Source organism: Myripristis murdjan, chromosome 23, assembly GCF_902150065.1.
Source record: "Myripristis murdjan chromosome 23, fMyrMur1.1, whole genome shotgun sequence".
Lineage (NCBI taxonomy): Eukaryota > Metazoa > Chordata > Actinopteri > Holocentriformes > Holocentridae > Myripristis > Myripristis murdjan.
Window position 1 is genome coordinate 21,574,762 of NC_044002.1, and position 72,089 is coordinate 21,646,850.

Consider the following 72,089-nt stretch of genomic DNA (forward strand, 5'->3'; position numbering starts at 1 on the left):
ACCAGTGCGATAAGATAATCCCATCTGTTTCCAGTGCAGTTTCACTTGTTTCGGGATTATTTTTATTGTAACAAGTCTAAATCTGTTGAAACAAGGCAGAATAATGCAGATTAGCCCACTGGGATCAAGAAAATGACACTTAATTCCTGAAAATTCTGTAAACAAGCTGGATTATCTCATCCACCTGGCAGATTTCTCACCTTGTTTGAAGAAAAACAAGATTTTTAACACTAAATATGAGACTAAGTGACTCCCTAAAGTGGATGTTTTTTGCAGTGAACACCATTAATAACATTAAAGCAACAAATCAAGCACACCTAGAGGTGCATTATGGGACATATTCTATCTTGCATATGGAAATAGGTCACACCAAGTAGGTTTTTTGATCCACTTTTTCTAAGTGACAAACATTTTTAACACTTTAAACATTTAAGCTGTTCAGCACATGGTATTTGTTTACTGGAGCATACTAACAAAGATAATCAGATGTAAGTAAGATATCTCACACCTAAAAACCCTTGTTCATTTAAATGCATCAGGGAAGGATAGTCATCTTTCTTGTGTACAATTATGTAAAATATTACCACACTACATGCCTGTGAAATGAGAGCGCCTGCTGAATAGAAGTCAGTCAAATTTATAGGAAATTGCTTCCTAGTGCATACATAAATTACATGTAGATGCTAACTGCCGGATCTACTTTCCAATTCAAACAGGAAATTGACAAGAAAGGAGACATTTAACTCCCTCAAAAAATGGGTACCGGGGCTTGTTGTTTGTTATTTTGACATAATCCAATTGGTTTGTGTTCATTTCTTTGCTAAAGGTGTTGTTTTGAGAGCCATTTTGCAGCCTGGAGGAGTCACTATGTGGACTAGTATCACGTTTATATCACATTTTAAGTTAAATTTTCAGTTAAATTTAACATGATCAGAGAGGCTTTGGTGCTGTGACTGCACCCACAAATGTCTTACGCTTGTCAGAGTCCAGTTTTGACGCGATGGTCTTGCATTTTAGCATCTTAGAATTAACAACATACTTCATATTGTTTTGAAATGTGAATTTATTGATTTTCTAACATGTTTCAAAAGTTGCTGCTGAGTTGTAGTCCAACTTTTACACAAGCGGAGCGAGCACGAAGGGTCTGAATTCCCTTTTTGCAGTGGTTACAAGGTGAGAGCTGTCGCTTTACCCTTTACATTGGCACTTTAAGCACACTCTGTATGTTTATCTGAAGGAGCAGGACAGCTTAGCACCATCATGAAATGCTAGAATATGCGTCACAGCACACTAACTCATTGGACCGACAGGTAAAATCACTGCTAATCAGTTTATGGATCAATACGCCTCCGAGGCATTCCACTGTGCTGCAGTGGTCATCCAGCTGAATCACATAAAATGGACCCTTGAAAGGTTATTGATTGGTTGGAAATGTCTTGGGGTAGCTGAGCGCATGAATTCAGCATCATAAAAATCAACATTAATGCTTTTTTTTTTTTTTTTTTTTAGAGAGAAAGCCTAACGATTTATCAATGCCTCGGCCAGGTTCCCTCACCACAGTCGACTATAATAAGAGTGAAGATCTGAGGCGTCGTCAGTAAGAAAGAACCGCTCCGTGCTGCAGATTAGTTCTCCTCTAAAGGGAATTTTTGAATAGTTCTTCTCCAAAACTCTGCGTATCCATTATTTCAGAGGAAAAACAACCTTAATTTCAGCATTCAGCCTCTCCAAAATACAGAGGACGCAGCCTGGAGAGGCGTTACTGTCTTGTCAAGCGAGGACGTAAGTCACTAATTACCCTTTAAAAACTGACATTTGTGTTTATTCTGTGCCTGTCAATCATTTTGTCAGAGCGGGTGCCACTTTTTCAGTTGATGGAGACATAATGTTCCTGTAATTCGGACTCGCTCGAGCTCCCAGAAGACGAAATAAATAAATAACCATGTAACCGTGGCTTTGTGTCAAGTGACGGTTGTTCCAGGCTTATGAAAATCAGGGCATTGGCGGCTGCAGGAGCAAAGCGGTGGGACGTTACCAGGTTTGAGCCTGACAGCTACCGTGTGAGATGCCACCGGGAAGGGAGAGATAAGCCAGGAGAAGCATTTGTGCCACCCACTGCAGTACAGTATGTGAGTGTGTGAGTGTGTGTGTGTGTGTGTGTGAGTGGGAGACAGAGAGAGAGAGAGAGAGAGAGAGAGACTTGTCGCTCAGCATAACCTCATCGCGGCTGAGCTCCTGGTGCCTGGACTGGACGTCGCTCCCAAATGAAGTGAGCTGGCCGCCGCCGCCATCCATCCATCCAGGCGCCCAGAGAAGCTGCCATCAACCAATCAGGGTGGTTTGTGAAGACTCTGGTGCTGCCTGTTTCAAACCCCTGCTCACGACAGACGGGTTTAATCGATCACCTGATCAGATTAGAAGTGAGGTGGGGTCCATTCATCACACACTGGCAGAGCTTCCAAACAGACGCTCCAATTTCCACCAAAACTGGGGGAAAGGTTAGTCATGGGCCAAGGAGGAAATGGCTAAGTTTTCACACTCCTTGGCCAAAAAGGGGGTGTGGTGGTGGGCACGGCATATCACAAAAAGGCATGTAATGTAAAAAGGCATTTAGTCTCATGTTCAGTGTGAAATCTTATTTTTCCCCAAAAACCCCGCTAGTGGGATGAGATAATCCCACTTGGTTCCAATGCATTTTCCACTTGTTTCAGGATTTTATTTCTTTCTGGAAAGTATAAAATAAGGCAGATCAGCCTAGCAGCATCAAGAAAATGACACTTGATTCAAGAAAGTCGGATTATCTCCTACCACTGGCAGATTTCTTCACTTGTTTGGAAAAAATTATATTTTTTAACACTGAATATGAGACCAAATGCCTTGATAAGATAAGGATTGTTTTGCAGTATTCTGAAATGGACCACGGAGACGCAACAACTCAAAATTTTGACACACAGTTTGTCCTGGGCCAAGGAACAGCATTTTCATTTAAAATACAGATTGGACCACGCCCACTCCATCCAAGGCCACACCCACTTTTTTCCAGTTTCTCCAAAGCGGGCCTTGTGAGGTGTCGTCTCGCTCGGTGTGATCCTGCCAAGTTGGTGGACACGGACACACCCACTTCTGGTTGTGTTCTTTATTACTGATTCTGGACCAGAGATATTAACTCTACTGCGTGTGTGTTACTACTGATCAGAGTTGGGGAGGGAGGAGGGATGTGGCATTGATGGAAATGGAAACATTTTGCTACTTGAAAGCAAGATTAGAAAAACATGAATGGTTCTGAAAATGAGAAGTTGTAAGGAAGTGTCTTCAATACAACAACAATACAACAAGGTGCTTACCTTTCATGCCAGCTACTATAAAATGGGATAGTGGGTGTCAAATACCAGATATTTCTTCTTGGAATGAAACTGTTCAGGGTGAAAAAAATAATGAAAATGGTGTTGGTGATATAAGCGACCCCCAATCAAATCTAAAGTAGAAACTTTCTCCCAGTGCTTTATCATGGTTTGCATAGACACTGAAAATCCTGAAGGGTTTGTAGATTTGAAGAAGAAAAAAAATCAAATGGGGCCTTAAAAGCTTTTGGAAATGAACGGATGGCTTTCATAGTTCTTGATTTTCTTTTATTAAAGTGTAGCAGAGAATCATTATGATCATCTGTCTTTTCTCGATACTTCACTTCCTGAGGAAAACCCTGCGGTGGAAATTTTGTGTCGACACAGCAGCATAGTTTTCAAAATCAATGATTTCTCCACCGTTTCTTGCCTTGAGGAGATAATGAGTAAATAAAAATAAAATAAAGAGGCCTCAGTAACATCTAATTCTGACTCGAGTCGTCTCTTGCAGCTTGAGAATCATTGGAAAGTCCTTGAATTTGATGTCCAGGTTGAGTGTGAGAACCGTGCCTCATGGTCTCATACACTCAGTATCACAAGTTCGTGGTTCCTGTTGATCAAAGGGACGCTGATAGGAATAAGCAGCAGGCGATAAACCTTGAAGCCGAGGAGGAGCCACAGACGCCTGTTATGTAATGTTTGGAGAGCAGCTGGCAGCGGCTGAAAGAGACACACCACCATGTTGGAGGCGTGACAACAACAGGAAATACTGTAATGTTATCACGTCTTACCCCCTGATGCCCCCCCCCAACACACACACACACACACACACACACTTTGACAGCACAATCTGAACAGGCCACCAACACAGAAATGAGCTCATTTCTTTGTTTTGTCAGAGGAAGAGGTGTGTCTTCTGTCTTTTCTCCTCCTAACTCTCTGCTAACTAAACACCTGTATTACTACACACTGCAAAAATTGCGTCATATTCAGCATTAAAATCCTTTTTTTGTTCAAAGAAGGTAAAAAATCAGCCATTGTGATGAGATAATCCCACCTGTTTCCAACACTAATCAACTTGTCTCCAGAATAATCTTCACATAATTGTCATTTTCTTGATCCTGATGGGCTGATCTGCCTTATTCTGCCTTGTTTCAACATATTAATACGTATTTTTACCCAGAGAAAAATCCTGAGATGAGTGAAACTGCACAGGAAACAGGAATACATTATTTAATCCCAATGGCAGATTTCATTTTCAAGAAAAACTAGAATTTAAATGACTTGCAAGTTAGAGATTTTGCCTTTTTTTTTTTTTTTTGCATTGAATTCAGTGAAATATGCACGTGCAGCAGAAGTCAGAAGGAGGCTTTCTGTACATTTCACCCGCCTGTCTTGTGAGTTTGTTTGCGAGTTAGCTCAGAAAGTTCTGGACTGCGTTGGATGAAAATCTGGAGGACAGCTCAACCTTGGCCCGAGGACCAGCTGGACAGATTTTGGTGATGATTTGGTTATGGGACTTCTGCCACCAGCCAATTATGCCTTTCCAGCCATTACTGGTGCGCTGTGTTCATGTGCTGGTGGGAGCATCCGGGACTTCCAAGTTGGCTGCCGCACAGCGTCGCATTTTCACGCCGTTTTTTTGTCAGAGAAATCGCACAAAGAAAAACAAACAAGCGGAATCTGTCACGGAGGCTGCAGCTGTGTGAGGTAGACAGTCGTGCAATTTCACATCTAGGAACGTGGGTAATTCTGCTAAAAATGGACAAAACAGCACCGTGCACAATGAAAACACAAGACAGCTCAATAAAGCCCTTCACATTCAGAGTCACCCTCAAGCCTCTGCTAAATGCCAGAAATGTAAATGTATATCCGGTGTGGATCTGATTGCACCGCAGCGTTTTCGGATCTCGTTGCAGGACAGAAAAGAAGACCAGGGAGTATTTAAGGACCGGGTTTGTAGGCGACTGTCGTGTCAGGCTGTATCTGTGGAGCCCCTGACTTCAGTCTTCACAGAGATGGAGCGAGGACAACTGCTTCCCCCGATACAGCGACGTCCCCCCCCCCCCCTCGAGCTGCAGCGAACTCCTCTGGCATGCGGATGTGTCAAAAACCATGGCGTCATCTGCATGTGGCTCCACGTGGCTTTAATTGAATTAACTTTAATTGAATTAACTCCGTTTTTTTTTTAGGAGGGGGCGGTGGTGTGGGGTGGCCGGAGATGTGTATGCGTTTGACATTACACAGAGGCAGCTTATCTCCGAGGCAGCAACTGGCAGTGAAACCCTATTCTGCACATGGCTGCTACTTTTAGACCAGGAAACGGGGGTGAAAGGTTCAGCGGCTGTAAAGCATGAAAGGGCTGAGACCGACAGGGTTGCAGCGAGTTAAACAGGTCACTTAAAACGTCCCTGTTGAACCGCGGCGCCCCTGCCTATCAACAACCACTGAGCACAAAAACAAAAACAAAAAAACACAGGAAAGAAAAAGCACGAGACGCAGTTCTTGTTTTTTTTTTTTTTTTAAATGGAATGTATTTTTTTTTTTCAGAGGTATGAAAATAGATCTCACACATTGAAATAAGAAATTGGACGGTGGCTGTAAAGGGCACAGCTATAACTGTGTGTGTGTGTGTGTGTGTGTGTGTGTGATGATGGCAACAGGAAGGCATGTCAGAGAAGCAATCACACCAGTTGCATTAGATAAAGGGCACAGCTATTACCCCGTGTGGGAGATGACAACAACATGGAGGCATGTGTCGGCCCGGCGGTCAGACACCGGGCGGCCGAGGCGGGACGCGCTCCCACAAATCAGCCGCTGACGTGAGCCACGGTTTGGGAAGCGTTTCCTGACCGCAGGGCGTCCCCTCCGTGGACACCGGAGACGTCCCGAGGCCACGTCTTGGGCCCCGTGTGTCACCGCCTTCGGAGGCCGTCAGTCATGTTGCCTTCACTTGGCGTCCGTTCAGTTTTTCAGTATGAAACACGGCGAATTTATTCCTTATTCACTTAACAGATTGAAGCTTTAGTTTTCAGCTACAAACATTTCATTTTAGCTGAGCTGAACCTGAAGTGAGCGGAGCCAAATAAACTTTGTTTCGCACAAGCTGAACGGCAAACTTGAAATTGAAAGAAATGGTCAAAATATAGATAAAAATACATCTTTTTTTTAAATATTCATTCATGATTATGGCATTTGTGATGCTGGAAAGTTAGCAGGCTCGTTAATTACCTAATTAATTTACCTTGCACGCTGTAGGCTTGTGTCACTAGTTTGAATTTGAAAGGACAGCTAGGCTAACTAGCAAATGTGAATCATTTCTACCACTAGCCTGTATTTTTTATGACTAGCTTACCTTGATCGCTACAGGTTAGTCTACCTAGTTTGAATTTGAAAGGTCAGCTAGCCTCACTAGCTCACCTGGATCATTTTTACAGCTCACCTGCCTCTTTCCCTGATGAAAACATCCCACTGGGCTTCACATCATCAGCTCATTCCTCTCTTACCTCTTTCTCTTTTTCAGTCGGTTTCAGGTTTACTGTTACTTAGCCAAAAGAAAGAAAGAAAGAAAGAAAAAAAAAAAAACGCCCCGCCCACTGTGGGGTTCAACTCAACCAATAGGATCACTTCTGCCTCTGGAGCGGCTCCGCCCACAGGAAATGTCTGTGTAACTTAAACTCCAAGCGGCATGAGACCAAAACCTGGAACCGAGAGCCACAGCTAGAGCCACCTCACAGATTTAAGACTCACAAACAGCCAGAGAAACAGCCTGTACAGCCATGTTGGCAACCCAGTAAGATAGTTACTGCAGCTGTGGGCGCGTGGATTATATATACAATATATATTAAAAAAAAAAAAAAAAACTGCGGCTGTTAATAGATCAAGCATCAAATTAAGAATGTACAGGTCAAACAGGTACCTCATCATATATATATATATGCGTATACCACTATAGAGAAATGGATGTATGGGTCTTTGGTTCAATCGAAGAACAAAAACATGGGCAGAAAAAAAAAAACAATGAGTATGGTCATCTATATGGCAATCATCTGCAAAAGACAGCAACCATCCTACTAAGATAACTACATGTGAAGGCTTATTTCCAACGGGGAGCTTGTTTGTAACGTAAGCCGTTTGCACCTACAAGCGCGGGTGTTTCCAGTTTCCGCTCCGGCAACAACCACACGGCACATTCATCAATGACAATAACATCTTCATAGAAAATATATATACACATCTAATAAATAAGGGGGTATACTATCGCACGGTAGAATACAGTTGTTTTCTCACATGCTTTGTCCATCAGTCTTTTCTGAAGTAAGTCTCGATATTGGAAAAGGAGGAGGAGGACGAAGAGGAGGAGGAGGAGGAAGGTGGTGGGGGGGTGCTGGTCTCTGGAAACCACTAAATGGAAGAGGTGTTTTCCTGGAGAATGGAGCTCGGGTGTGGAGCGGCAGGGGGGGCAGGGCGGGGGGGGCGAGGCGAGGCGAGGGTCCCGGTTCAGCATCGATCCCTCCGGCTGAATGTCCGATTAACCTGCGGACGCAATCAATTAGAAAGGGCTGGAGAATGACGGGAACCTGCAGTCCCTCGAATCCTGCTGGGACGTAACAGCATGGGGATGGAGGGGGCAAAGGGTTCAACACACACCCACACACACACATACACACACACATTCAGATACACATGGCAATCACACTGACACACTAAGGGGATAGAGGCAGCCAACATGGAGCTGTGTTGTGTCCATAATTCATCATAAAGATTGAGAGAAAGGTATGATTTTTGATTTTCTTCTGAATTTATACAGCACTTTTCTATAAGAAATCATTATAATCAGGCTTTAAAATATCATGTCAGGGGAGGTTTCGGGACATGTGTACCCTTCAAACCTGGTGATGTAAGTCTAATTTATCATTACTATTGACCAAATAATCATTAATGAACTCCAAAATCTGATGCCTCTGAGTGAGGTGAGGTTTGATGTGACCTGAGAATCACAGCTCATGTTGCTTCCTAAAATTTACAGCCAGAGTCTCTAATCATGTACTGTGTGTGTGTGTGTGTGTGTGTGTGTGTGTGTGTGTGTGTGTGTGTATGTGTGTGTGTGTGTGTGTGTGTGTGTGGGTATGATCTGATTTTCACCCCAACCAAGCACTGATTTCAAGCTGATTTCACCGATTAGTCACCCCTCTCTGGGTGACATTGTGTTGAAATCAGCTTTTGTAGCGTTTGGATGGACTGACAAACCTGCACACACACACACACACACACACACACACACACACACACACACACACACACACACACACTGCACACTAAGACTACATGAAATCCCATATTGTTAGGAGACAGAGCCATGAGGGCTGAAATAAGAGAGAGAGAGAGAGAGAGAGAGAGAGAGAGAGAGAGAGAGAGAGAGAGATGGGAGATCCACCTGACTGCGTTTCATGTTTTCCCCCCATCACTTTATGCGCTTTGGTGCGTAATTTTAATCCACTGGAGCGTGAATGCCATCAGTTTCCAAATGTTTCACTGTCACCCTGTGCGCCTGCATGGGTCGAAACACTGAAACAGCCAAATAAACGCATTTCTAACGCACCTGGAGATCACATGAACACACATATGCGCCATTTCAGCGATAATAACATGGTAATCTGCCTGCGTTATTTACGGGATTTACATCGCCGTGCGTAACGCGGTGTTTTGAGGGGTGAGCGGAGGAGAAGCCCCTTGGATGGATCGAGTATCACAGCCAGGGAAATGTGGATCCAAGCACATTTTCCTGGGGAGGGTCGTCACCTCCGTGTGTGTATGTGTGTGTGATGGCTGTAAACAGACCCATACCAAGGAGGAGCCTCCAAACTTTTCAAATAAAAAGCCATATTTTTCTGATTAAATCGCCGTTGGTGTTTGATTCATGCGCGGAGAGGAGAGATCTATGATCGAAACATCCACTGTGTGTGTAATCCCGGGAGGAAAAACAGAAAAATCCAGCCAGTCGGCGTTTCACCGGGGTTCCCCTGGTGGTCCCCGGCCGGACTTGGGGAGCCACCGTGGGGGTTATCTCCCTCTCTCTCGCCCGTCTCCCCCTCTGTCTTTTTCTGTCTTACCGCAAATGGCGAATGGGTGTCCAGGGCTGGCTGCAGGTCACGCAACGTTTGGCGAGCTGCGGGCCATCTTCTGGCCGGGGATCTGCACGACGAGCAGCTGCTGCTTCTGCCGGGTGGACTTGACGGCCAGGATCGCCTGCCGGTTCTTGTACTGGACCATCTGCAGGGTGATCTCCGCGTTCCAGCCCTCGTCCTGCGGGCACCTGAAGTCGATCTCCTTCCCCTCCGTCATGACCACCGTGAAGTACACGTACTTGCCTTTCCGCTCCACGCAGTCCACCGTTTTCATGTTGGCGAAGTGCAGCTCCTTGACTTTGCCGGTGTCCCCTCCGCCGCCGCCGCCGTGGTGCAGCTGGTGGTGCTGCGGGTGGTCGTGCTGCTTGGGCGGCAGCAGCAGCACGCCGTCCTCGGTCAGGACGCAGTGCTTCTTCTTCCAGAGCTGCAGCAGCCCGTCGCTGCGCTTCTCCAGCAGCCCCTCTTTGAACACCTTCCCCCCGTTTTCCAGCATCGTCCCTTCCGCCTGCCCCGGTCCCTGAACGCGTCTTCCACCTTCCTGTCTGGCTGTGTCTCTGTGTGTATGACTGTCTGCCTGTCTGCCTGACTGCCTGCGTGTGTGTGTGTGCCTGTCTGTCTATCCCGGAGCAGGTGAAGGCATGGGATGCTGCTGCTGCTGCTGGTGACTGCGGTGTGTTGGTGCTGGTTTGCAGGCTGTCTGGCTGTGTGGCTGCTGGTCACACTGTGCCTGATGGGTAGTGAGGAGAGAGAGAGAGAGCGAGAGAGAGAGCGAGAGGAGGAGGGGAGGTGGGGGTGGGGGGTGTCTGTCGAGGTGCACCGCCCCCTCAGTGACATCCAGCCTCCTCACACCCAGGAAAATGGATGAATAAATAAATAAAATGATAAAATAAATAAATAAAAATAAAAAACAAAAACAATAAAAGATTAACATTGTACATCGACTACAGTGGTTGTCAGTCTAATTTTGAAAACCAGCCGTAACCTGTGTTGGTCCCTTAGGGTTTGATGAGCCTGTGAACTGTAAATAATAATGGACAGTTAAATCAGTTTTTGTGGGCTAATCGATACTAGTAATTAATCATCTGAAACCTGAACGCGTCTTAAAAATGCTTAAAACTCGGTTCTTTGGGTTATAAAGATGGATTATATTCTTTAAAAAAAAAAAAAAGTATTTAGTAATTAATTTAAAAAAAAAATCAGAAAAAAATGAATTATAAGACAGACCTTACAGTACAGGAAGAAAGGACATTTAAAATGTATTTATTATTTATGACATTCACTTATTATTAAAAATTAAATTTTAGAATATTAAAACAATGAATAAAAATCATGTTGAAAATGTGTGAAATATTTACAAACATTTCAAAATTACCTGCAAAGTCCGCACTTTCAGACAAAAAAAAAAAAAAAAAAAAAAAAAAAAAAAATGCAGGGCAATTTATTTATTCATGGTAAGAATATTTTAGAGGGTGAAAAATCATTTCAAAATCAAGTATAAATCGCTTTGCTGCCCAATGTCCCGCGATAATCACCGTGATACATTCAATATGCATTCAATATTTAGTATAAACTTGATGTGGTCAAATGAGCAGCATTAATCAGCAGGTAACTCCGCTGGTCTGCATGTTCCTGTCCTCCTGTCTGCCTTCATAAACACTCTAAAAATAGAATAATAATTAATGTTTAACACATTTATGACTCGTCAACACGTTTGGGACAGTGTGTTTCCACCCCACACGCCGTGGCCTGTGTTTCTGTCCCACAGAGACCCTGAGAGTTACGGCTCAAGGGGAGAGGTTTCCCTCGTTAATATGCAAATTTATGCAGCCAAGTGATCCAAAATGTAATCAGACCCTCTGCTCCATGGGTGGCAGCCTCAGTGGGGTGCCAGCATCAACTTTCCCTAATCCGTTGTAGAAAAATAAATAAATATGTGAATGCATAATTATGAAAACAAATAATGATTATGGAAGTGGAAATGAATAAAGGTCAAATCATAAAAACACGTCTGAGAATTTGGCTGCAGATCTGATGCTATCTATATTTATATATTTAAATTTTCCCATATCTCACATTTCCTTCATATGCTTTACAGTCTCCACAGTGTATATACAGCGGATTTTAAATTACAGGTTTGGGAAAAAAATACTTTTTTATACTAGTTCACACCAAAATACTGAGGGCAGCAGTGTGTGTGTGCGTGTTGATTTGCATAGGCTATAGTCTGCTCTCTAGGCATCAGGATGTATATGAAACAGTTTTGTAATGGCTAATCTTGCAAATGTGGGGTTTGTAAACAGGTTAATGTCTTATTTTGAAGCTCTGAGTGAGGCCCCAAAGGATTCAGGCTCCACTTCCAGCAGAGCAACTTTACAATAATGAACTTTTTATCTTTTAACATTAGTCTCTGATTTCCCCTTGGCTCTCTCTTGCTGCTTGGGTGGTGCGTGCGCTGTGGTGATTTGTGATTTTATTACGAGCCCAGTCTGCAAACCAAATCCACTTTACAGCTCAATAAAAGGTGTCAAATAAAATCTGTCATTGCAGTGTGGCGCCACCTGCCGGCGAACTGTTGCATTCCCCTGTTAGAAAGTTCCAGTGAATAATTGAACACCAGGTACTCTCTCCCTGACATGCACTGTGCAAGCCAGAGATATGAAGACTGGTTGCATGCAGCAGCAAAGTTTGATTTTTATAAACATGTAGTTGGAAGAAAAGACAATTATAAAGTCTATTAATATTATGACAGGCCTGTAACACATGTACTGAGCTATTAAAGTCTTTAAAATCAGTCAAAGTCTTCATGAATATTAATAAATCTTAACTTTAGATGGTCAGACAGACTCCGTATAAAAAAAAAGCCACAACAAAAAGACACGTTTAACCAATTTATTCATGAATAAACATACACGTACAGTTATTGGAGTACATTAGTATTTTGTAGCATAGCATTTTGCCTTGACAACAGCTGCTCAAAAAGGACCCTACAGAAACCCAGTCACGTCCTTTCCAATGAACATAATTGAATAGTCCCACCTCCCAGCAGACCGAGAAGTACCCTGGCTCTCCACTAGGGGCAGCAGTGAGGGGCTGCCACTGGACATGCTGCCCGACACAGCCAACATGTGGCTGTTAAACTAAAAAAAAAAAAAAAAAAAAGAAAAAAGAAAAAACAGCATAGGAATAGAGTTAGAGGGAGGTAAGCTACTTTTTTCTTCTCAGTGTCCCCTGGCTTTTTAAGTATTGCTCTGACGTGCTTCACTGTGGCCTTCTGGGTAACAAGGAGGGCGGGGGGTTTGAGGGAACAAACACGGAGGGGGGGAGGAGGTCGTCATTGGCCACAGAAGACAGTCTTATCACTCTTGCCGTCTTTCCTTCACAGTGATAAAATATGAACCGTGACCTCAGAGGTCAGACTGAGTCGTGTGTGTGTGTGCCACCAAACGTCCGTCACAAACCAGCAACACGACTCATCAATTTACTTTAAATTACTGAGAAAAACACGACTTTTTGGTGCAGTGGACCCAAACCTCAAGTCAGCGCACCTCAACACTTGGTTTGGACTTGTTTCTTTTTTTTTTTTTTTCCACCTTTTCTTCCCCTGTGCTACATCCACTTGAGCCTGTTCCGACACCGGGACTTCTACGAACAGGTCAAGAGAGACTCCCACGGTTAAAGTAAAAAATAAAATAATAAAAATCCCCACTAATGCACTTAAATCAGATAGCAGAAATTGAACCGTGCACATCGCGAGGTTGCGGCACCCCTCTGAGGTGTGGCACGTTCGCTAACAGCCGTCGAACAAAGTGCTGCTTCACGAGGAAAACGCGGACAGAGGACGCCACTGGTACACCACACAGTCGTACAAAGTGCTATAGAAAAAGACGACAGTCACGCCACTGCGAAGTCTACGAGGAGCCTGAAGCACAGGTCACGGCGGGCTTGGCGCGCCCCCACGCCGCCCGTCCCGCGGAACCAGAATCGCCCCACCAATTTCACCTTTAGGAATTCTCTGGAATGTTAAAGAGAGTCTTGACCGGGCTGCGACGAGCTTCGGCAGCTTCCTCGGCACGAGGTCTGAAAAGGCGAGGAGGAAACGGAAGCAGACGTCATTCCTGTTCGATTTAGCAGCGCCAACACATGGTTCTGTTAGTTAAACGCAGGCCCGTCCTGCCGAGGAGAGGCAACGTCCGCTTCGGGGAGCCTGCCAGCCAGTCTGCTTACTGGAATGTATCAAGAGTGGAAAAGTAGCTCGGTACGGTTGGCGCAGAAAGCGGCGGCCGACTCTAAACCGACTCCGGCAAAATCAGATTAGCTGGAACGGCCTCCCGGCTGCAGCAGACTGCAGTTCCCTTCCCTGACCCGGAAACCCTTCACTGCTTTGACAAGTGCTAGAGGCCCTGCTAATTTAAAAAAGAAAAAAAAAAAAAAGAAAAAGAAAAAGAAAAAAATCCACCTCGGACAACCAGAACTGACCGACCTGGAGCTTTGGTAGCAGGAAGGAGGAGGAGGAAAACTTGGGGGAGGAGGGAGGGTTAATAAATCGACGTCGCCGCGATGCAGTCTAAACCACAGCTGTTGTCTAAGAGCAAATACAACAAAAGACTTCACAAGAACCCAAACTAGTTTAGCAGTGAAGAAACAAGTTCATGCTTTTCGAGGGAGATTTTTTTTTCTGCATTCTAACTATTGTACAGAGAAGGAGGAAGAGAGGGAAAAACAGGTCTAGTAAAATACTATGTATATTGAGCAACAGCTCCCAGTATATTACCATGAGTTTTTGTAACAAAAATCTTGAAACCCTTTTTTTTTCTTCAAATTATTTCTACCAAGAAAAATACAAAACATTATAAGGCGGTAAGTAACTATTGTTTTTTTTTCTTCTTTTTTTTTTTTTTTCTTTTTTAATTTGAGAAGCTGTTACAGTGCAGTTGATCCTCAAGGCAGCCAGGGCAGGCTTCACTGCTGCTTGCACTCAGCTGGGGGGTTTGCATCCTTCTGCAAGAAACCACAGAGACACGGAGGGGGGTGTTAAGAGAACAAGCACTTAAAACACACACACACACACACACACACACACACACACACACACACACTCACACTCTCTCTTACTGATACTGAAGTCTTGTCTTTACAAAGCCAAGCTGCCTCCATAAACCCAAAAACATTCAGCAAGCTGCCAGGTGTGATGAGCCAGCTGAAAAACTTCCTCGGCTGAACAAAACACGATGGTGGTGATGCATTCAAGTCACACTAAGATGGCTGGGATTCTGAACGCTGCCTCTTTACAACACCCGTGATTACAAAGTGCTTGGGATCATCGTCTAAAGTGACCAGGAGGAATGCCAGCACCCACAAAACACACTGACGGCTGTTTTTTAAACGTGCACAAAGAAAAATGTCCCGACTGCAGCTTGGGAAAGATTTTTTTTTTTGGCAATTTACTTCTAGTTTTTGTGGTCCTTTTTACATACTTAAGTTTCAAATATATATGTATATATGAGAATTACAAATGTTTTTCTTGTAATTGTTAATTTTTTAGTTAATTTTCTAGTAATGTTATACTAATTCTGGTGATTGTTTTTTTTTTTTTCTTTTCCTTTTTTACAATTTTTCAGGGGCTGATTTATTTTTTTGGCATTTCTTGTATCTTGTTACTAAATTTGTTCTGATTTTCAAGTAATTTCTACTTCAGCTTTTTCCTCATTTTTGAAAGCAACCAAGTGAGTTTTTTCAAGTTTCAATGGGTTTCCTCAGTGGATTACAAAAGTAGGTTTAGCAGCTGTTTGATCACAAAAAACAAACAAACAAAAAAAAAACAGTACAAATAATGTTTAAGCATCTATGATTTTTTTTTATGTTACATTAAGTGGAAAATAATTTCTCAGTATGAAACACGTGGTCAGTGCTGATTAAAGATTAACATGTTGCTTATTGAATTGCACGTTAACATTAATAACGCCTGTGACGCCACTTTTGTTATCCTTGTATATACAAAACTCCAAATTTTAGAAACATAACTGAACATCCCCAATTGAGAATAAAAAAAGGCACTTGCTTATAAATAAATAAATAAATAAATACAAAAAAATCAGGGCTGTAGAGTGATGCAGGACAGAAATTTGCACATTTATACCAGACTGATTTTGCTTTATATCTGGATTTCATAGTTCAGAAGCGAATTTACAGATATCTCCCAACTGTGGTTTATTTTTGAATTGTTGCCAAAGCAAAATCCATTATCAAACACTCTCATTATATGCTGTTAATTCTGTTTGTCCCCCCCAAATTGTAGTGCAACAACTGTAAACACTTTAAAAACAAACAGCCCCAGGCCACTGTGTCAAAACAAAGGAAAACGCTTGCGAAAATAAGACACAGCAATTGCTCTGAAAAATAATTAAAAACCCAATCGCGCTTGGGGTGTGGCGACCTTCCAACAGAAATCAGACGAGTGCCGGTGATACGAAGGCACGGCGCAGCTGTTTAAAAACACTTTGAGAATTGTTGTTTCCTTTGTTTTGGTGGTTTCCTGTCTATCGGTCGGGGTGTAATTTCTTTCTTTCTTTCTTTTTTTTTTTGTGACACAGGTGCCAGCAGTCGTCCCGGGCTCTTATCTCAGCACTAAAAGCATCGCTTTGTGGAGAAAAGGCAGCACAACCTAAGTAGAATTAATGAGCACAGGGAGGAGGGTAAACCATGGACAAAATGGACTAAATGATGTTTAAATGCCAAAAAAAAAGAAGAAAACACACATCCATAATCCACAGACCTTAACATTTATGGTGAACAAATCCCTTTTCCTGACTGAGAAAGTGAAATCTAGACTGTAGTTATGGACAGGACACATTCAAGATGGCGGAGGAAAACAAAAAGGGAGGGTTGGACTAGCTTCAACATACAGAAATGATACAGGTGCAAATGCAGATCTCACTATGGGTTATTTCAAAAAAACCAACAACAACCCACTAGGTTAGTCAGTCAGGGCGGAGGGAGAGGGGAGGGAGGGGTGCAGAGAGATGGAGGGAGATGGAAAAAGCAGCGGGAATAAATAGGAGGAGGGAAAAGGGGGAAAAATAAAGTGAGGATGGGGCGGGACGGGATGTGATGGCAGTAAGCTGACAACTCACAGGCTGTACCTACCAGGATAGGGTTATTTTTCTACTGACACCACTTAAACCTAGTGAGGAAAAATTTAAAGAGTAGCTGACAAAGGATGCCAAAGTGATCGGAGATGAAGAAACATTAATGAATAGGAAAAAATAAAAGCAAAATTAGCAGAATACAGAATGTCAAAGACGTATTTTTGCTTTTTTTTGTACAGCATTAAGAGAAGCGGCGGTCATGCTTTATTTTTTTTTAAAAATAAATAAATAAAAATCGCACGTTTGTGTTTTAAATAGAGCATGCAGAGCTACAAAGGGGGAAAAAAAAAGGAGATTGTGAATTCAACCGGGTTTTAGCACGCAGTGGCCAAATTACAGGCAGGTTTAGTCTGGAAATGAGAGAAGAGCTTCCAAGGTGTTACACCGGAAAATAGTGCGTGTCATTGCCCTGAACCCACTGTTCCAGTTCCAGTGTATTGTTCTCCCATGGAAAAGTTACTGGTGCACAATAATGCTGTGTAGGTGCAGTGAACATGTACACACTGTAGCGAATAGCCACACCGACCGGTATATCCTCCTGAGACCCAGCCTATTCAATTATGTCCTCTGTAGTGGACATCAGTTGATCGTCTATATCCTTTTACTCATTTGAGCTCCCCTATCAAGTCCTGGTGTACAGAGGACATCCAGGCCTTTCCAATGATATCTCATGTGATAAGGCGGGATGAGGGGAACACCCACTTTCTATTGAGCCAAAATGGCAGCTGCAGAAAAACACACATGTTGTGAAAAAAGAAACAGGAAGTCAAATATTGTTTAGCTATTGGTTTTTACTTATGAAAATTATATATTTTCTTGTTAATGGCATTGATTGTCTGTAATTGATTATCTGTGGTTATTTGATTGGTTTTTTATTCAAATTTAAAATCTGTTTCTTACAGTTTAAAATCTGTTTTTTTACAGTAAAATCCACTACAGTGGACGTACTGTAAAATCTAAAATAAAAATATTTTTGTGAAATTCTAAATTGTGAGTTGTTGTTTTAACTCTAAATAGACAAGAAATCACAAAAAAAGTTAAATTGGAAGACGCTTTTTTTCCTCGGGTCTCAGGATTTTATACTTGTATTTGTCTGCATTATGTACCGCTGGCTGTCAATCCTGCTCTCAACAGGCTCCAGTCGTTTTCACTCCAATTCTGAGTTTCTGATTGGTTCTCGTGTTTAAATTTGCAACGCTCCTCGCCGGCCAATCAAATCAACACACCGTCTCTCATTTGTTAGCTCCCAGGGTTAGGGTTAGCACACTTAGCAATGGCATTTTAATATTAAAGACAGTGCAACCAGCAGTTACAGCTGATTTAGTTGTGAAACGGCAAAGTGAGGTCTTATCTGTCATACTTACCAATTCCAACCAGCACTTACTAATTACTTGAGAATTACAAAAACTGGGTTTACATGCACATCGATCCCTACTGAGGAGAAGTTTTTCTGTTCAGAGTCACTAAAGAACGACCAATGATTGAAAGGATTTCTCTGATGAAAATATAAGGAAATGAAAAACACCTCTGCTGCTGCCTGATTCCACCCTCCAGAGCAGAGGGAGAACTGAATTATCAGGGCGTGAATGTGTACTCAGAGTAAGGCAACACCTGATTTCCTGCTGTAACTTAGTTACTCACAACCTGATTTCCTGTGTGCATGTAAATGTAGTAAATGCTCCTGCACACTGCCTTCATGTCAAACACAAATCGACGACGCGAGGTGGGCACAGACAGGCAGTGTGGCTCATTCTCTGCGTAATAAGAGGACAAGATCAAAGGAGCCGTTCCAGACTACAGAGATACTGTTAGAGTCTGCTGTTAGCCTCATGTATTTGAATATTTTCATTTAATACTTTGAAGTATTAGTGTGCACTCGCAGCTCTTTTCCATGGGGTCCAACACAAATTAAGATATGAAAAGAAACTATTTGAAAGTGTTTGAGTTAAAGTTAAGATATTTTCACGATGCCTTCATCCTTCAGTTTTAAGTGTCTTGCAGCTGTGCTACTAAAAGTTACGGTTCAGGTTGACAGGATGCAACTGACTGGCAAACACAGCAGAGATAAACAGCCTGAACATGAGCTACTGGAAATTTCTGAGTCAAATTCTAAAAGCCGAATTGAGACTGCGACGACAGAAATAAAAGCTGAAGCAAACCAAAAGCTGGTGTAAAATGAGATGCATTTGACAGTATGTATTCTGTATGTTGAAATCTGACAAGTCATTTAGGACAGCGGTTCTCAACCTGCAACTCAGGACCCACAGGAGGTCGCCGGGTGATCTATAAACGATAAACGCATTTACTTCTAAAAAGAGTCAGCATTTAGAGCTGCTCAGTTAAATTTGGGTCCAAGAATGCAAAGCTCATCTCTCCACAAATGGTAAACAGGCTAAAAAGGGCGAGTTTGCTCAAATAATCGAAGGCATCACAAGTTGACAGGCTGAGAAGTGCCGAGTTTCATCTTCATCAGGATACCAGACTGACAAGGATCAGGAGAGGGTCTCACCTTGGGATCGTAGTCGGGGTCGTTCTCCTCGTCAGCCTCCTCCTCACCTTCCTGAACCACAAATACCATCGTCAGAAAACTGCCTTTCCTTCATTATACTGCAAACCATGATGTCACACACACAGCCCCTCTGTAAAATAAACTGTGGCTCCAATTAGTCTTACCTCGTCGTCGGCCTCCTCTCCCTCCTCATCGTACTGAAAAACACAAACACCAGGATTAACCAGGGAGACATTTTCTAAGTGGAAAGAGCTTAGTCCAACCTGGCTCAATGTTTTTGTTTTTTTTTTCCCGAGATGAGTTTAATGAGGCCAGACATTTGATCTTACAAATGAACACGGCAACAGTTCCTCTGCATCAGCACTGTAAACAAGTCTCATAATTATATCAAATCACGATTTTGTATTACAAATGTCTCCAACCAACTCGTCACCACCCCAACCGCTCTACTTCCAACAGCTGAAAAAAATGTATAATTTTTTTTCCCCAAACCATTAGAGTTGAAGCCAAACTGCAGCAGTAGAGCAGCAAAAACAACATGGTGAGCAGGTACCAGTTTTTTTCATTAGAAAATGTATGCTGACATTTTGGCTGGTGGAGTGCACAGTGGTTCTACAAGAAAAAAAAATATTTCTGCCAATGTGTCCTGCAAAAAATATAATTAATGAAAGTCAATCAGTGGTTTAATCCAAAGAGTCATAAAATCAATATAAAGTAACTCCAAACTGTTTATGCAGTATTCTGAAACTATACGAGTTCATTAAAGTCATAAAAGTTAACAAAAGTCCAAAATTAACTTTCTAATCGCCTAGATTTTTTATCCATATTCTACAAATCCAGTTGCTACAGCTGAATTTAAAGGAGGAGTGTGATTGAACGACTCAGTTGTGATATAAATAAAATGGGAAAGTTGAACCGAGTACACAACAAGCTGTTTTTACAACCATCAAACACATAAATATGAGCTTTTGAGGAGCGCTGAAGCAAGACAGCAGGACTCTTGCAGACCGCTGCCTCAAAAGGATGCAAGATATTACGTTTATTGTTTACCTGTGGGCATTATTTAGTTGATACATTTTTTTAATTTAAAATAAGTGCACTGCAGACAGAGTGTAGATCTGCTTAAGCAAACAGAGACAATGCAGACAATATTAGTGTTAAATAAACATTCAACAACTGCGAAAAATAACATTGGCATTATACAGATCAGCCATCAGCCGCCCTGCTCTGTAAATTTTGGCACTGGCCACTGAAAAGCCTCGCTGACAGGGAGCTGCTCATACTCACATCGTCATCATCGTCCTCGATGGCCTCGCCCGTGAAGTACAGCACGGCCCGGGGAACGATGCGCTCGCGGATGAAGTGGCCGATCTCGAAGTCGGCAGCCAGGATGGCCTCCGAGTCCTCATCCTGCAGACAGACACAATAAAACAGTTTAATCACCACAAAACATATCATACAGACATACAGTACATGAGCCAGTGAGGAGCACAGAGGTGGTTTTCAGGAGATTATAAAAACCTCAAAGATGAAGAAATGGTTTACAAAAAAACAAAATGCATAAATGACAAAGGAAATAGAGTAACTCACCAGCTCTCCACTTTCTGGAACTGTAATTGACAAGAGAACAGGTATGAAAAGTTAAACCGCTGCCATGTATTATGAAGAAAAATTGATTTTAACTGAATGGTTTGATTCTTTACAATGCAATATCAACTTTAATAACCGGTGCCCTGCCTCTTACCCTCTGGTGGGGTGAAGAAGTTGAAGAAGGAGTCGTTGGGGACTGTTTTGGTGACTGTCCTGACTGTGCCGCGGCCCTTGTGCTTCTGTTTCTTCTTGATTGTTTTCAACGTGACGTTCTTGCCCTTCGTCCAGTCAATCGTGCAGCTGGGGAGGAAGAGGAGGAAGAGGCGAATTTGGCATGGGAATCAAGCTGAAGTGCTGCCCTGTGTTCCAATACTCATACTACCATACTATTTAGTAGGGGAAAAAAGATTTAGTATGTCCCAATACATAGTATGTCAGATGCAGTATGCCAAGAGTACCAGGATGTTCTACTACATCCGGTCAGAATTCACAGTCTGCATTTCAGCATGCTGCTCTGGCCATTCTGACCCACAATCCTTTGCGCAGCGGACGTTACGTCGCACTGACTGTGTGTACAAGCCACGCCCACATACGGACGACAACAAAACACACATATCACACAAACCTCGCTCAGTGACAGCAGCAGCGACAGGAAGACAGAAGATCAGAAACATGACAGAGGACAGCGCAGTACGAAACAGCAGCGGCATTCTGACAACAACATTCAAATGTGGCGCTACGGACGGCGGCGGAAGTGAGCGAGAGGGTCGGACTTCAGGGACGATGTATGTAGTGTGTCCCAATAATATGCATTCGCGTGCATATTTCATACTAAACTACATACTTTGTAAGGGCAGCTGCAGTACATACTAAAAGTAAAAAGTATAAGGATGTGATTTGGAACGCAGGGCTGGTGTCAGAAAAGAACACCGGTGTAGATAAAGAAGCACAGGTTGTGGGGGTGATGCTGTCAGCTGTCAGGGTTTTATTTTTGTTTTTCTACATGCCAGGCCATGACTCAAAGCTGACAGAAGAACGAAACAGAATAGTTTTAATTTAATATACTGGCAGCATAATGACAGGAAATAAAAAGAATCTCTACAGGGTCCCAAATGCAGAAAAACAGCATTTCTTAAAACATGTTGTGAGCTACTTTTTCAGTACCTGTTATTTTATGTAACACCAGGTACAAGCAGTGTTTGACAATAGGGGTGTTTTCAATTTTTGTGCATAAATTGTAGGAGAAAAAATAAAAGTGAGACCTACTGAGCACCATGCTTTATTCTTGAGAGTTAATCAATCAGAGGATAACGGACCACGCAGGTCGAGCACAGCGGTATCCCGAAACGAGGACACTGAAATTGGTTAATCCCATTACTTTGCCAAACAATATGAATTTGATTACTACGGCTCCAGTTAATGAACAAATTAATTTTAATGCACTTTTGGCGTTTTATATCAACACTGACCATTTTCGAATACAGCCTGATACCTAATGAAAGGTAAAGATGTGTGGCTGAATAGAGATTTAATTCATTTCACTTGTTGGTGATTGATTTAAAAATAATTTGCCTTTTTTTGGATCAATTTGAGTTTCGAGTCAAACGACCTGATTCTGTTCTTACAAGCCATAACTTCAAACCCATTACATGCATATGTGAAAATTAAAGGCTATCCATCTTCTGAAACTTAATTTAACATGATCTAATCCAAAAAATAATGTTATTGGCAAAAATGGTTGGAATTAATGGTATTTTTAGATCACTTTTCTTTCTATCCTGTTGCTTGGTTTGTGATGCTCAGGTTTGCTGTGTTTGACTTGGCTGAGGCTGCGGCTCTCACCCTGTGCAGCCCATGATCTCTGGCCCGTCAAAGGAGAAGGGGTCGCCCTCGTCCGGCTCCGACCTCATCTTGTAGGTTTTCGTCAGCACTGTGTTTGTGAAGAAGTCGTTGGGCTCGAAGTGGAATTCTAACGAGAAGCTCTGGAGGAGGCGGCGGGGAGACAAAACGAGAGAGAGCACGGTTATGACGCCGTCCATCGCTCGTCTTAACTGAGCACACAGCGGTCAGGCAGACTCACCATGGGCTGTCCGGGATCTGAGAACTTCACTTTGATATCTTGTAAATGTTTCAGGATGGGTTCATCGTGTTCCTGGTGGGGGAAAAGAATTACATCGTTAGAGGATTACTGTGAATACCAAGAGGGATTACTTTTCCTTTTTGGCATTTTAACTGCATTAATCTGATCTCAAAGTTTGCATTTTCCCTGCTTCTGTGCCCGATGTTTTTTTTTTTTTTATGGAAAGCATTCTTCATGTTCGTCAGCACTAAAGCAGCTGATTTCATTAGCCCGGTCCCAAAAGCGAACAACATACTCATTCTAACCTGCTTTTGAGTTATGCAAGTGCAAAAACGCAGTATACTAAAGCATGAACTCAAGTCTGCCTGCCTACTCCACATTTTAACACTTACAGGCATATTTATATCATTTATGCATAAACATTTCTGTACTGATTTGAATTATAACAATAGTGTTTGTGTTTACTCCTATCTCGCTGTTCTGGAGACCTCTCTCTGGCCCTCCTGTACTCAGGTCAGTTTTAGGGGCTAAAGGGGATCTTCACCAGATTTTGGTAAGGGGTTGATGGTGAAGGGGAAGGGGCTATACAACTTTTAGCTCAGCAATTCTCTCGTTATCCGATTGGGATGTAAAAACTGGAAGATATTTCTGTGAAAGGAGCCAAGCCTACCTGGTCAATTGAAATTTACTGCAAACTTCTCCACTTTTAGGCGAGTGACCAACTCCTGGTTATTTCAAAGACAAACCTGTGCTCAAACCTGTGTTTTCAACTATGTCCTTTTGTAATTTTCTGCAGAGGCGCCACGATGCATTATTATCATTAGCATTATATAAAAGTCAGAACACGACTGTTTTGTGATTTTCCACTATGTTGATTTATTATCTTTTTTCAATTACAAATTATGTCCCCGAAGGAAAACTTTGTCAACATCTGCGTTATCTAATACGATAAAGTTTTCATTCTGTTCATCTCACTTCAGTCATTTTTATTGCAGCAAAATGAGATTGTCAAGCAGACAGTCTGACCAACTGTGCCATTGAGACCTCTCATAAGTGTTGCATTGATTCTTGGTGATACACCGATACTTGACAGCCGCTGATTCAATATTAAAACAAAATATCACAATACTATGCTGTATCGATTTCCCCCTCATCTAGTGTTTTTATATCTTGCTGTAATCCGTTTAACTTCCTTTCATTTTTTATTTCTCATTTTTTTAAAAGCCTTTCTAGGGTGTTGCACATCCCCTTAAACCACTATGATACCTGCACTGGACAGCTGTTTTCAGTTTGTTTACGTTCACTGCATCGGACCCTATCAAATAAACCTAAGGTGTTTGTAAAGCTGGAGGCACATCTTGCTGTGGGTGAGAGAACTGAAAGGCAGTAGTAAGCAACACCGCCGTCAGGACATGTTGAGTCATTTAGTAGATAATTAAACAAATTAAAAAAAAAAAAAAGAAAAAAAAAAGAGTGAAGCATGTTTCATTTCCATCAAAGCAGTTGACAAACCAGTATACTATGGGGAACCCTGACTATATTAACCTGTATGCGCTGTTTACTATCAGGATGTGGTAAGCTTTTGGGACAGAGCCAAACCCTCAAGAGAAGTCGAACAACTCAGTGAAATCAGCAGCTGTGGTGTTTGGGTGGAGTGAAACTGCAGATTCTTGAGCTGAGCTGATGTTCTATGCACAACTTGACCAGCAGGTGGCAGCAAAGGCTGTTTTTTTTTTTTTCTCTCTCTCTGCTGGGAGCAGCGACTGTCTGGCGTGACCCATTTTCCTGCCTCTCTGCCGGCTGTCTGGACGGCCCTACCTGCAGCATGTCGCTGAGCAGGTCGACGTTCTTGAAAACCGTTAACCAGAACTCGGGGATCCCTTTGGGGTCCTCCTTCTCCTCGTCCTTCTTCTCCTCCTCCACCTTGGCCTTCTCCTTCATCTCCTCCTGATGGAAGGGAGGATAGACGACAAGACACAAATCTCGTTTTTAAAAACATGGCTCTGCTAAAAACTCGAGCATCTTGCACCATTTTTTTCTGTTCACATGTGACACCGTATGAGAGACAAAAGCCTTCACCACCCACACTTTAAAGATTAATGTCAGCAGTGGGGACTGAACAGCAGGATGAACAAATACCACAGCAGGAGAATTAACAAAAATATAATCTCTATTTCAATCATCATTAGGGCTGTGACTGGAACAGAGAAGCCAAAACAGAAAAACAACAATCCTGCTCCCTCGTACAACCTGGAGTTCAGCGAGACAGCCGTCATGTCTTTTGGTTGAGGCTTGGCTGGTTTTCTGTCAGGGCACGATGGTTTTTAATTTTTGCCCAGGGACTGAATGAAAATATATATATAAATATAAAACAAATATTTTGACAGATAGTCGCTGCAATATGGCCCTAATTTTAGTGGGAATTAATATTTTTGCATTGTAGTTTTCATTTTCCCTGGAGAAAAACATTAAATATGTGCGATTTCTTACATCTGGAGAATCTGATTTGCAGGTCAGGGCGTCTCTGTGGCACCATAGAAATTATTTTATAATACTTTTGTCGAAGAGTTTAACTTAATCAAAAAAAAACATCAGTTCCTGCAATTAGATATTTCACTTGGTCATACTGTGCTTTCAGTTTCTGCAGATATTTTGATTGTTAGCAGTCCTAACTTTAGTTTGCCTGTAATGTCTAATGTAATCAGGTACATAATGAAAATGATATTCAATTTGGAAACTTAACTTTATTTCTTCAAGAAGTGCTTCACATCACTCCCCCTCACTGAATCAGACTACTTCACCTGTCTCTTGCAACAATATGCCATTATCTTAACTTTAAAATAAATTGAAAAATCCTTTCTTCCTGGAGCTGTGCTATACGGCCAAAGATGCCATCAAAAAGCAATTTCTCATGTTGGTTTAAAGTTCAAGTTATCAGAATATACATCAAAATAACCTTGTTGAAAGTGAAAACTGAAGAAACCTCAGAGGTCATGGAGTTAGGGTTAGGGTTATTTTCCGTCAAAACACGACAAACTTGGGTCACTTTAAAAACACTTTATTTACTTTTATTTTATTTTTTATTTTCAAGCGGCAGCACGTCTTGATAACGCAACTTTGATGCAAATTCTGCCGTTCACATTAATTTTTGCTTACCATCACAACCTAGACTAGAAACTATAGTTTTGCTTCACTTTTCTCCGTTTATAAATCAAGAAAAAGTTGCCAGAGCTGTGTTTTCTTATTTCCAATGACTCAGTCTTTGGGGAAAAAAAAGAAAAAAAAAAATCTTTGACCTTCCAATGCTCAGCTAAAAATATGAGCATTCAACTCAAGTCAGAGGAGGCGAGACGAAGGAAGCTAAATAAAAGCGTATTTATTTTATTTTTTTGCCATACCTACAACCAAGGCTGAACAGACCATGAAGGCTACTGGCTCGCACAAAAGCATGGGCCGAAAAAAAAAAAAAAAACATTTCAGAATATATTGTATGGAAGTGTGTGTAGTCTGTCATGGGGCTTGTTTTGAGGGAAATACGGGCAGGTGTGCTCTGTTCGTCTATAATCAAATTAAACGGGACAGGCTGAGTATTTTGGATGGAGAGTGATTTGCAGATCAATCAGATGAAGCAGGCAGCTTCTCTTGCCGGTATTATTTTTGGCCATCTGACAAAATATCACTCAGAGCCACTGACCGCACTTGTTTTCTGCGGATCTATAGCCATGTCATCAGGTCTAATGCCTCTCTGAAACCCAAATGACTGAAATCAGCCAGTGATGGGAAATTTTAATCCCTGGCTCGCCATTATTGGTGGAGGAAATTGAGGCTTATTCTCCTGTTGCATTCACACAATGATCTGGATAAGAATGTGAGCTACATGCATTACATTCAAATAGAGGAAGGCATGCAGGCGTATTAGTCACCTGTACCTGCTTACTTACTGTCAACTCTTCCTCCTCATCTGCCTTCCATTCACATTCCTCGTCTGTGGGCTCGTAGGCTGCTTTCACTATGTCGCTTCTCTGCGAGGAACAGAAGACAGTCGAGTTAAAAGTCTGCACCTGTGAACTGTGTTTTATTTATGATGATGTCTAAAGCTTGCAGGAGAAAGCTTGCAAGTGAAATAAAACGGGGAAATAAATAAAAACGCAAAGCAGCCGTGGTAAAAGCAGGAGTATGCCAGAAGTTTTTGAGCTGAAAGTCTCTAACAGCTTCACACCTGCCACCATCGCTTGAGGAGTGACAAGTTTGAAGACTCACCGTCTTGTGAACAATGACAGTTTCCATCATTGGTATGTTTACATGCCAGGGCTGGGCAATATGGACAAAACTCAGCAATTATCTACCAAACACTTTGATGGATATTGGACGATATTGTAAGGTTGACGCTTTTGTAAGATATTCACATACAGGATTTTTTTGATAATCATTAGTAATGTGGTTATAATTACCAAGAAGGTAAAGGCAAATAAAACAGCTTCAACAGTCTTTGCAGTTCAGAAAAAAAGCATGTCTCTGCTGTAACACAGGCTTTAAAAACAAGACAAACATGTATGACATCACATTGCGATATCCAAAATCCCAAATAATCAACTCACTCCACAATAAGAGATACTATTGGTTATATCGTCCAGGCCTACTACATGCAAACAAAATGCCCTTTTCAAGTGACCATCCTCGGTCTGCCTGGACAACAAAACAGATCAAGATGAGTGAAGAGCCGGGTCAACCTCACTTGGCACCAATGCACAGGAAGGAATGCCTCCAAGCCCAGCATACCAGTATTACCAGGACATGTTTGCACAGATAAAACCCATCTGATCTTAACCTGATTAACGCAATAACTGTCAGGTGAACCCCTTTGATCTAAATCTACCTATGATCAGAGTTAAGCCCACAAACGGTGAAAATATAACCCAGTCAACACACCAGTCTTGATTTATTTGATTGCGTTCACTCTTTGGTTTGATTTTATTTGCTCTGTAAATGTGTCGGGGCTTTCTGTGAGCACATCAACGCAAACAAGCAATGCAGAAAAAATAAAAAACCAAAGCCGTCTGCTGATTTGAAGATGGCTGCAGGCTGGATCTCATCGCATAAAACCAACCCAGTTTTAGAGAGAGAACACTTCTGAAACATGTAAGACATGTGACATGTAATGCTTTAATTATTACATTTCTTCGGGCCATTCATAGTAACCGCAGTACTGTGTCATGAGACAACATACACACTTTGAATCAATTTGAATATGAGTCAGTGTGAGGAATATGAGCTGGAGCCTGAGCAGTTTGTTGGGAATAAGACGAAAAACATCTCCATTTAGGTGGAGAAAATGTATGACCATGACGTAGTAAAGCTCTAAATTTTCATCATTTCAAACTGGTGGTGATGATAATAAACTGGTAATATTTTCAACCCAATTTGACTTTCTGGTACTAAAATACTATACATTGGAGTCGGTAAGAACTGTGATCGGAAGTAGAATCAGCAAAAATCTAAATGATACCCAACCCTAGGTGCTGGTTTCATCTCTATTGTGATTACAGATTTCATTCCACCCACTGATATCTCCTCTAAAAACAATGGGCAAGTTTCACAACATTTGACAACAAATGTTGGTCCATGGCCAAAAGGTAATCAGTGCATCTGTGCAGCCTGTGGGTCCATGACATGAAACGTATGTGGAACTAAAGCAGCATGGAAAAATTCAGCTTGACTGGGAAATAAATACATCACCTAAATTTGGGTTACAAGGTTTTTCAGTGGGACGTGTTACATATAAATATATACATTTTATAATCTGGGCTCTAAAATGGATCACTGGAACAGTCTTAGCTTCCTTTTTTTTTTTTAAAATTCAGAGACGCTCCTTTAAAATGTTGAGCGAGCTTCAAAGAGCCGGATGGAGTGGGGGTGTGATGGGGGTGGGGGGTGGTAGAGTAGCAGGAGGCTGTTTCCACTGGAGGAGCAGCAGTGCACATCTCTGCATAAACATGGCTGCCCGATCAAGGCCACAAATGTTGAGGGAGAATCCATCAACCGCAATATTATGGATTCAACAACAATGCATATGTCAGCAGTCTCAGGTTTTCCTGTCCGGTTACACACACGGCAATGAGAGCGAGCAAGGAAGTACTCCAACAAACACAGCCGTCTCTTGTAACGACCCATTTTCAAGTCTCCCCTCAATCCTTCTGCACACAATAAAAAGGAATTGCTCTGAGGGAAATTGTTCATTTCGGATGAAATGCTTGGCCTTAAATTATTTATATAAGATTTAGGACCATTTTCCAAGACAATGCCAAACTCTGACTGCATTACTTTCCATATATTTTCAGGCATGGAAAACAGTTTTGAAAGCTTAAGACTTTTTCCTCAACATAAAGCTCAGTGTCTATGATCAGTATCAGTGTTCACAGGTGTGCACTGATGACTGGGTCACTGAGCCGCAGCAGATTTAGATCGCTACGGCTATAATGGACATATCCGGCAGTTTCAACCAGCAGCAAAACCAGAGACTGGAATTTGGAAAAACAGGCTTGTATCTGGAATTTTAGTGGTTTTGAATTTCCAGACCTGCCTGGAAAACCCTGGACTGACGCGAGTGACCGAGGAACAAGGCCCCACTGGGGGTTGAGTGCCCTGCTTGAGGAAAATTAACTGCACCAGTGGGGGTGCTCAGACCAAATGTGGTGTGTATAAACAAAGGGCAGGCTGGAGCTTTAAAAGATTATATGTTCAGTCAGGTTTCCTAGTAATTACATGACTCTAAACAGTATATGAGAGGATCCTGAAAAAGTATGCCATTTGTATTATTTTCAATGATTTTCCTGCATACGAATTTTCATACCTGTTCCCTGGCGGCCTGAAGTCAACAGCACACCCTAATCAATGGCTCCAACTCTTATTGAAAAAAATATGCAACATATTGCAAATATGCAATTTGCAATGCAACAATTCTTGGTAACAATATCAACTAAGATCTGAAATATTGAAAGCCTCAGAACACTGGATTCTTTCCACTGTTATTTTCCTTCTGGTTCATGATCCCTTTGAGAAAACACACTGTACAGTCTTCCTATTCTACAAAAATGCAAATATATATATAAAAAAACAACCTTGTGAAATTCAGGAGTGCATCCATTATATAAAGACAGATAGCAACAAAAAATATGAATTGTGACCAGATCAGATTTGTCTCCACAGATCAGTACTGGAAAGGTTGAACCCTAAAGATTGAACGTACTTTGTCGAAGAGAGGCTGGTAGAGGGCGGCGTACTTTCTCTCCAGTTCGTGGACTTCCTCGTAGAACTTGGCCTCGATGTGGGCGCATTTGACCTGAAGGTTCTTGAGGGCGTTGACACGTCTCTTTACAACCTTTGGTAAACTGTGGGTGACAGACACAGATGAAAAGACATGAAATAACTTATCTGAAAGCTGATAGAGCACGTGGGTAGCTCATCTTTGTGCTGGTGGGCCTGAAAATTTGACAGAGAAGGGCATCCCATCTCTACTAACTGAAAGCCACAGATTCAGCCAGTTCAATTCTTGTGTCAGGTATGTACACCTCTGACAAAAAGTGACATACAATCCAATGCAAACAATTTCTAAACTGAGGTGAGTGAATGCTCTGTCCAGACAAAGCTGCATTCATGCTTTCAACATTAAAAAAACGGACAACATGAGCACTAAGTTTAAATAAAAATCATCTTTTGTGGTTATTATGCACCCCTACTATACAACCTGGTCCTCAAAGATGGACGTTTTCCATTTTTGTCCACAAGATCATGCTCTTCGTTTTGCTTCTCAGACCTATATTTTGTCTCACCGGGAGGGAAAAAAAAGTCACCATAGAGGAGCTTGCCTTGGAGAAGTTAATCCACTGAGAGGTTTTAAGCTGAGCCCCACACTGCAGAGCTGCACTTTCCCCAGAGGTTCCCAATATCTCAGGCTGACCATCCAAGTGCCCACTTCAAATGGACAGAAAGTACGCCAAGAACAGGTTTTACTGGGATATGCTTCATCTAATAGCAGAGTGAAGAAAAAAATGTCTCGCTTGCAGAAAGATTGATTGGTTTATTCTTGAGGCATCAAGGCTCCTGGTTTGGTCGATGCAGTGGATCGGGGTTGTTAAACGTTTGGGAAACATTTGGGAATTTAAAATGCCTGACTTTTCCCAGCTCTTTTTCTTGATATGATGGATTTTATTTGGTGATCAATATGGCGATAGTGGATTGACAAGGTGACTGACACCTACATTACTACACTCAAACTGAAGATTACTTTTAGTAGCATGCAAAATGAAAAGGTTTACAGCCGTACAGTGGGGTGTTCTGACATCAGAAGTGAACTCCAGTCTTTGGCCTGAGAATTAAAAAACCCAACTTGAAGTCTTAACTGTGCTGAATTCCTGCACAGTAATCAAGGAAATGACCATGTAGCCATATGGACTGAAAGAGAAATCACGCCTCCTAAATAATTTCTACTTTGTACTATTCTCCTCAGTTCCGAGTTTAAGTGTCATTTAGTTTCTGTGCTGTGCTCATCTCAAGTCTGCCATCTTAATTTTTTGTCCTATTGTGGAGAAATGTTTTTATAGATCTCTGTACTTTGTTTCACCTGCAGTTTTTATTTCCACCTTTTCTAAACTTTCTTTTAAATCATTTGCATGTGTTAATGAGCTAAATGTAATTCTAAAATATCTGGTATCCATTTGGGTTACCAGAAAGGACCCATAACTATTTCATCTACTGGCTTCATCAAGTGTTGATTTTCCAGCACAAATTTGGGGATTTAACAGTCAACATGACTGTTAGAAAGAGATTCTTTAATTATAGTCAAAGTCAATCAGCAGATAGCTGGTGTCCATGTCCCACCCTGCATATAATGAACGCGGTGGTCAGGAGGTCATGAGTCATTCCTTGTTGAGCAGCAGTTTGAGACGTCTGCTAAGCGGCAGCTGCAGTGAGGCTGCACAGAATTAAGTTTCTCTGCAGTATGGTAAATTAAAACGCCCGCGCCATCCTGGCAAGGGAATACATCTTTGGTCTCCGGTGCTTGGATGTCGCCACTGGTGAGTCTGAGAGTTTGTTGAGGACTGCCAAACGCTTGACAAGTTGATCAAAGGGCCACTTGCTGATGGTTTTGCTGAGGAGAACAGCAGTGGGTTGCACAGCTCCGCCAGCCAACACACACAGCGACACACACACAGCATCTTGGAAGCTGCAGTCACTCAACATTCCCCCTCAATTCCTAAGTCATATTTTCGGCATCTAGCTGATGCATTTAGCTGATCCTCTTATCCAGAGCCAATTACAATCACTGCAACAGTAGCATAATCTGAAACTGTTTTATCACCAACAACACATCTCCTGTGAATATGGATTGAAAAGCAAAATTTAGCTTTTATTGGCACTTATGCTCTGAAATAGTAAAGACACTGGCAGTGTTTATGTTGTGTGGCAGTGTTGTCTGAAACTGCAAGTACACAAACAATAATTCCAAATCAAAAACTAAACAAATGAACCACTGAACCACACAAATTATGAGGAAATTAAATGACATTTGTCAACAAGTCAGAGGTGAAAATGCCAGAAATGGACAAATGAAAACAGCTCCTGACCTCAGTTTGAAAGGGAACAGATACGGGAAAACTTTACTTCTGATATCAAGTATAGTATAAAAACAAGAGCTAGATACAAAATACAAGAGGCTACAGTGAGGAGTATAGATCATTCCATGTTTAAAAAGATCACTAGGTGATGTAATAAGAAATTTACAAAGAAAATATGAAAAATGATTCACTAGAATTAGATCCAGTATAATAGCAGGGTCAACTAAAACCACTGAGATTTTGTCAGCAGAAAGTATACAAAAACATTCAAATGACTAAAATGTGACCAAAACTAAAATGCATTTTAGTCAAAAGACTATGAAACTAAAGCAAATTTAGTTCTCAGAATTGACATATGAAAAATATGTACAGAACACAGGAAACCTTTTCTTGCACGTGTCACTTTCTATCCAAACCTGTTTGACTTGTGAACTACATCTAAAAACAAGGTTTTTGCTAGCTAGTCAATGTTTGCGATGGTGCCTTTTAAATATTTAACAGGCATGAATGGGTATCACTGCTAGATAGCTCACATGCACCCAAGTTGACCTTTGTGTTGATGCAGTTACAAGTTAAAAGGTTAAGAGCCTGCACACTGAAGAGGCCGAAGAGCTGAAACCCAAGACCACAGCAGTGACGCTCCACCTGCAATGGACACACTGCCACTATCTGATTAATGAGCTTTTCCTGTGTGCTGACTTTGCAAGTTGTTGCATAGGCCAGCATGCAAAATGAAGTTTCAATATTAACATGCATGTGAACCCACTGTTACAAGGGGGAACAGGAGGTGGCAGACAGAACTGCAAACAGCTGCTGTAGCAGCCAGCAGATCTCACAGCCTGAAGAGTCTGACACGTTCCCTGCACCTACAAACACTACAGGATCACTACAGACAGCTGAGACGATGAGTTCATTTTAATTGCTACCAAAGGAAGAGTGTAATACAGGAAGATTATAATTCAGACAAACAGTCCTGAAATTATCTAGGGTCACATTTCTATGGAATTTGTGTATATTTATTTTGGTCTGATACAATTACAATTCACATTTGGCAGACGCTTTTATCCAAAGCAACGTACATAGGAGATTTTTATACACCATAAGCGAAGATGTTTTCAGGAGAGAACTACAACATCAAGTGTCATAAAGCGCTGGTTCTGCCCCAGAGGACAGAGGAGCTACAAGGCAGAGCAGAGTGGGGATGTATAGAGTGCATAAAGTGCATAGAGGAAGGAAGAAACCACAGAGGCACAATTTTTTTTTTTTAATTATATGGGGGATTACACAATCCATTAGGTGAGCGGGTGTTCCCTGAAGAGCTGGGTTTTTAGCCTTCTCTTAAAGACTGAGAGGGACTCTGTGGATCGAATGGAGTTTGGTAGCTCGTTCCACTGAGGGACCAAAGAGGAGAAGAGTCCAGCTGCTGATTTAGGGCCTTGTTGTGCTGGAGGCACCACGACAGAGCAAGTGATGAAAATTATGTCCTTGTTTTGGTTTACCAACCATTAGCAATTAAGCAAAAAATGGTTTATTTCAGACACTAGTAGGCAGACAACCCGATTACAAGCACCTACCCTGCTTTAGTGTCTTTATATCAAAAGCAGGTCACTCAGGTCCTCTGACCAGGGCCTACTGGCTGTCCCCACAACTAAAGACAAAAAGTGATCGTGGCTTGAAGTTGTGGAACAACGCACTTAATGACAGTTTTATTCATGTGGCTACAGCGTCACACATTTTAGGTCATGCCCAAAACAGTCACTGCTTAAAGCCCCTCTTACCCCTATGGAAGTAGAGAAAGGAAAAACAGGGCAAATCCCTCCCTGTGGGACGAGGGAAGTTGCCACCCAAAGTTTAGATGAGGGTGTCTGACCTCTCCATGTATCCTGACGGTGAGCCGACCAGACCATCGAGCCTCTCCTGCAGCGCAGCCAGGATCTGTGGATTCTGCATCATCTGCACCGTCAGCTGGCGAGCTGAGGACACACACACACACACACACACACACACACACACACACACACAGGTCAAAAGTACAGTATGAAGACAGTCCAATTTCTCAAACTCTGCCAGCAGGTAAACAGTTGATATGAATCATTCTGGACTGGGAAAAAAAAAGCCTGAAACCTTTCAGAGGCGTGCAAAAGAAGATTATTTTGATAACTGAGGTGGGCTGGGAAGCTGTCTGAATTAAATCAGAGCTGCCACATGCAACTTTATTTGTGGGAGAGCAATAGGGTTTAAAATCATGCTTAATACCTAGTCCACACTTTTATTTGAAAAAAGCAAATGGAAAAAAACCAAACCAAAACAAACAAAAAAAAAAAAACAGCAGTCTGCAGTCTCCTGTGATTTTTAATTTGCTGTAGTCAATAGTGTGCCTGCAATACTTTTTATATTGTGCAACAGGACAAAGCCTGGCAGTGTTTCAGTGGAGCATTCTGCATTTGTTAATACTCCCTGAATTGTTACCGGCACCCAAATCACCTTACATATTTCCATATTCCAACACTTTATAATAACCATCATTAATACATGGTGAATTGATACTTAATTAAATTTAATTAACAGTGATTTTACAATTAATAACGATATGATATAGTAGCAAAAATATAAAACATTTAAAGTCGCAACTAATGATTATAATCACTTGTTAAATGGTTAATTAAAAAAACATATAAACCATCTAGAAACATTATTTGGATGTTTTATAATGTTAGAACTGCTGCCTGTGAGTCTGGGGTTCAAGTCAAAACAAACTATTAGAAGTTTAAAGCTTCAACATTATTTACAAAGTATTATTAACATCTGTAGTAATTTCATAGTCATCAAAATAATGTCTATGGATGGTTTACAAAACAAATTTTAACCATTAGCAAAGATGTATAGAATCTGGTTCATTCATCTATGTATTTTGTTTGTTGATGTTTTACAAACGATTTCTAAAGAGGTTTACAAATTCTTTGGTAATCATTAACAAATACTTAATATATTATGTAAAATGTTTCCATTGTTACTGTAAGATGACTAATGACTTAAGTTCAATCTACCTTTTATTAATGATGGTTATTATAAAGTGTCACCCATATTTCAGCACTGAGTGTGTGCACATAAAGTAAAGATAACGATTCAGACCAAGTAATATTTAAAGCGTGGCGGTCCTCCAGTTCCACTTCTTCTCTACCTAAACAACTAGTTTGAAAACTACAGAGCACCGGACAAAGAGAGATGCATGGAAGGGGAGGGGGATGTTCTCAAATCAATATGATTATGTAACATCCAGTGACATTCACCTACTTTGACTTTTAACCACAGAAACAGACAACTGATGATTTAACACCTAAAACATTAGCAGTTCATCACCGAGATGTTAGTAACCACCTCAGAAAAACAAAGTTTCAGCTCCCAATGAGTGTATCTTTACATCCAAAGCACAAATATTCACACACATAAACCCAGAGTCTCTACTATTTGGGATTTGAGCTCATCCTGGGTACTACAAACAAGATAAGGTGTTTACGTGCAGCGACTCTTAAACAGAGAACTTCAAACGAGCTCAAGTTGTTTTGTTTTTGTATTTGTTCCACACGCTGTAAACCCGCTTAACTGCAACCGATATACTCTCCACCGTGTGCCCCATTTGCTTGGTTGTTTTCTGCATCTGGTGTATTAATATCTTTATTTTATGTGTCTGGCGTTAGCGGCGTTATTTTGTCTGTTGTATACGTTGGGTTTTTATGTATTGCTATAAAATAAGCACTGACCTTGATCAATATATAAATCAATAAAGTGTGACAACTACTTTTTATTTAAGTCGACGAAATGCTGCAAAGAAACCGAAAGAAGAGGCAGCAGTCAGCTTTAAAAAAAAAAAAGGTGCACTCCTGTCGAGGTGGCAGACAGGCAACAGCCGGCACAATCCTAAGTGTCCGACATGTTGCTTGCACCTATCAAAGCTCTGTCAGATCGCTGCAGACAGGTGAGAAGATTAAAAGGGATGGGAAGTCACTTTTCACTGTTGACACGTCCGGGGCGTTTTGCTTGTATTGTGCTTCCAGCCGGCGGAGCGCCGCTGTGTGTGTCGCGGCATCGAGTCAAATAAACACACCGGTGCTTTTCGTCGGTGGCTGAAATCGATACGGGTCGCCAGCCACACTGACCGGACGACGTGAGCCGACCTGAATGCCTTGTCATTGTACAGTCGCTGCTCTTTCACCGAATTTGACCCCTGCTGACCACCGTACACTTCGGCCCTGAGCCAATCAAACCAAAGAAAGCGTGAAAGTAAACTGGTCAATCTATAAAGTTAGCCTCTTCACATTACTGCAAATGCAAGAGTGATGTTATCAGTTATCATAGCACTATTGGCCACAGCAAACATGATTATTGGTTATAATTATCGGTCCAGTTGTATCTCTGCATCTCTACTTGATTTACCTGCCCTGCATGTGTTTGAATTGTGGGAGAGAAACCAGACCAGGCAAAAGAAACCACTCTTTAAATTAATATTTTGGGAGATAAAAGAAAAAAAAATCTTGACAAAAGCTCACTGGAAGCGAGGTTATTAACATAAAGAAAAACTAATGAAATAATGAACTGGATGTAAAAACATTTTCTTTGAAATACTAAAAGCAAGGCTTTACAAAAAAGTGAAACTATTGTGTTTACAAAACCAACTAAAAAACAAAACATTGGGAGAATATGTCTTATGTTTTTGTTTTTGTCCATTTATTTCATATATCAGTCTAGTATTTGGGGTGGATATGATTTTTTTTTTTTTTTGCTGCGCCAGTTTTATGCCAGCAGGATTTTCCCAAATACCCCATATTACAACAAAAAAGATTAAAAACTAACAAAAACTAAAACCAAGAATTTTCAAAAAATAAAAACTAAACTACTTTTAATTAGTTGTTAAGGCAGGATTGCTACACTGAAATTGAAAAAATAAAATTTTAATGAAATAAAAATAAAAATTAATGAAAAATGCAACCTTGAAAGGTTATTGCGCTCAAAGTGATGTATTATCATTGCTTACTTAGTCTGCCTGGCAGCCAAAAACACCCCGAGGTTTCATTTTAGGGAGACAAGAGAGGAGAAAAGCAAGAAAATCTTAACAACTTCAAAGCTGTAGCCAGCAAATGGCTGGATATTTCTAGTTAATGACTAAAATGATTACTCAATTATAAGAATAAATTCATGCCTGACAATCGACTAAATTTGCCTTATTCACCTCACCACTACGTTACCAAAAAAAAAAACTATTGCAGCACTAGGATTAATAAAGTCACAGCTGGAAATCATCTCAGTAGCTACAATAAAACATTTCCCATGACTGATCTATGTTTTCTTAAGCTGTTGTTTTATTGCTTTAGAACAAATGAAAGTCAATCAGCAGAACAGCCATTCACCTCCATTTGTTTCCTATCATGAAAACTGCTGATGGTTAAACATGTGAAATCTAATAATGTCATTTGATTCACTTTTAACACTGGAGTCTGTGTCACGTCTGAGTCCAATCCCACCAAAATCATCAGTTAACAAAAGATGGCGCTGAGGTGAATAAGGCGAATTGTTTCAGCAACATTTTACATTACCAACCACAGGCAAAAAAGAACATTTTGGACGATGATTGCATTCATAATTAGTATGAGCTGGGAATCCATGGCTGTGAACACATCGGCTCCAGAGACTGATTCCCCTCTCCTCGCTGATATTAGTGCCGGGCTCTACCCACTGATCTACACAAGCCCTAAATTTTGAAGAGCGTTTCCCTTTCTAGGTCAGACATGCCCGTCTTTAAAGAAGGAAACAGTTTAGCATGGATTTATGTATCCCCATTTCCAGCAGAGGAACAAGCGCCTGCAACAAAGAATAAGGTAGATGGAGGAGAGGGCGGCTGCTGTTTAATTTATACCAAGGAGCCAGCAGGCAGTTTCACTTTAAGTTTCAAACATCAAGTCGCTTCCCAGAACCTTTTCAGCTGTGATTTGCTGGTCCCCCTCAGTCTGACTGTGACTGGCGTCTCAGAGCAGCCTGATTTTCAACATTTCCGAGCGGCCCTAACGAGTTTGCGCCGCCTGTAAACAGTGGCAAGCTTCAACTCTGCATTACTCATGCATTTATAATCTTCAGCAGGCTTTTAGACCTGATGGGAGGCTTTCCTGAGTGTGTGGTCGCGCTGACAGATCTGTCGTAGGCAGTGGGACTGCATGTTCTTCAAGTCTGGGTTTTAAAAAGACTATTCAGTCTCGCTATAAATAGTCGAGGCCAAACAGCCATCTAATTCTATCCACAATGGGCTGGAAGCGGGCTAATATATGAGGAACGATCTGAATCATTTATTGAACATCAAAGGGTGCATAAACAGCATCTAGATCCCAAAATAAAATGGATTAGTGCTCTCCAGCTTCAAACTACAATTCAAAAATGTTGCCAGCCAGAAAAAAGACACATAAAACCCCAAGTTAAGCTAATGTCAATTTGGCCTAAATACCAAGCAGGGGCGCATGTTGCGTCCAGACCTCTACTCTGCCATATTAATAGAAAAACCTGAATGATTCAATATTTTTTATTGACTTTTCTAATCATGTTAATACATGAAATCTGATTTTCCAAAAAACAAACGACACTCAGTTGGCTTCCTCTGCAAATCAACAAAAATCCCAACATTTGCTTTTAAAACCTATAATACAGCTTTCAATACTTTGCAGTCGTCTGTCCGCTATCAGACATTTCAGTCTGGTCTGTGCTGTGGTTTTTGCAGGTCAGAGGTCAGACTCCTACCTTTGCTGTTGACGTCTTCTCCCGTCTCTTCCTCCTCCACCTCCTCCATGTCCTCCATATCTGCCGGGTCCAGCTCAGCTTGGTCTTTGCTGCTCAGGGAGACAGAGGGAGAGCGCGAGGTTCAGCTGAATCACAGACAGTCTGAAAAACAGGCTGTAAGTCCAGGGAGCAACCACCACACACCAGACACTTTTCTGGCATGTTTTTGCTGCGGCTGCCAATGCGTTTGGCCACTGTACCGGCCACTTCAACAGGCCACCAAACGGTTTGATCTCCTCTTTGAAAAAACACATTTGACTAGTAGAATAGTGAAACTGAGGAATTAAAAAAAAGTCATTACCCAGGCCAGTCTGGGGATTCAAACTCACAACCTTCAAACAAAGCCGGTAAACACATTTGGACGTGCTTCCCGTTCAGGAAGCTTTCAGACTGAGGCCTTCTTCATCACAACAGTAATCCGCTTTAGAGTCTTTTTACCCACAATGCTGTTCCACATATTGAAACATGACACCCTGCATTTAAATGCGAGGCAGAACAGCACAACACTGTAAGCAACAAGGCTTCACCTGCACGGCCTCGCATCCGCTGTCAGTCTGCACCACAGCGGCAAAATCAATGGCTCACAGTGGAAGAGAGTGAGAGTGAGGGTGTGTGTGTGTGTGTGTGAGGATGAGAGTCAGAGGACCTCTATCCTCATGGCCTGTGACAGCCACTGGAGCGTCTCCCCTGTTGGACCGATGTCAAGGTCCATCCATCATAATGTTGTGAGGTATTCGTGTGTGTGTATGTGTGTGTGTGTGAGAGAGAGAGAGAGAGAGAGTGTGTGTGTGTGTGTGTGTGTGTGTGACCAGGCCGAGGCAACCTGAGCCCAGGCGTGGCATCCCAAACAGCCCATGCTGGGTAAACAACCATTTTCCATAGCAGCTACGAGAGCGAGCGAGCTATGATGAAGCTGACAGTTGCACGCCGTCAGCTTCGCCGGTGAAGCCACTAACCCGGTTACTGATGTGCAGACAGACAGGAGCAGGAGGCTGTCGGTTTGAATCCCCACACTAACTGAGGAAACATACTACAACAAACACCAGGCACTGAATCCCAGCTGGACAACAACAGCACGAAGTAAAGATTTCAAATTCAAGACTGATAAATATCCAGAGCCTACTAGTCCTGCCAGCATACAGAAAAAAACCCTTAAGTAAGCTGTATGCAATACATTGGTGAAGAATAAAAACTTCACTGTATAAATGCAATTAATAATTTAAATTTGATGTTAGAGCCCATTTTATCATGTTTCAGACCATCATGTTGACTCTCACAAAGCTGAGCAGCCCCATTTTAAGTGATGGGAATGTCTTACTTTGTAGTATGAAAATAGTTTGATGTCAATACATTATGGTGAAATTAACTACTCATCATCTAGCTGAGGACCCCCTGACAGCCCTTCAAAGACCCCTGGGAGTCCACCAACTCCCACTTTGATAAACACTGTTGAGGTCTGTTTAAAAAACAAGAAAAAACAAAAAAACAAAAAAAACACTGATTGTTCTCCCAAATACAGTTTTTTATTTGGGACAACAAATGTGTGAATTTCCCAGTCTGGGATCAATAAAGTATACCTATCTATCTATCTATCTATCTATCTATCTATCTAAATACAACACCCTGATCTTGCCTGCAGGCAGAAACTCAGGATAACCAGCCAATCAGATGACAATAATCCAAAATCTTTGGCAGCTATATATTTACCAGCATTATTATATTTAGCTGAAATGTTTAAAAACCAAACAGCATGGCCATTGTTTGCACAAGGGTTTAGGCTACTTTTTGAATGATTTTTTTTCTGCAAGATGCTGCTTTAACTTGCATAGTTAAATCACTATAAAACAGGGGGAAATAATATCTTTAAGCACGGTCTCAATCAGCCAACTTGTGTCTAAACTACACTGGGGTTAACAGTCTTTACTAAGACAGGAGGAAAGCACAGCACTCTCAATATCCAAAAATAAATCCATTATCCTTGTGAAAAAAAAAAAAGATATTTCAGTCTAGACTACCATCACACAATTAACAGAAAAAGCTTTTATACAATTGAAGCAGTGAGAATAATAAAGCCCACAGGTGATTACAATGAAGGTAATTACAAGGCGACCAATATCTGTATAGGAAATATTACAAAGACAGCAAACGAGGCAGATAACCAGATGTGAAAAAATGAGAAAGAAATATGCAGATGCATACAGACCATCATCTGTCAGTCCACACGTACCCATTTTTTTTTAGATGCATGGTTAATGATTGATTGGTGATGTGGGCTGCAGACACAGGATCATTCATGCTCCCAGCAGACTTGTTAATGCGAGCGTGTAACTCACTCGTGTTGTGAGACATCAGTGCGACTACACCTTGATGTCAACATTTTGATTCCATCACCAAACTCCCATCTGCTATGCTCAGAGAGCCACAGTGTCTCAGGTTAAAATCACCGGCAGCAGTCAAAGTGTCTATCAAACAGCCGCCAGCTCCTTCAGAGCGTCCTTGAGCGAGTCACAAAATCCACATAAGCTCAGCCACTGTAAAATCGCTATAGATGAGGGCGTCAGCTAAGTGTAATGGGTGCACAGAGGGATCCAGCTGGACAAATATGCTAATGATCCAGAAACAGGAATGTTTGCCCCAGAATGGGCACACGAGGGCAGGAAATGGCTCTCTTTGACAGTGTGTGGTTAACCGATTGTAGAAGATGCACTTACTTGTCAATGTCTGCCATCTTAGCCGAGTCTCAAGTGATGCTAGGGAGAGAGGGAGAGAGGGAGAGAGGGAGAGAGAGAGAGAGAGAGAGGAGAAAACAATTAGGTTAGAGTTGCTGGCAGGTTGAAAAGTAATTAGTTTCCACTGACATCCGATTGTCATCCGACCTGCCTGGATCAAAAAACATTTGCCAATTACTCTTACTGCTTGTTTTCAGCTGTCTGCAGTGACAAATTTGTTGTTTGTAAATCAGCTCCACCACGCTAGTGATGGGAAGTTTCAGCTATAGGAAAGTATCCGGGAGGCCATTTGGTATTCTTTTCCATAACCTACATTAGAGCTGAAACAATTTATCGATCAACAGAACATTAATCGATTATAATTCTGATAAGATTTGTTTTAGTCATTTATTGAGTAAAAATACCAAGCATGTGGTGGTTGCAGTGTCATAAAGGCTAAGGATGACTTAACATTTCAGGTTCATATCATTACAAAATGCAAATGAATGTTTATCAGATGGTGGAAGCAAAAAACCAAAGGCCAAAAGTAGGACAGAGGTCGTCATGCACACGGCTGCAACTTGCAAACTTCCCAGTTTTATTCCCAAAAACAGCACAAACCATACACAAGATCAGCTGTTTGTCATCCACAAAATTGTGCACGGTGAATAATGTGTTTGATTGTTTAATTGGCTGTGGTGCGTTTTATAACTCCTTATCTTATTAACATCTTATGAAGGTCTCTGACTGAAACAATGCAGTTTTTGGTGAATAAAACCAGGACGTTTTGCAAGTTACAGCAGTGTGCAGGATGACCTCCGCTCTACATAACAACATTTTAAAAAATGATTTTTTTTTGCCCATTGGTCAGACTAAGGAATACATTTGAAGACATCGCTTAGGGTGTGACAGGCTTTTCTTATTAATGTTAACATTTTATAGATGAAACTATAATCAATGAAGCCATTAAATAATCCAATTAGTCAAGTTTCTCAACAGGCTGTACATTAAATAAAACAATGAGCAAAATTAGGAAAATCTAAAAATGTATAAAAGTGAGACTACATATTGACATTATACATTGGATACTGCTACATATAGATAAAAATTGTAAATGAAAATATTTGTTAGTTGCAGCCCTAACCTACATTTCATCTGGCACCATCTGAAAAGCTCTTGTGCATTAACTCTGCTGCTCCAAGCAGGTTCAAATTTCATTTCAAATTTCACATTCCACATCTCAAACAGATTTCACTCAGGCCGACCGAGACAGTTCAACATAGGGTTTTTGTTTGTTTTTTCCCCCTTCACTTAAGTGGCAGCTTTAGCTTAGACATTAACGCAGCCAGCTTGCGACTGGTCACACCAGCTGGGAAAATCCTTCAACAACTACTGACTGTGCCCTTGAGCAAGGCGCTAAACTCCCGACTGGCCCCGGTGTGGCTGTTCAGTGTTTTGATACTGGTGAAAAACTGATTGTGAAGCAGAGCAATGCTAGAGAACAGCACACAGGGTCAGCTGATCATCTTTGATTAAAGGTTTTCATGAAGGGCTGGAGGAGGGGCTCGCCAAGGAACCCATCCCATCAGATAGCTGCCATGAATTTTATTATGTAACTGTGACTCTGCACGAGCTAAAAATCTCTTCATCCCAATTACTCAGCTGGAAACAAATCGGCCATTAAAAGCAATCCGACTCCTCCAACTCCTCCCCGATACAGCTGTGTGCACACTGCCCCCACCCTGGAGGAAATGCATAAAAATGTGTTTAAAAAAAAAAAAATCCCATGCATCAGTCAACACCGAAGTTCACCGACAGCCTGCATCCAAGCCACAGATCAAAGCACAACTGAAGGCCTTCATTTTAAAACCTCACCTGCCCACTAGCACCACACCATAAATCACGGCAATTTTCATTTCCACAACCAGCAGAGGTGAAAAATCAGCATGATACCAATAACCAGGGATTTACGCTAACTTTTGCCCCAATAAAGGACATGCTCTAAATGAAAAAAGTTAAGAGCACACAAAGAAATGCAGGAGCAAAGTGAAAATGTAAAGTAAGAAAAAGTTAAGTGACAGTTAATTTAAAAAAAAAGAAAAAAAGAAAAAAAAGGGGACACATCTGTGTAATAGCATGTGCCACCAAAATCACACATTGGCCCTTGCCTGTTAGAAGCAAAGGCTGCTGTTTCATATTAAAAGCTTTCCTTCAGGGTGCTCTGGTCTTTCAAACCACACAAGACTAAGGATAAGCCACTTTCCCCACTGTGCCCGTGTAATAAAAAAGCAGAAATTTTCTAAACAAGAAAACAAAAACAAAATAGCTTTCCATAGGTGAACCAGAGGGAGGCTTTTATTGTGAAGCAGCTACAGCAAATGCTATGCGTTCAACATGCAAGGGAGAACGGGTACTTTTAAACAACCAGATATCTGTGGCTTTTCTGTTAATGCAGTGGTGTGCTGTGCTGTAAACTCGAGGTAACAATACCACCTGAAAAAGATTACGGTGCATTGTAATTTTCCTCGCACACTGCGCTTGTAAATCGGTTTTCCGGTTCACACACATTTAAGGGGCAAATACAAGTGAAATACTTGCACTGTAGAGCCTTGAGTACTATAGTGTAGCTGAAAACAAATTCAAGACACTAGTGTTAGACACATGAAGGGAAATATGAATTCAGACACTAACGACGATTTCAAGCTAAATTTTGCTTTAAAAAATTGCTTATCATCTGAGTCATAATCGCGTAACCCTGCTAACCGTCTCCTCCCCCTACCCTTTACTTACAGTTAGGCCTCAGCTCACCTGTGCAGCACTCTGGCCTCATTTAGGGTGCTGAGGCGCCACCATGTCACCACAACAAGTTTACAGTTGTCTCCCCACATGAAAATTTCTATGTGAAATAGGTCAAATTTGCCCAGGTTGTGGCTGTTGGCAGGGTTGTCTCAGGGAGAGCATCGCCCAACCCTGTTCAAGGAGCAAAATTAAACATGGTATGTTTTACATAACGCAAGCTGAAGTAGTCTGTTATTTTGCCCAGTGAATGTGTACATTTTGAAAAGGATTATATTTTATATCTGCATCTGCCAGTGGGCCTTCACAACAAGAGCAGGCATAGTAAAATGTTAATTCCTCTACAGGAGAGACTGATGTGCACGTATCGTATTAGCAATCAACCAAACGAGCTGGAAAATATCGGTTATCGGATGTCAGCAAAAAATCCAGTATCATGAACCCCTTGAATGAACTAACCAGACGATAAGAGCAGTCAGCTGGTTGCAAAGCGGCTAATTTGATATTTTCATGATTTTACCCATCAATGACTATTTTTGAAATGGAGAAGGAATGTTTTTTGTGGGTAAATCAGCATGGGCACCAACCACACAGGATGGTAAGTTTGTAGGAAAGAGACATTTGATGACTTCGGTTACTCACAATCTTTGTCTGCCCCTGCTGGCCGACATAGACTCGCTGACTGTGAGCCAATCAAATCAAAGTCTCCGTAATGACCTCCTGCTACATTGGCTCGACACAACACGGGACCATCTGAACTCAACAGGTGGTTAACTAGCCTATCTATAGTTGCAAATGGATGTTATTTGCAAGTCACTTCATGATAAATTACAAACGTTACTAAAACAAAGTGAGTGAGCAAACACTAGATTACAAATTGAATGTAAACCTGCTTCCATGTTTGGCACTGTATCCAACTTTTTGCAGGAAACATTCAAAACAGGCAGGGTGACATTTCAGGAAAACGACTGCAAGATCGCTATAGCTGATAAGAATCATCCCTGGCAGGTTAAATTGTTTTTGTTTAACAACACTTGGGCAGATGAGTGAAAATGTTGATGTTGGGCGGCATCCACAGAAGAGACTTCGCAGCATTTGGGGGTGTTTAGTTTCTCATCCCGCTCGTTAAGGCGCAGAGCAGGAAGACGAGCGCCACTACAGCAAATAAAACGTTTCTACAACGAGCGCACAGGGCGAGGAGGAGGAGGACTGATGGTTCGACTGACTAGCACCAGCGTGTCAACCCAGATTACCGACAGTTTGATAACCGCTGAGCCACGTTAATCCACCCTTCATACAACTCCTGACAGCAATCAATCAGTTGAATCCATGCCTAAGTCTTGTTGTCAAAATAAGCAGTTTACACAGGACTAATTATCCAGGATTGGAATAATTGTGGCTTCAGTTTTACTGGCTAAAATCACATGCTTCATGACTTCATTGTTGGAGCATTTTTACAAAATAAATCCCCTGGACTTGGCCAAATCGAACCACATGCTTACAGAAGGAGTCCTCTACAGGGGCCAGAGGGGATCAAGCCTCACTGTGACTCACACCACCTTCCTTCCACATAACACACACACACACACAAACACAAACACACACAGCCTGCACAACGTTCCCTTGAGAGAGATGGATTACCACAGCGTTATTTTCAGGGGGGCAGACAGGAGAGACTGGCACAGACAGTCGGTGCCCATAAGACAACGAGGCAACAGATCACGACCTGGAAGTGACACCGGTGTCAAAACTCACAATCGTTAAAGTGGCTGTAACTCAAACCCAAAGCCTTGTGGTGGCGGATTATGGACTGGGGAGAATTCTGCTTGTCAAATGTTAACTGAGAGCCGTGTGTGTGCAGTTTGATTTGAGCAGGGGGGTTTTTTCTACTCGATGCTGGCAGCGGATGAGAGCAGGCGCAAAGTTACCGAGGATAAAATGTGCCAGGAGATTGTGTGGCTGTTAGGACTTCCACGTCTGAAGCCAAGTGTTTTCCTGCTGGCCTCAAACCTCACAGCTCTCTGTCACCAAGCTGCACGATTATGGTAAATTGAAAACCCCCGAATAGGTGTTTCATTTATATTCATTTAGCGGCAGCTGGAAAGCCCCTGCTGCTTGAAGAAATGTAAATACACTGAAAACAGCTCTACTGTGCAATATCCCCCATAATTCAGATACTGATATGACAAGCAAAAAGTGAAAATGCAAGTGTGTTAAATTACTGATGCTGACCATAAAAGTTGGCCTTTAAAATAAGCTGGAAATCAATTTGAGGCTTCTGTGTGTTTTACAACAGGACAAACTGTAATGACTAAAGAATAAGTTGGATAAAGGGAAACAAAATATTTTAAGTTATGTTGAAGGATACACGTCCTGCATCTGACACACCCTATTATTTTGCTGATGATGCTAATGCAGTGGTTCAGTGGGATTTGATGATTCAAAACAGAGCCGACTCAGCCGTTAAGGCCATCGCTGCCACTGAACTAAAAAAACTCAATAGCCCCACAGCGCACAGGGCATTCTGGATTAAAACAACAAGCGCACCCCAACATCCAGTTAAGTTTGACTGTCAACCTACAAAGATTTGCGACCTGAGTTAGCTAGTAAACTGCAAACAAATGTGGACAACACGGTTGGAACTGATGTGAAAGGTAAGCTAATGAAGTAACGAAACCATATACCTACAGCACAGAAATAATCAGGCATTTATCAGGAGAATTTATCAGGCATTTCTGTTTTTGCCCTTATTACACTGAGGCTCAGGTCACAGAGTGTGTGTTTAGTTTGGATACTTGATCACTGAATGACTCAGTGAAACAAACTGAGTCTTCCAAATGAACTTAGAGTCCCATCCTGTCAAAAGAAGCCAAATGGACAGTCATAGAGGGGGAGCAGAGAGCATGCATGTGTGTGCGCGAGTGCGGTTTGGGCCTCAGATTTTTGTCCAACCCTGACCCGAGCCTGAGAGCATAGTAACCGAGCCCGACAGGCATTTTGTGTGTCTGAGCCCGACCCAAGCCCGGTATTCTGCAAATCCTCCATCGTTAGGTTACATTTACCGCCTGAAATAGCCTTCATGTTGCCTTCAGTGTCGTCAAGGTAACTCCAGCACTATACAGGAAGTTGCCCAGAACAGACAGTGGGTCCATCATTTTTCACTAAAACATCGCCGACATGACCAAACCCGACCCTGAATATAATTTCTAAATATTTGTCCGAACCCAGACTGACCCGTCGGGTGTGGTATCTAAGGTGTGTGTGCGTATGTGTTTGTTAGGGAGGTGGACAATTTGTTATTTTTAAATATTGATTCTCCAAATTGTGAGTCAAGTACAGCCCTTGACTAGTATGTCATCATGCAACATTGTCTTTTGAATAGGTTTTTGGATTTGTTTAATTTTCCAGACACATTTTCAACATATATATGAACATAACCATAATTATAACCACATATCACTCAAGTTTAAACACCACAGTTTGTCAAAAAACACTATTTTTATTTGGGTCCCACTCAAATGACCACTTGTGGGTCCCAGGGACAAAATCCTTCAACATCACTGGAGCCGGTCCATCACAGATCCTGTATTTGTATTTGTATTTGTTTAATTGCCCAACCCTAGCAACAATGATGGTTAATAATCATGATCAGTGGTTACAGTATCTAGCAAAATAGTACACTAACAACAATTGCGCAATCCTGCCAGGCCATCCAAACAAATCCACCTGGGCGGCTCGTATTACTGAGTGTTTCGGTGCAGCTGTACCATCACAACCAACCCATTTAACACATCTGCTGGCTGACTAGCAAAAATTTAATCTCGTGCAGCAGACATTTTCTGTTTATTTCAAACTCCTCTTTCATAGCACTCAGCTGGCGAGGCCATTTCCTTGAGTGGCATTGTCTCTGCACTGAGGACACCCGTCTACTGCAGGTTACCAGTTTGTTAAGAGGCCAAGAATTTGCCCTTTAGTGTCTAAATAATAGGCCAGACATGCAACAAAAGCCCTCTTCCTGGCAAAGAGAAATGAGCCCTGCACTTCAGACAAATTCGCATGAATGAGGATATAAATGTAGCTCCATAAAACCTATGTACTGACTGAGTAAATTCTATGTACCAAGGGCTTTCTATAAACAGGAACAGAGAAGGGACCTTAACCTAAATACTATGACTTTCTACAGTAGAGTGAATAAAACTCAAAGACAGCTTTGACAAAATCTAACCATGGCAACTCAAGTGTTCCTATATACTATGAAATCAATGCTTTTTCAATGTGTATATATATATTTTTGAAAAGGTGAAATACTAAATGCCTTTCAATTTATATGATATGACAGTGGATCTCCACATATATACTGAGTAAACAGTGATCTCTGTCCATATTTTTACTTAAGTTTTATCACCAAGCTTGTGCATAAAATCATGTGCCACAGAGGGTTTAGAGTACACCGGTTCATTTGCCCAGCCCACTTTAAAAAAAAAAAAAAAAAAAAAAAAAAAAAAGGACACCAGGCGATTCCATCCATTAGTTCCTCCTCTCTGGATGAAAGTAAGCAACCCAGAAATCATCTGGTGTGGCGGGGTGGGATAAAAACCAACAAGAGTGTTCCAGGCCTACTTGCTGCACTGAGCTAGCCCACAGGTTTTTTACGCTCGCTTGATTCAAGAACAGATGTTGCACCTCCCGCTTTTCCTGTTCACTCTGCAGAAGCTCATGTTTACCATCTTTAACCGTCCTACCCTACACTTCCAGTCAGCTCTGATGATGCCAACATGAACACTAACTCCTGTGTGAAATGTTAATCTGTTCATTCTGCTGCATACTGTAAGTAAATTAGTATCAGAAGTATTTGATTTTATGTTTGAGATCTTGTCCATTGTCCAATACAGGCTGCAACTTAAATAAAATGTTTACAAACACTCCCAATATCCTCAATCAATCTTCTAGTATTGTATGAGCTGAATTCCAACTGTGTGATCATACAGAAGAGCTTTTTAATTTATCTGGACATTTTTCAAAACACTTGCTGGTGAATTTTTATGTTTAAAGTGAAGAATTAGCAGCTAGCAGCTCTGCTCCTCCATCCAGATTCACCTGCCTGCACATACTGAGCCTCATTCTGCCTGAAAAATGAACTGGGAAGGAAATCAAGACATCAGCTCCTGAGATCAGACTCTTCAGAGATGGTTAACAATTTGAATAGGGTGAGACCAGGCCTTTGATCAAAGTTGCCAAAGGGGGAAAAAAGACTCATCTCAAGGAAGTCAGTTCTTGCACCAAAGCCACCATCTCCGTACATACACACATGCCTATATTTAGCTATTAAAGCAGGTCCACTCAACTACAGAGCCATGTGACAGTTCAATGAGCTCAGAACAAAGTCACAAAACAAATGAGGCTAAATAAAAAATGATAAGGTAGTTTGTTTCCCATGGGGGTAGTGAATAAGAGCAGTGTCTTAATTCTGTGACTTAGATTTTACTCTGATTTTTGGCTCTTGTGATTTTGTCTTATTATTTCTATACCCTAATGCAAAGCACTTGGAACTGCCTTGTGTAAGAAATGAGCTATACAAATAAACCTACTTGCTTTAAAACATGTTACTCACATTTCCCACCAATGATGCACTGTCACTTTTATAACTGACCATGTGACAGTATTGTTAAAGGCCTTCATTATGCGGCACTAAAAAACCCCCAAATGAGCAAAAACACAAGCCTGGAAGGATGTAATGCAAAAACTACAAAGCCTTGTTTATTCTATACTCTGGAAAACACATATGCCGAACATTATACAACAATATCTGAAGCAAGAATATCCCTCTCCACCCCCAGGCCAACTTGCACTCTCCATGTTGCCAAATTATTGATGGCAGAGTACAAGTAAAAGCTCTCCACAGCGGCAGCAAAAAGCTTTAAAATACACTGCTGTCACATGAAATTTGGTGACTGGGCATTTAAGTCAATACTTGCTTTTTTTCCCCCATGGACAAAAATAAAAGCAGGTAGAATACAAACCAAAAAAAAAATGCAATTTTAACTTTTGGGAAACCCTTCCTACAGCATGTTGTTGACACCAAGGGAGAGATATGAATCCATGCCAGCTGTCATTGCAGAAGTTCCTGAAATACCTAAAACTCACATGTCACGTTAACTCCTCACACTGGCTCTTTTCATGGCCCCTTCCAACATTAAAAAGGTGCATTTGGTGCGCCACAAGCTGGATGGGGGGGGGCACACTGACATCTACTGAAGAAAACATCCACATCTGATATGTCCAGGTAATGACTCATCACTATATCTGGGCGCATCTTGCCATGATATTTGACAATCACAACAGCCTCAACAGGTTATTATAACGCAACACAAACAATGATAAGCCTCTTAGGATGGAATCCACCTCAAGCTTTGCCATTTTAAAAAAAGCGCCTAATATTAAAATAAAAATCCACTTCACAACAAGGCTTCATCTCAACAACACAAAAACAGCGCACAGACTGACCACAGGACAGACATTTTGCTCTCTGGACGCGCTTTTCACTGATCTACCCATCGACCACGTGTTGCATGCACAAGTATGGCAAACCACCAATGACAGACAAAAGCACTGGTGTGTGCGTGTGTGTGTGTGTGTGTTCACTTTTCCAGCTCACTTGTCTATTCAACCTGTTGAAATGGTTATCTCCCCACAAAGGCCCGTGCACTTCCTCCACAAAACAACAGCACGACTCCCGGCTAGTGACAGGCTAACTGAGCCGGCCTGGCCCCGGCTCTTGTCATTCTTAATGCCTCGGCTAGCTTCTCTGCTAGCTTGATGCGCACTTGGGCTGAGAACCAAGCCAGTGGGAGGAACAGCACAAAATACGGGCCGGTTACGAAGTGGCTGGACGGGGTGACATCGGGATTTTCATGTCTAAAAAAAACACCGAGATACCGCCGTGTTAGCAAACCGCCTGCTAGCCTAACCGTCCAGAGTCCTATCCACACTTCCCCACCCTGAGACTCATCCCCAAAAAAATAAGGTCAAGTCCAAAAAATACGATAGAAGACACAAAACACGTGTCAACTACCGTCGAAAAACCGAAATTATTATTATTATTAGCTGTCGGCTTGTTGTTTACACCGACGAAATGTTTACAACACCGAAGGAAACGGGGGATTAAGGAGCCGTTAGTTTTTTTTTTTTTTAAATCGCGTGGAGCGGTAACCCTCATCATGGTGGAGCCCGTCTCAATGGCTGCTGCTGCCGTCTGACTTCACTAGCATTAGCTGGGGGAGAGCTGTCTTCTTCCATTTACACAGAGCCGAATTGAAATTTTGATTTTTTTTTTTTTTTCTTTTTCTTTTCAAACCGACGTTGAAGTTTTCCGGGAGTCGTTCAAACGCCGAGGCGATTTGAGAGCCCGTGTCTTACCTTCGCTTGTGTGGCCGGAGGCTGGACGAGGTTAGGCGGTGCTGCGCAGTGAAGCGGTCCGGGGAGGAAGACTCCGCTCCGATGGCGGTAAAAGGGAGAGAGATCCCGCCGCCTGCGCTCATATACATCCGACGTCATCACGTAAACCGGTAGTCGCCGAGGCAACGCTGCTCATGGGAGGGGCGGTCGCGCGAGGGTCCCTCGTGGGCAGGCGAAGGGAAAGAGGTTGAATCCTCCATCCTCATCCTCATCCTCCTCGCCATCATCATCTTCATGAGTTTGAGCGGCTCCATCATCATCATCATCTTCACCTCCTTCTTCTTACTCCTTCTCCTCCTGCTCTACCCTATCATCATCATCATCATCATCTTCAGCTTCTTCGTCCTCCTCCGACTCCACCCTATCTTCATCATCTTCAACTTCTTCCTCCTCCTCTTCCTACTCCACCCTATCTTCATCATCATCATCATCATCATCATCATCATCATCTTCACCATTTTCCTCCTTCTCCTACTCTACCCTATTGTCATCATCGTCTTCACCTTCTTCCTCCTCCTCCTCCTCCTCCTCCTCCTACTCCACCCTATCATCATCATCATCATCTTCAACTTCTTCCTCCTCCTCTTCCTACCCCACCCTATCATCATTATCATCATCATCATCTTCACCATTTTCCTCCTTCTCCTACTCCTCCTCCTCCTCCTCCTCCGCCTTATCATCATTTTCATCATCATCATCTTCCTCCTCATAGTCCATCCTATCATCATCATCATCTTCACCTTCCTCTTCCTCCTCCTTCTCCTCCACCTTATCATCATCATCATCATCATCATCCACCCTATCATTTTCACCTTCCTCTTTCTCGTCCTCCAACTCCACCCTACCATCATCATCATCATCACCTTCACATCTTCCTCCTCCTCCAACTTCATCCTGTTATCATCATCATCATCTTCACCTTCTTCCTCTTCCTCATACTCCATTTTATCATCATCTTCATAATAATTTTCATGTTCCTCCACCTCATCAGCTCCTGAATCATCTTCTTCCTAACTCCTCATCACAATTTTCCTCATCTTCCTCCTCCATCTCACCATCTTCCTCTTCTTCATCCTCATCGTCATCACAATGTTAACTCTGTTGACTAAAAAAACTGATAGAAAGTATGTGTCAAACAGATTTTCAGCGATAAAAAAAACACACAAAAACTAAAATAAACAACAACAAAAAAAAAAACATGATTGTGATGATGATGTTTTGTGAAGAAATAAAAACGAGACAAAAAAAAGCCAGAAACAGATGAAAGAAAACAACGTCTGAGCTCAGTCTGGAGGAGATCCAGTCTCTAGTTTTCGACTGGCACGAAGGCACAAACCACAGATCTGACTCATGTCAGCTGGACGTCGCTGAAACGCGCGCTTACGTCTTTACAACAAACATCTGGGCAAACTCCACTGTTGATAAACACAATATAATACAAGCTAGATTCAAAATCCACCAAGCTATAATGAGGAATGGATCAATGTACATATAAAGGTCAATGGCAGATAATTCAATGAGGACTTCACAGAGAAATAAATGAGAAAACATGATTCAGCAGAAATGAAATAAAACTTAAATTTCACTTTTTCAAAATTCAAATGACTAAAAGTGACTTAAACTAAAAAGCATTTTAATTAAAAAAGACTCAAAATCAGCATCAGTCTAATTATCATTGTCACTATTACCTCATCATCATCATCATCATTGTTCCCTCACTATCAACAGCAGCAGATTCCTCATCATCCTCACCACCATCATCATCATCACCATCACCAATATGTCCATCACTTTCATCGCCAGCAGCAGGGCCATCATCATCCTCATCCTCATCCTCATCCTCATCCTCATCCTCATCCTCATCCCTGTCCCTATGAAGCAGGCTAAAATGCGGCATATTTTCTTGACAGATGGCACCTTTCTGCAATCTTTTTTTTTTCTCTCTCTCTCTCTCTTTCTTTTATTAAAATCGCTGATGTACACAAACACAAAGCTGGGTTGATGCATAACAGATTATTTTTTTTATTGTTCTCCATGGCAACAGAAGATGAAGTGCACGGTGAGGTTATAATTTTCCTCCTTAACGCTCACTTTCATTTTCAGCGTCCCTCCGTTGTGCTCCTTCCTCACCATCGCCATCGCCATGGCCATCCTCACTCCTCAGGTGTTTAACACAGACGAAGTCATACACCTCGGGGGTCGTCCAAGGTGCCTGTTGGCATTCTGGACCGCCGCTGCCGCTCGCCACAATGAGACAGGAAACGAGCAGAAGGGCCTTTTCTTTCATCAGGCGGGCAGTGGGAGACAAACCGTCCCGCCTCTTTACGCCGATGACGGATGCCACCATTAGTGAAGTGGCATCGGCCCTAATGCCACCTGTTGGTGCACGTGTTGGCGCATATCAAAGCCCACACGCGATCACACCTACAGCTCGCTTTCCCCGGTCTGAATCAGAGTGGAAACAGTTTGCTTGTTCTATATTTTCTGTGCGGTTCCACCTATTTGGATTTGTTTGTTCCCTCAGTGCAAACACTGGAATATCACAAAAAAAACCCTCCTAAATTCTGCGATAAACAGAAAAGTTGTCAATATCGACAAAATGGAATTACGATAAACCGCTGATAGAAACCGAAACACAGAGACTTTTTGGCAAGTTCAACAAGGTTTTTTTTTTCTTTGTTGCACATTGCTTTTTGCACACTGGCTTGTACTTAGATCTTATTCTGTTGTACTCAGATCTTATTCTGCTGTACTTAGATCTTATTCTTTATTTTTATTTATTTATTTTTTTTTATCTTCTTTTTTTATTTTATTTAATCTGTAATCTGTGGATACTGCTGAAAAACTGTGAATTTCCTGTGGGATGAATAAAGTATCTATCTATCTATCTATCTATCTATCTAAGCTCATCAAATGTCTCCATGTTCTGATCCGTTTGCCGATTCAACTTTAATAACCTGATTTGCTTCTCAAAATAACATGCATGAGGTAGAAATGTCCATTTTTTCATGTGTTCTTCTGCCAAAAATGCCCACCGCTCGTGCCTCTTTACGCTGATGACGGATGTTACCATTACTGAAGTGGCATCGGCCTTAAAGCCCGCATGCGATCACACCTACAGCTCGCTTTCCTCGGTCTGAATCAGAGTGGAAACAGTTTGCTTGTTGTATTTTTTATATTTGGTTCATTTAGGTTCACAGTGCCTTGTAAAGCCTCGTAAGGAAAAGTCGCTTGGACTCAGGAGACGTTTGGTTCTTGGGCATTTTTACAAAATGTTGAGCTCAAACCTTCCTCCAAAAAACATGAAATTCAGGATCAAATGCTTTTTCTCTGTGGGCAAAATACATGGGGTTTTCACATAATCATCATAGTCATTTAAGCTGGCATTTAAAACTTTGATTTATCTGCATGTTTCCTCCTTAAATGGGACCCACTGAATTTTGCTGGCAACACAGCTCGCTCTTCCGTTTCCCTGCTAAATTTACAACTTAAATTATTCTCGCTTGTTACTGAGCCATTAGAAATACCTGGTTAGCAAACTACCATGTCCATTTCTTTGGCTATCAAGGATGACAGCATTATGGTTACGTGTGGCGGATTATCACTTAGCCGTTCGCAATTTGCGAAATAAAATGACACCGACTGTTATCAGACTACAAAAAGTGTGTGAAAATCTTTTTTTTCCCACATACACATGTCAAAATGTCAAATTACCTTGAAGGAATTAGAGAAAAAAAACATTAATTTATTCCACTTTTTGATGCAGACGTCTTGAAAATACCAGCAAAATGTGGAGATGACCTCTGAGGCCTCTCCTCAGCTCAGCTCTACAAGCATGAGAAAGTGCTGCCAGTCATACGTCGATATCACTCGTCTTTTACCCATAAACCCTTGTGCATCGGCGTTTTTTCCCGTAGCTTGGTGCAGATTACATTCTCACTCCTAACAAATCACACTGAGACTCTCGCAGAGGAAGACAAAGACTCACATTCTCAGGTGTCTTGTTGCACTTAATTAGTGCCACCCGAGTTCAAATGGCACCGCTGTCACCTGGAGAAATGAATCGAACTGAAGGTGCGAACGCTTCACATTTTGAATGAAATACTCGAAACATGCTCGGTGGTCCGACCGGCCGAGAATAGCAGCCTCTGTTCGTCAGTCTGCATCCTGCCGGGCTGAGATGAATAAAAAGAAACAGAGACAAAAAACCCATGTAAAACTCCTCACCTACATCCTGGATGATGTTTTTGGGTCAACGAGTACCGAGCGATGCTGTTTCCCAGCAAAACAGCAGCAGCAGACACACGAAATACCTTTCGCCCTTGACCCCAAACTGTGCTGCAGGCAAAACTGTGAGGATTACAGTGATTCACCCATTAACGAGCACCAGCCTGAGTGATACCAACACAGCAAGCTGCTCGGCCTCAGCTCTCTCTGAGCAATATTTTGGCAGATGCCCAAAGGTCATAACTGTGATCCAACGCTTTCCCACAAGAGGAAGCCTTCCCACGTGTGGCTTTCATGTCCCAGAGTCCTAAGTGAACGTTTCCCTGACTCATGCCTGGCCCGGTAGCACAGGAATAAACACTGGACAAAATAACTGTAGGCATCTGTAGGTGATTTTCAAGCACTGCCCTGCTTCACATTCATGGAATTTGCATTCATACCTGTAAGCTGCACAGTGTAATTACAGACTGCTGATCAGCTCCACTGGAGCAACTGAGCTACAAAAAAATAAAAAGCTTTTTGTGCCAACAGTGGGGTTTCCAGTCACCTATTTTTATGCAAAATTTGAATTTATGCTCAAGAAAACTTCAATGGAAATACCAGAATATCACAAAAACACCTAAATTCTGCAATAAGTGGATGAGTCGCTGATCTCGACAAAGAGAAAATGCAATCAACCACCGACAGAAACAGTTTATTCGAAGAAACAACAATGGTGCAGGAACTTTTTAATAATGTGCATAATGTAGCTAAAAAGAAATGTTCACTGATTCACGTTCTTTTGCCAAATTTAAAAAAAAAAAATGTGCCAAAAACACTCACAAAATTCGATATGGCTGGTCATAATAACTATCCTCAGTTGATTTTCAGAAACTTACATTTTGAAGGGCAAAATTATTCTCCCTTTTCCGACTTCCCCAGATTAAGACAAGATGTTCGATGCCATTGTCACCAATGTACGTCCAGTGGTTTGGTTCCTATAGGTAGCGTTTCGTGTTAGCTTAGCATAAAGACTTGAAATCTATGGGAGTCGTTAGCCTGGCTGAGTCAAAGTGACGAAATAAACCCTTTAAAAAAAATCCCAAGACATGTATTTCAAATCCCCATGATCCACTGTGTAAATAACACAGCTTCAGAGTTGCTGTAAGGTTTATTTTTTCATCTCTTTCATCTCATCCTTAGAAATGATTGTTTTTTTTGGGGGGTTTTTTGTCAGCAAAGGCTTTTTTCCATAAATAAGTTTGTCTTCCGTGTCTTCATCAGTTTTGTAGTGGTGGACAGATGTCTGTTTTTGGCACGAGGCTCCACTCTGTCCAGGCTTGGACTTGGCACCACTGGACGTTATTCACACTGCACTAATTCTTACCACCTACTACGTGGTAATTGGCCACAAGTTGTCAAGCATCGTTTTGCCGTCTAATGAAGAGGATCATGGTGGCATTTTGAGGGGGGCTCGGCTATATTTAACCGCCCGGACCAGCGGGGCTGCCTCTGTCCTCTGACATTTATTTTTAATGTTCACCCTGACTCATCAGAAGTGCTTTGTATCGAGCCTGAAAAAGCACCACAGACCAAAAAAAAGGGCATCATTTATGACACTAAGGAAAAGCTGCACACACTGAAAAATGACTTGGAATTTTTTTTTTTTTTTTTTTTTTTGCTTTCACACGTCTAATTAAGCCATGAGTGCAGTGTTACTTTTTTTTTTTTTTTTTTTTTTTTTTTTTTTTTTAGCAACATTTATGTTATCCAAACAAATAAAGGCTGGATTCAAAGGTGTTAATTTAGAGGGATATCTGTGCAGTTTTTTTATTATTATTATTATTAAAAATTTTACACCAACTTCTACTTGGGTGAGAAAACAATCTCCTCATAATTGCAGGAGAATTTCGGTCCAAAATCAGATATCCACTATTTGAGAGACACTTGTTAATAAAATTGCTTGTGGAGTATTACTGAGGGCCCTGTGCCTGTAAAACTCGTGTCCCTGCGTCTGAATAAATATTAAGGAACAGCTCATATCACTTTGAAGCGCCTTAATTGTCTTTCTGTAATATGTCTGTGATAAATCTGGGGAGGAAATTAGTCGATGTTATCATCCGTAGGGGTCAAACTTTTGGCTTGCCTGACCCCCCCGCCCCACTGCTAAACCTACCCCACCCTAAATCTACCCACCCTACTGCTCCACATTTCCCATCATGCTTTCCCACTTTGGCTCTCAGGTCTGTGTTTCCCACTGGATTTTGTCATTAGTTATTCCTGTGTGCAGCCTCAGCCCTGCAGGCCCTCGGGTTATTTTGCATAGAAAACTCTTCACCTGGGAACAAAAAAGAAAAAAAAAACAACTTGCTGTTTGCCATTTAAAGAGAAATGCCACTATTTTTGGTCTCACTCTCATCATTCTGTGTCATATTCAATGCGGTCTTATTAACTTTGGTCGTTCTGTAATTACACTATCAGCAGGCATGGCGTCCCAGTGCACAGCTTTATTGAACTTGGTGGCTGCTTTTTTGGTCCTGACATCAAGTTAAAGCTAAAAAAAAAAAAAAAAAAAAAAAAAAAAAAGGTTTGTGTCAAGTTAAAATTACCAATTCCACAGTCGGTGACTCACAGTCAATTACTGAGCTCCACATTAATTCAAACACTTCTCACCCCGCAACTTTGTGCCCATGGTGGAAGTGAAGGGTTTCACTTCAAAACACCACACAATGAACTTTAACGATTTCGCCTTATTAGCATTTTGAAAAGATGGATGATTTTGTACGGTGTCACGCTTTATTTTCGCTCCAGCAATCATTTCGTCGGAGCAGAGGTCAGTTTATTTTTCAAAGTGTGGGGATCTCATTTTAACATTAAAACGCCTCAAATAACAAGGAAGCGTCTTCTCTAAACAAAAATCAGCACCTCTGAGGTTGCATCCGTGGATCGTATGACACTGTGGACGGGTCAGCACGTCTGTCAGCAGGATATCTGGTGGAGCCTCAAACCCAACAACGGAAGCAAATGTAACTTAAATAAATGACGACGCTGCAGGGAGCGGCCATCCGAGGCCGGTCTGAAGAGGCAGAGGGATGATGCGAGGTGAAGCCAAGAGGCAGCGGGAACAGCTGTGGCCTGTGCGTGAGAGCCGGGTGTGTATGTCGGCGCCGCGGAAAGACACGCCGAACATGCCAGCCTCAAAATGTCAAGGTGGGTTTGTGTTTGGAGCTGCAACGTTGCTGCCGCAGCGGCCAGGAGGCAGGCCAGCCATGAGGAGTTATGGACAAGGGGACAGAATTTGCCAAATTGGGCCCACAAACCACACTCACCTCAGCACCACCAGCCACCACCACCACCCTCCCACCTGTAGCTCCAATACCAACACAGGCCATTTCAAATACGTCCCTAACAACCATAACCATAACAATCTAAGTCACGCTCAGCTTTGCATAAACAGATCACGTCTTGATTACTTCATTTCAAATCCACTGTGGTGGTGTACAAGGGCAAAATTATGACGATTGTGTCACTGTCCAAATACTTATGGACCTAACTGTATATCTGTATATCTAATCCAATCCAATCCAGCTGTTGTGCATTAAAGTTTCCTTTCCTGCTGCCGATAATGCTCAGGTTTTCTTTCCGTCACAGTAACAGAGGTGTTCATTCACTTCTAAGTTTGGCATTGAGCTCATAGTTAGTGCTGCTGTTGGACTGGACTGCATTTTACTGACAGCTGTTTCCAATATTCTGTCCTCCCTCATTGTATATAAATGAAGAGGACAAAAAACTAGAAACACCTCTCAATATAATGTAGTCCAGTAAGACCTCTGCAAACTACAACCTCAATAATAAACAGAGAATTAAATTCTCAACAACGTCAACACAAACTGAACATTATAAACTTTGTTAAAAGGTAGAATTTATGGTAGAGCTGCTGACCTGAACTGCATTAGACTGTACAGGTGAAGCTGAGAAAGTGGACACTGAGTGGATATATATATAGTAAATATTATTATAAAGCACAAAAGGTCAGTTATATCTAGTGTATGCACAGATCTACTGTAGATACTTTGAAGCTGCAATCTGTGCGTTTCTCTCAGTTGTTCCAACGGGCTCAGATCTTTATGGAAAGACAGATTTTTTTTGATGTGGTGCACTTGACTCTCCAGCACATCTGGCACATCTTTTAAGTGTTTCCTCACCAGCATCACGTCTTTATGTTGTTTTCTGACTCTCACCCGAACGTCCATAGGATGGAAAATTCATTGCAGATATAAATCTGGGCCCGTATGCACAAAACATTTTATCTTACCAGTTAGAGTCTGCTGTAGTGTAGTGATACAGAGACAAAATAGTTCCACCTGTTGACCAGCTAGAGGGCTGGAAAAGAGCGTTGATACTGAATCCTAAACAAACACATGTTGTGCACCCATCAAAAGACTCTTTCCAGCTTTGGGTCGCCACTCAAAAGTGGAAACAACCTCGTTTCCCTTTCCCTAATCTTAACAATAGCCTTCTCCTAACCATTGCCAAGTATTGTTGGTGGTTAGTTCATTAGTTTGTGGGCTAATGCTCTTTGAGAAACATGAGCTTGCTCAGGAGCCGCTCCTTTACGTTTTATTAGAGACTCTCCTGTGGGTTAGGGTTAGGGTTCGAGGGTAGGAACAAGTGAACAAGTGAAAATTTGCTTGTTTCATTGGCAAAATTTGCTTCTAGTTTCAAGCTAATTTTCACTTATTTTAAGTGAAAATTAGCTTGAAACAAGTAAAAATTGTCTAAAAATGAGTTATTTCTGAGGTGATCATGTATTATTTTAAGTGTAATGAGATATTTTGACTAGAAATAAGACATTTTTACTTGAAATAAGACAAATATTCTTGGTATGATTTGGACTTTTTGCAGTGTGTGTGTTCAGGTGCAAGTTGTAGAATTACTCAGTGTTCACAGAGGGTTGCACTCTTGGAGTAGATTCTACGTTCTGAACTAATTCCTCAATCAAAGATATTCTGACTGTTTTAAAGTTTTATTTTAAAATTTTATTACAGTAAGACTATCTTCCATGACCAGTGCAGTGAGTTTCAGTGTCCCATGATGGTCTAAATGCTGTTTCTGAAGCTTTTCCTCCCCGATTAGAAAACTGACTACTCGATGTTTTTGGCAAGCAAACGGTCAAATTGAAAGGTATTGAATATCGGCAGAAAATATCACCTATCAGCAACTTCAGGGCTAAAAATGTGAGCATCTGCCTGGAGCAGGATGAGGCAGAAAAACGACTGAGTTGGCTTTCCTTGGACAAATAAAAATACACTCTCGCTGAGACACAGCAGAGAGAGGATATTTTTGAGCGCCGCGTCGCAGCCAAACTGTACTCCTCACAAATTTATGTGCGATAGAACAGCTGTCACAAATAAACTCTGCGCTCCCGTTCCAGCACAATCCCCAATGCTTCCACCAAAGGCTGATATTAACCGAGTCCAAAGCAACTTTCCAAAGTGGGGACGTTGTAACTTGAAAGTGGCTGTGTGTGCATGCATGTCCAACGAGCGCCATCCTCCACTGCCGGGAAGAAGGACCGACAAACGAGCTGACAAAAGAGGAAGCCGGCTGTATTAAAAAAAGGCAATTGTTTTGGAGTAATTGGGGAATAAATTTGAATTTGCTAAGTGGATTGGGTTTGGAAACGCACCCTTGCTCATTTTAATTAGTGGGGCCTTGCAAATGCTATCCTAAATGTCACAGCCCTCCCCGAGCTTAGTGTTTCAGCGCGGGGCGTCTCGTGCTCAGGATCCACTGTCACATTGTGCGCGGTAATTCATGCGAGCTATCAAGTTTTAAGTGTATAAATAGTTCCGCTTTGTTTGCGCACGGTGACAGTGACCTGGATGTGGGAGGAGGGGAAAGACACACCAGACGGTTCCTGCAAATGCATTCAAGTCGAAAATTAAAGTTTTACCATCCCTGTGCATTATTAACAGAGGCAGGGCAGGAGTGTCTCCAGCTAATTATGTATAAAATAAAGAATATCATCTTGGCGCTGCTTAGAAATGTTGAGGATATTCCTCTCCGTTGAGTGGAATGTAATTTGCTCCAAGTGGGAAGTTTTGTGAGAGACGCTGCTGAAATCCTCGCTGTTTTGTTCGCCTCACTCTGACAGAAAAGAGGGTTTTCAGTGGAAAGAGGCGACCTGTGACATGAACTTTGACCCCTCGGTGCACTTTCCCCCCCCGCGGATGAATCGTCAGCTAACAAATCCAATGGAAAGCGCTGACCCGGAAAATGAGGTGCCACTCTGTTGATCAGCCGCCGTCCCTCCTAGAGAATGAGAGGAATCTGACAAGGCTGGAAAAGTCACGAAAGCACTCTTTTTCTTTTCTTTTTTTTCTCTTTATTATTTTTCCCACAGCAGCAGCAGCGTGCACCATCAGTCACATCTAATGAGTCGGCGCCGTCGCTCTCCAACTGAAGTTCATTAATTTCATATGAGGGAGTCCATTATGTTACAGGTGCATTGTGTCGGCATGAAAGAATTCTGCCTGCGCGCCGATTATGCAAACGTGAACTAAACCGGGCATTTTACCAGCTCTGAGGGCTCGTGGCATGAAACAGTTCATCAGCAAATCAAAGCTACAAGGGCGATTTGTGTTTGTGATACGTAAAGATTCAGTGACGCCGCCTGATCGCTTTCATCTCAGCCTGTTCATCCCTGTGTACAACTCTGTTTGCAGCCACATACATAATTTATAGCCTGGAAGCCTGGACTCCACGCTATGGGAAACACCTTTTGTAGTTTCTATGGACTTTAAAAGGCCTGCTGAAGTGCCCATGAGCAAGACACCGAGCTCCAGATTCAATGTGAGCACATCTGAACTCATGCACTGCAAAAATCTGACATCTCGACGAATTATTTAGTCTCATATTCCATCGTAAAAAAAAATGTTTTCCTTCAAACAAGCTGAAGAAAATCTGTGGGATGAGATAATCCCACTTGTTTCCAGTGTAGTCTCACGTCTTTCCCTAATTTGTTTAAATCTGTTGAAACGAGGCAGAATGAGGCAGATCAGCCCACCAGGACACTTGACTCGAGAAAATCTTGGAGAGGAGTTGATTGCCATTGGAAGCAAGTGGGATTATCTCATCCCACGGGCAGATTTTTGTACCTGGTTTGAAAAAACAAGAGGATTTTAACACTGAATATGAAATAATAAATGACAATAAAAAACGCAGTGCAGTTGCATGAGTTAAAAGTGCAGAGTAAGAAATGAATTGCAAGGATCAACTTCAAGACTTCAGACATCCAAATATAACAATATGACGCTTTATTTGTTGAATAACTGTTATTATACAGATTATTATCGTAGAATTTCAGACAAATAAATTGTAAGAAAATGTTGAAAAGTTTATAAACGTGCATTTAAATCACTTTCAACAGGGTTAGCATGTGAATGTTATCGTTTGTCTGGTGAAAATGTGCACAGAGTCTCGTGGTTTTTGGTGTCTTACTGGGATCAAAATGTTTTACGACAAGACAAATGTGTCCTCTTCCTGCCAGAAAGGTAAAAAGATGGAAAATTGGCACTTGAAAACAGAAACACCACCATGATCCCTGTCTCACACCTGGTGCAAAGCGGCGCCAAGCACAACTCAAGTGTCTTTGCTAGTTTCCCGTTGGTGCAGTTGCCATTTTTCTGTCGAGCTGCAGTTTTCTCTTCTATCTGAAGCTCATTATCAAGATAGTGATGGTGGCCTACATAGGGGGCGCCGGCGAGCGTCCGCTCTGCTTGTCCCACACACAGGGACGCTGCTTCACCTCAGGGAGCTCAGATGGAGTCCTGCTGTTGCCGTAGATGATCTGCTCGGGAGCTTTCACTCGGTGCACGAGCAGATCTGTTCCTTCCTTCTTACCTGGAGAATCCTCCATTAGAACAGCAGCCCACCAAGGTGTGACACACCTGGCTGTTAAAGGGGGCGGGAGGCGGCGCTCTGATTGGTTTACTGCATGTTACGCCCAAAACACAGCCAGGATTCATGAAGAGACTCAGTGCAACCCTTCTGAACCAGGTGCCTAGTGCAACCACCCTTTTTTACGCCATTAAAATAGCAAAAGTAGACTTGGATGCACCCTAAATGCACTTGTGCCGGCTCTTCAGACCGTGCGATTAAATCTTTAAAATAGAGCCTGTTGTCCTCTACGCACCAGGAAGGACCGAGACAGGACAGGAGCGCTCTCTGGTCTGATCAGAGTTTTTGAAAACTCTCTTGCGTGCCGACTCGCTGGTGATGATAGCAGCCGCTCGGAACGGAACAAAGGATTAAATGTCCTGAGGTAATTTTGGAGAGCCGGCTTTCTCATTTTGGTCATTTAGCTGGCATAATACACACTCTTCCCTGCGCTAACCTTTGGTGAATCTGATCCTAAATCCCTCCCGGCTCCATTAGCGCCGCTCTGTCACAGACGCCGAGATGAGCTTTTCAATACAGTATCAAAAAAAAACAAACAAAAAAAAGCATTCAAACTCTACTTGATGAGGGAAACGACAGTGTTTTGGTATTGTTATTCGAATCAAAACTGCGATACTCGGCCTGGTGCAGGTATGGCAGCCAGGTTCTCGGTATGGTGACCGCTCTCCAGGCGGATAATCACCGTGCAGCGCCCCCAGAAAAAACAACTTCACGAGGAGGGAGCCGCAGAAGCTCCATTAGGGGGGGGAGAAATGCCGTGTAATTGTGGCACTCCTCAAGGGCAGCTGGCGGAGCAGCAGAGGAATACATCGAGTGGCCATCAAACATCCAATTGCCACACGGAGGCTCCGGTCGGCTCGCGGCGAGGCTCCTTAATGGCCTGTTTAACGACAACATCAAATGCAAATGCGACCTTAGCTGTGACTCTCCGGCTCGCGGGCGAGGCGTCGCGACTCGGGGCGCGAGGGTATGAATATTCCACCTCAGCAATTTTCCATTTAAGAGAAAGCGCCGCCAAGCAACACAAACTCCCACACACACACACACACACACACACACACCCATAGAGATAACACTTGGCTCCACAGCAGACTCTGAGACAGTGATCACTGTGGGAAGCAAAAGAATGATGTTATTGAATAGAATAGAATAGAATGCCTTTATTGTCACTATACACATGTACAATGAGATTAAGAGCAGCTCCTTTTAGTGCAAACATGTAATAATAAAGAACAGAAAAATGAAAAAAGATAAATTACAATATAGATAAGAATAAGTAAGAATAAAAATAAGTTATATATACAGTAAGTAGTTCTATATACAGTAAGGATTTAGTGGTGATATTGCACATTTAAATAGTGTTCACAGTAGGTGGTTGTGAGGTAATAATAACATCAAAAGAATGATGTTATTGCTCAAGTTTAATCACCACTGGCATTAAAATTGAAGGCACACATACTTCCCCTTCAGATACTTCAATTTTCTGTGTGTGTGTGTGTGTGTGTGTGTGTGTGTGTGTGTGTGTGTGTTGTTTCTCATTTGTAATATTAGGTGGAGATAACTCACAGTAGTCCACTCACACATGCAGCCAGGCCTCTGATTGCTCAGACCGCGGAGACGAGTTGCCTTCAGATTATAAAACCTCTTAAACACAACTCCAGGTGATGTGAGTCCTCGGCTGACAAAATGATGAATCTCTCACAGATCCTCTAAAATTTCAGAACTAATGACTGCGTTTCTCCCAGCGAAGCCTCACACATTTGAACGCCGTTTCAAAATATTTGAAGGAGGAGGATCTTGGAAAAGATTTCTTTTCGGTCCAGAAAAAGGGAAAGAGGAAAATCTTTTGATGGTGACAGATTGTTTTTCTGCGCCATCATGACTTTACGTCATGTTGGGGATGATTTGGCCAAAAGTGTAAACTGAAACCGCCGTTCGCATGACAGTGACAGAGCCTTCATATTCACAGCCATAAAGGAGCAGCTCGACTCTGCTAACATGGAAAACATGGAACAAACGTCTCATTTGTTGACTCCTCAGGCCTGATATGAGGACCATGTAGGCTCAATCATCAAACGCCACGGTGATTCCACACATTTTTCAGTTGATACAGAAAATTTCAGCTCACACAAACATGCAAATTTCATGCTTTTGCAAAAAAGGTTAATTGTCCCTCTGCACTTTTGTTTTTAGTACATTGGTAACACTTTACAGTAAGAGTACAACAATTAACGTTAGTTAATGCCGTAATAAACATTAAGTAACAGGTAATAAACATTAAGTAACCGTTAACTAATGTGTCTAAGAATCATGTACTAATGCTGTTCATGCTAAGGTATTAAATTATATGTTATTTAAGGGTTATTGTAGATATTATTAACATTAGTAAATGCCATAATAATCATTAACTAACAGTTAATTAACCATTACGGCATTAACTAACGTTAATTGTTGTACTCTTATTGTAAAGTGTTACCAGTACATTTGTTTTTACTGCCAAATAGTTCCATTTTAAAAGCCAAAGGTCATGGCTGAGGTTCAGATTACATGAGCAAACGATCTGCCCGTGAATCTTAAATGACGTACAGTCCACAGGAGAGACAATTGGATGCCATTATTCTCTGTTTCATTCGTCGCCGCTCGCCTCTGCAGGACGGACAACAGCACTGTCATCCCCCTGCAAAGATTCCCGACCTCCTGACTAGACATCTCCTCGGCGGCTGTAAGGAGAGATGGCAGACTGAAGGCCAGATGATTTAAATATTAATGGCAGCTACCGGCTTCCTTTAACCCTTCCGTGGACGAGGGATGCTCCTCCACTCTCTCTCTCTCTCTTTCTCTCTCTCCGCTCAGGAACAGGGGCTCAAAACGGGGCCGAGGACGAGCCTCTTTGATGGCTGAGTGAACACAGCGGGAGGTGATGAGGAGGGAGAGCGATGCTTTGTCTCAGCGAGTCAGTTTCATCACCAGTGTTCGCTGTAGGGCCGATGTTCGCCCGGCATCGGCCTGACAGTTTGAGAGACGCTTCAGAAAGCGAGAAAGCGCAGGGACAACAAACCTCTGGAGGAGGGGGATAAATAAATAAATAAATAAATAAAGAGGCCAAGCTCAGTGGCTGCTTAAGATAAAGACTAACCTGGAGGAATAATTTGGAAAGCGATGTGTTCCAAGTGGCCTGGTAATCGATATCGTACAGGATTAAAGCGGTAATATGTGACTAATATGTGAATAAAACAGAAAATATGATCCATTATCTGTGATTTCTGAGACATTTTTGGACAATTTTTATGACACTCCTCTTCTGGAGGTTAAAATTCCTGGGGTGAAATTGACCCCAAATGCTAAAAAAAAAAAAAAAAAAAGGGTTAAAAATACTTTATCATGCATATCTCAAAGAGTACAGGAATATTTTAATTCCAGAAGCACGGCCCCTTTAAGGACTATTTTTATGGTGTTAATAAATAAATAAATAAAGAGGCCAAGCTCAGTGGCTGCTTAAGATAAAGACTAACCTGGAGGAATAATTTGGAAAGCGATGTGTTCCAAGTGGCCTGGTAATCGATATCGTACAGGATTAAAGGGGTAATATGCGACTTTTTTTTCCCACAGTGAAATAACAACAGAAAATATGATCCGTTATCTGCGTTTTCTGAGACATTTTTGGACATAAACCAGAGACGATTGTGGCCACAGAAGAAAGTCTAACCTCACCTGTGAACATCAGCGTTACCGTGCGCCGGCAGCGTTTGATAATCTCACCCCAGTTCGTCAGACAGCTCGTCAAAATGATCGACAGGTGTTGGGACAGAGGCGTGAAGAGTCGGGGAGCAGGAGGAAGGGGTGAAAAAACACTGTAATTCAAAGAAAATGAAAGGGGAAAATGAAAAACCTGCACACTTTAGCTTTAAGAAGAAGAAATCTGGTCAGTCACCCAAACATTGCTTCAAATACACAACCATTTAAGGGTAACACTTTACAATAAGAGTACAACAATTAACATTAGTTAATGCTGTAATAAACATTAAGTAACAGGTAATAAACATTAAGTAACAGTTAACTAACCGTTAACTAATGTGTCTAAGAATCATGTACTAATGCTGTTCATGCTAAGGTATTAATTTATATGTTATTTAAGGGTTATTGTAGATATTATTAACATTAGTAAATGCCATAATAATCATTAACTAACAGTTAATTAACCATTACGGCATTAACTAACATAAACTAACGTTAATTGTTGTACTCTTATTGTAGAGTGTTACCCATTTAAGACAGAAATAAAGCCATTCTTTATGTTTTGCAAATAAATGTAGTTCAATTAATAGGATATAAAATGGATTTTATGGACGATTCCAGGTAAACACGCAGAGCCGATGCTTTCCAAGTTAAAATGCTGCACTCTGACCTGATTGGATGTATTTGAGCAATGCTTTAGTGAATCAGCCAATCAGGACCAGGTGCAGTTTAATTTAGTTTATTTATTTGCACAGTATTAAAACAGCACGGAAAGCATAAAATAACAAAAACAGATTGTGCAGGTGAGATAAAAAAAAAAAAAAAAAATCCTTACAGAGTTATAGGTTATCTCACCTAAATACAAACAGTAAATAAATTCAAAGTTGCATATAAAATAAATATCAATAAAACAACAAAATATGGTGTAGTTGTGTTGCGTTTCCTAGAGTCTGAAAACCGCTCGAGGGCACAAAAAAAAAAAAAAAAAAAAAAAAAGGACATTTTTTTGAAAACGTAACCTCTTTAAATTCAATCTCCCAAACACAATAAAATTTTCACAGCGTCTTCATTAACCCTCCTATTATCTTTGGGGTGAATTTGACCCCATTCGTGATTAACTTTTTTCATATTTAATGACTTTTGTTAATTTAATTGGGACAAGTGGGTATACATGAAATGAACATGGTGATAAGTTCCTCGGCGTCCTGGACACACTCGGTACCCACCGGTGTTTCTTCTGGGTCTGTTTGACCCCAGGCGGTTTCGGCTGCAGGAAAATGAGTTTCAGTTGTTCCGGATGACACTGAGGAACTAGAACGTCCCATTTAGAATCATCAGAAAAAACCTCCCTCGGCTTTACGGCCTTCACCTCACATAACCACACCTGTACCTGAGTGTGAGAACCACTGACAGTTAATGCGACGTTTGGGAAGGAAGAGCACGATTCCCACGTGAACTTTGAGGTATAGGAAGGGGTGAATGGGGGTGTTGTGTTTTATTTAAAGGGCTATTTCGTTAAAAAGACACATCAAGCGCCTGACACAATTTTTATGACACTCATCCTCCGGGGGTTAAAATTCCTGGGGTGAAATTGACCCCAAATGCTAAAAAAAAAAAAAAAAAAAAAAAAGGGTTTAAAATATTTTATCATGCATATCTCAAAGAGTACAGGAATATTTTAATTCCAGAAGCACGGCCCCTTTAAAGACTATTTTTATGCTGTTAATAAATAAATAAATAAATAAATAAATAAATAAAGAGGCCAAGCTCAGTGGCTGCTTAAGATAAAGACTAACCCGGAGGAATAATTTGGAAAGCGATGTACTCCAAGTGGCCTGGTAATCGATATAGTACAGGATTAAAGGGGTAATTGTATGTGTCTTTTTTTTTCCACAGTGAAATAACAACAGAAAATATGATCCATTATCTGTGATTTCTGAGACATTTTTGGACAATTTTTATGACACTCCTCTTCTGGAGGTTAAAATTCCTGGGGTGAAATTGACCCCAAATGCTAAAAAAAAAAAAAAAAAAAAAAAAGGGTTTAAAATACTTTATCATGCATATCTCAGAGAGTGCAGGAATATTTAAATTCCAGAAGCACAGCCCCTTTAAAGACTATGTTCATGGTGTTTGTGCTTTATGGAGCAGCTGAGAGAGACGGGGCTGAAAGTCCTGACTCATGTGAGGGGAGTTCAGCGTCCTGCTCGATTTGTCCTTTAAGACAATAAGTGGCCATCTGTAGCTCTTTAAAAACCTGCGTGTCTTGACAGCCCGAGCTGCGGCCGTCCAGCAGCAGCAGCAGACAAAAGAGTCCAGGCGACGAGTTTTACCTTTCGGCTCGCCGCCCTGCCCTCCCTTCAAACGGCTTTGCTGACAGTCTGTGACGGGCGTAATCCGCCGGTCTCCTGACAGGCTGGATCCCGGCCCGTGCTCTCTGTCTGTCACCGAGAAACACAATGGCATTTCAGCTCGATCTGCCAGACGGGATTTTTGTCACACACACGCACACACACACACACACACACACACGCGGCCGGTGGAACTTGTGACAGTAAAGGAGCTCATGACACTGGATGTTTGATTTGGTGTTTTTTTTTTTTTGCTCGTCCTGCTCCGATGCAGATGTGGATCTACACAAGGTGAAGTTATGAGCTGAGCATTACCATAAATATCACAGTCGAACACACACACACACACACACACACACACACACACACACAGAGGGTGGCTGGCTGCCGGAGACAAACTGCTGATTGGGCAGGATGGGTCGTGACATCTGGGTATCCTGTTAACACACACACACATACACACACACACACACTCGCTGCCCTAAATGAGAGGAAGAATAGATCCAGCTTGGCAGGAGAGAGAGAGAGAGAGAGAGAGAGAGAGAGCGAGGCCAGTGCCTGTCGCTCGCCCCCCCCAGCTTACACAAGAGGCTTGATAAATACTTAACTAGGCTGTAGCACATGGCATAAACCCCTGTTGCGTAACAATCCGTGAATAAGGCCTGGGAGGCCGACGGCGGGGCGCTGGGTGGAGGGTGGGGAGGGGGGTGGGGGGGTGACCCCGCTTTCCTCCCCCACTGCCGCTGTTTGTTTGTGTGTGTGCGTGTGTGTGTGTGTGTGAAGCCTTTAGCAGCACTGTTCTTTGAAAGTGCTCTGATGCTGCATCGCCAGGAGACACGCCGCGGCCGTCCGCTGGAAACCTCGCATCTCCAAAACAGGTTTCTCAGAAGGAAACCAGCTTCAGTTTCTATAATAATAATAACTGAAATTATAGTAATGACAACAATAATGATAATAATAATAATAATAATAATAATGCATTTTATTTGTGTAGTGGTTTTCTTGGTACTCAAAAACACTTTACTATAAGGACATAAAATCGCATGGAATAAACAATACAACAACAAATAAATGAAAAGAGATGCATCCACGGGGTTTTTAGCTGCTCTGAGCCGCAAAAATGCCGAGCATGTGCGACGCCAGCTGACATAGATAAACAATTAGCAGAGAAAAGTATTGATTCTCTGCTTTAAAAAAAAAAAAAAATTCAACCGGAGGATGTTATCAGAAAAGCTCCCGGTGAAAAATGTGGGACCAGACCAGCCGAAGAACCTGGATATTAAACAGCCTTCTGGACGAGACCGAGCGAAATGCAGCATTCAGAGTTTTGCTATATCAAATGCATAAACATATATATTATTATTGTGGTTCTGTGATGATAACTGTGAGGTGAAAGCAGCGGCCACCGAGAGAAAAGCCTAGCCGTTAGCCACCAGCAGCTGCTTCTCGGCCAAAACACACAGAGCTACCTGGAAGGCCGCAGCCCCACCTGGTGGCCAAGTCACGCCACGCCTCCGTCTGTGCGTTTGAGTAGAAAGACTCGCGTTCACATTGAATTGCACATTAATTACATTTAGAGCTCTTTGTCAAGCAAACGCGTGGAAAACATCGGGAGCACATACGAGTCTTTCTACTTAACTCTAATGGAAA

General features: G+C 41.9%; 2 protein-coding genes and 1 long non-coding RNA gene across 5 annotated transcripts; 1 reads left to right on the forward strand and 2 right to left on the reverse strand.

Annotated features, from left to right (window-relative positions):
• Window positions 1–5,849: 5,849 nt before the first annotated feature.
• Window positions 5,850–10,165, reverse strand: phlda1 (pleckstrin homology-like domain, family A, member 1). The gene is made up of 2 exons (XM_030045348.1): window positions 9,455–10,165; window positions 5,850–7,877 (listed from the first exon to the last, which is right to left on the reverse strand). The coding sequence occupies exon 1, from the start codon at window positions 9,960–9,962 to the stop codon at window positions 9,492–9,494; it is 471 nt and encodes a 156-aa protein (XP_029901208.1). The 5' UTR covers window positions 9,963–10,165; the 3' UTR covers window positions 5,850–7,877; window positions 9,455–9,491.
• A 2,179-nt stretch (window positions 10,166–12,344) lies between these two features.
• nap1l1 (nucleosome assembly protein 1-like 1) lies at window positions 12,345–52,271 on the reverse strand. 3 transcript variants are annotated; one of them, XM_030045534.1, is made up of 16 exons: window positions 52,147–52,271; window positions 41,938–41,976; window positions 39,188–39,276; window positions 34,278–34,380; window positions 30,040–30,181; window positions 26,723–26,815; window positions 24,612–24,740; window positions 22,794–22,865; window positions 22,556–22,695; window positions 20,868–21,013; window positions 20,714–20,733; window positions 20,411–20,533; window positions 19,288–19,320; window positions 19,124–19,174; window positions 16,613–16,649; window positions 12,345–14,467 (listed from the first exon to the last, which is right to left on the reverse strand). In XM_030045534.1, exons 2-15 carry the CDS (start codon window positions 41,952–41,954, stop codon window positions 16,644–16,646), a joined length of 1,164 nt encoding a protein of 387 aa, XP_029901394.1. In that variant the 5' UTR covers window positions 41,955–41,976; window positions 52,147–52,271; the 3' UTR covers window positions 12,345–14,467; window positions 16,613–16,643. The 3 variants fall into 3 exon arrangements, with proteins under 3 accessions (XP_029901394.1, XP_029901393.1, XP_029901392.1); XM_030045533.1 differs by lacking the exon at window positions 16,613–16,649 and having other exon boundaries at window positions 26,735–26,815; XM_030045532.1 differs by lacking the exon at window positions 16,613–16,649.
• Window positions 33,668–45,361, forward strand: LOC115354966 (uncharacterized). Its single transcript, XR_003927834.1, has 3 exons — window positions 33,668–33,780; window positions 42,716–42,718; window positions 45,348–45,361. It is a non-coding gene; the product is annotated as an uncharacterized LOC115354966 (long non-coding RNA).
• Window positions 52,272–72,089: the final 19,818 nt, after the last annotated feature.

Coding starts and splice junctions, on each gene's coding strand:
- phlda1 (XM_030045348.1), bottom strand. CDS start 9,962: ATGCTGGAAAACGGGGGGAAGGTGTTCAAAGAGGGGCTGCTGGAGAAG.
- nap1l1 (XM_030045532.1), bottom strand. Junction 21,014..22,555: donor GAGATCATGGGCTGCACAGG/GTGAGAGCCGCA, acceptor CTTCCTCCCCAG/CTGCACGATTGACTGGACGA. Junction 14,468..19,123: donor ACCCCGACTACGATCCCAAG/GTGAGACCCTCT, acceptor GGTTTCTTGCAG/AAGGATGCAAACCCCCCAGC.